General features: G+C 39.7%; 2 protein-coding genes across 2 annotated transcripts; one reads left to right on the plus strand and one right to left on the minus strand.

Annotated features, from left to right (window-relative positions):
* Window positions 1-21,525: 21,525 nt before the first annotated feature.
* On the minus strand, window positions 21,526-43,306 carry LOC137017031 (CD48 antigen-like). Its single transcript, XM_067380925.1, has 7 exons — window positions 43,248-43,306; window positions 42,968-43,166; window positions 42,464-42,775; window positions 40,940-41,233; window positions 40,786-40,873; window positions 21,966-22,030; window positions 21,526-21,608 (listed from the first exon to the last, which is right to left on the minus strand). The coding sequence occupies exons 2-6, from the start codon at window positions 43,002-43,004 to the stop codon at window positions 22,000-22,002; spliced, it is 762 nt and encodes a 253-aa protein (XP_067237026.1). The 5' UTR covers window positions 43,005-43,166; window positions 43,248-43,306; the 3' UTR covers window positions 21,526-21,608; window positions 21,966-21,999.
* Window positions 43,307-43,445: 139 nt separating this feature from the next.
* On the plus strand, window positions 43,446-56,539 carry LOC137008454 (uncharacterized). Its single transcript, XM_067370356.1, has 4 exons — window positions 43,446-43,554; window positions 43,728-44,045; window positions 54,982-55,263; window positions 55,346-56,539. Exons 1-4 carry the CDS (start codon window positions 43,506-43,508, stop codon window positions 55,495-55,497), a joined length of 801 nt encoding a protein of 266 aa, XP_067226457.1. The 5' UTR covers window positions 43,446-43,505; the 3' UTR covers window positions 55,498-56,539.
* Window positions 56,540-72,089: the final 15,550 nt, after the last annotated feature.

Here is a 72,089-nt window from a genome sequence, read left to right on the forward strand (position 1 = left end):
TGTGGATTGTTTTGTTGTAATCTAATCTACCAGCACAGATGGAAAATATGTTCTTGTGAGATCGCATTACAGCGGAGAATTCAAATGTCACAAAAGTGCAGCTCATTCACATCTGCCTGCTCTAACTGCGTTCAAACACGCGAGCTGTAGGCTGTTTCCTTCAGCGCAACAGCACATGTGTGTTGTTTGTATTTTGCTCGCGATGCGGTCAGAACTGGAGTTTGAATACGAACACATGAAAAATGCGACTGTTATGATATAGACGCGGAGCACGCATATGATCGGTTTCATCGTGGAGCTCCGCGATGAGTTTAACAACACTAGCCACGTGACACATAGCTCATACAGAATAAAGTATCCGTGATTAAAGTTTTTATTTCACACATTCTCCTGCACCAAACATTAACCAGCACGGTGTAGTTATGCACACATATTTCATCAAGTCTTCTTCAAATGAATTATATGTGCAAACTGGACACTGATACAGTGGTGTAGCCTATCTGAATACGACGACACGATTATTCTAATAGACAAAAGACTGATTTTGAGACTGCAAATTACTCGTAAACGTAATCAAAGTAGCCCATTATTAGCCCTATTAAACATTCTTTCGCATTTCTCCCTTGTGCTTGGGAGTTTGTTGGTTTGTTGTCATATTCTCCGTGCTCATATATTAATATTCATTATTCTGTATAATGAGCGTGTTCTATGTCTGTGCTTCATTGGTTGTTCTCTCCCCTCTTCCCACCCTCTACACTCCCACTTTTCCAGAGCTTTACCAGGGGTGGAGACAGGGGGTGGCCAGGGGTGGCCTTGGCCTAAGCTTGGCCACCCTGCTCACAACTGCTGTTTCTGTCTACTTTTTGGTGACAAGAATTGCGTTTTATTTACAGGCAGAACCATCTCTTTAAGACCACAAAAAACGGGAGACTTTTCAGTCGCGCACTCCAACTTCGCCTTAGCGCCAGGCACAAGTCAAACATGTGCGGAAATGATACAAGTGCCGAATGAGCTTCAGCAGAACAACAGTGAACGGAGAACATTATATATATAGGCTAAATGTTTCTCAACTTTTCAATCACGCGCAAATATGGCGCACTGTAGGCTGTATCAAAATAAACTATGAGCATGTAATGTCGTAGTTCTGTCATCTATTAAGTCATGAAATAACCAAAAAGGCGATTAAAGCTGCATTAAAACTGTGCATGCATGTGTATAGGCCCATTTATATATGTGTATATATATTTATCTGGACTAAAATATTCTGCTATGTGAGATCACAATAAGGCACAAACTGATATGCATAAATAAATGTGAGAACTGTGCATTTGTACTAGAAGATTCAAATTTTGCGTCAATTTATAAAGTACAAACAAAAGTGTATCACATTTAAATGCATAAAATAATTAATTGTACATTCTGGCATTTATGTGCTGTTGACTTCCACATCAGCAAATGGGAATTCAAAAGAGAACACATTTGTTTTCTTTGCACTTTAATTTAGGTATGATAGAACTGTTGCAATCATTTATTTTGACAAAATAGAAAGTTAAACATTTAGCATTTACTTTTTTGGTTAGTTTTTGAAACAGACAAACTCAGAATTGTTGAAGTTCATTGATTATACATAAAATTCAATGAAAGTTGAATAATCTTTGAACTACAGTATGTTATCTGCATGTCTTTCGCAATATGGTGAAATAAGTCCCTCCTTCTAAATAAGAGCCAATCACTGACTGGTAATGTCTTCACGTCACTTCAGCGGCCGTTAGAATCACCGGTTTCTATAGAAACAGTCAGACGCGCGCCTCCAAAGAGACTCGCATTTAGGTCTGCGCATGCGCATTAGCTTGATCCAGCCTGAAAAATACAGTTTTTTTGTCATGATTGGAACGTTTAGAAACTAAATTTATGAGCCGGTTGTTGTTAGATTTCATTGTTGATTTCAAATATGAAATTTAATCGTAAGGTTGGCGAACAGTTTTGGAGAATTTTATGTTTCCCCATACAAAGAGATTGCATGATGCCCAGGATGCCCGAGAGGCGTTTCAAAGATGGCCGCTGAGTGAAATGACTTGTCTTAAAGGGACTTTGATATAAACTCAACATATCAAGCTAACTGCTAGCCAAGCTAACATTCCGTGGCAGTTAATTCAGTTGAGAACAACATGGGCCTACCTAAAGCAGAGGCATTTTTCAAAAATGAAGAGGAGTTGGAAGTAATATATCCAACAGAAGTTAAATCTGCCAAAGATAAGAAAAAGATGAAAGAAATTATCCTGAGAGAGAACCCAGAGATACTGCTGTCTGACTACACTGGACCAGAAGACAACAGAGTCCGGTGTAACCTGCTCTTCTTCACTGAACACCCATCAGTCTGGCACACCATCCTCTGCTCTGCCATGACATGCAGAAGAAAAGGAGGCATCAGCAAAGGCAGACAACTCACTCTAGAAGGAGAAAATGACACAAAGCTGACTGTGAACCTTTATCATAATGGTACAGTCATGGCCCAGGGACCAGAAACCAGCCTTAATGAATTCCAGAGGAACTTTAAAAACCTTAAACTTGAAGTTCAGAAGATTAAGAAAGATCCTGAAGTAAAGAGAAACACAGAGGATGGACTCTGAAACACAATAGGTACCAACATAAACCCCAGTTCAAGAACTCCTATAACAGACAGACACATCAGCACTCCTGCATCTCCCAAGATAAAGGCCTTGAAAGACAACATCGCTAAGCTGGAGCAGGAATTCTTACTGTTTAAAGAGGAAACTACCAACAACCTCCACCAGCTCCTGAACCTGAACAGCCACCACAGCATTCAACAACTTCAGCAGCTCTGCTCCGCTGTCAGACAACTGGAGGAGGACAATCAAGAGCTGCGCCAGGAGCTGAGGAGGGTGAGAGAGGTACTGGTTATAAGAGAACAACACAGCCACACTCTGGAGAGACTGCTGGAGGAGACCAGGAACCAGCTACACACAAAACACCATCAGCAGTGTATCAGCACACAAACTGAATCATGCAGCCTGTGAGCAATGTACCTGTAGAGCCAGGGGAACAGAAAGAACTGTTGCCAGTGTCACAAGAGCTTGAAGGCTACTACTGAACAATTTCATAGGGGGGGAAACAGTGGCGGTGTGGAAACAGGAGGGTCATAGGAAATGGAGTCTGGGAGACGAGGGAACTGTGACAGCTAGCAACACCCTAGTAATTGAACTGAGTACCTTAGTGACTGCATAGCAACACCTTAGCAACCCCCTGAGTACCTTAGATACCCTAGCAACCACATAGCAACACCCAAGCAAACAACCTGAGTACCCTAGCAACCACATAGCAACACATATTAACAACTACCCTGACTACCTTAGCATCTCCATAACAACACCCTAGCAACCACTCAGAATACCTTAACAATCGCACAGCAACACTTTAGCAACCACTCCAAATATCTCAGCAACTGTAAAGCAACACCCTAGCAACCACCCAGAATAGCCTGGAAACTGCACAGGAACACCCTAGCAACCAATCTGAGTACCTTGGCAACTGCATAGCAAGCAACTACCCAGAATACCCTAGTACCAGCATAGCAACATGCCAGGAATCACCCAGAATACCATAGCTATACACTAGCAATTGCATAGCAACACCAGTGCAACCATCCCGAGTAACCTAGCAACCACATAACAACAGTCTAACATGCTACCAACATGTTAAATCATTCTAACCTGTTAATCATGCTAACGCCATTTTAAATCAAGTTATCAATGTGCTATTCATGTTACCTACATACAGTGTTGGGGAGTAGTTAACTTTACAGTTCATCGAGAAGAGATCGTCTGATGATTATGTAAAGGATAGGAGTGGGTTTCAACTTCACACGAATCAATTAATAAAGGTTACGCTTAATTTATAAACATGATTAAAACGCTTTCTGTGTCGAAGACTTCAAGCACATACAGGTGAATAATAGCCTTTTTAAATTGATTGTCCTGCTTTATTGCAGTCTATATCAAATGTATGCAAACTATTTTATTACAGTGGTGACCCGCCATAGTCTAATCTGTCCCGCCATAGTTTTATAATGAACTTAATTCACTAACGCAGTGTTTTGCATGATTGCATTGGCAAAGCATCCGTCAATTGAACAGAAAACAAAATCTGGATAAAGCTTAGTGCGCTTATCATAAGGCAAAGGTTGATCTAATTAAATATGTCACGCAAGAAGCACATAATTTGCATCTCAAAGCTTTATCACTGCATGTGCTGTGAGTTCAACATGCATTTTTCTGTGTTTCCAATTTAAGTTGCATATAATTTGCTCTTCCATTGGTGCAGGCCTGGTACCAGAATCAAATCACTGAGGGTGCTCCTGAAATTAGGCTGATATAATGTGTAGGCAACGGCTCCACCATAACAAGAATAGCAATGTACAGTGAGACATTTAAGATTTTTTTTTCAGTCATTAATTTTACAAATAATTGGAATATAATTTAAAAAAATGATACAAAAATTCAAATATTTTTCTAGTCTGCATATTGCTTATTATTATTATTATTGCATATTTTTGTCCCATGTTATGGTTATGGTAGCAATTTTGAGCGTGAATCCTGCATTTATATGTAGATATCACTTCTGAAACTGCAGAGTACAATTGGTCGTCTGTCCTCTTATAGCATGAAAAACAAAACTTATATTAAAATTCTGACTGTATTATATATAAAGCATGCAAATATCTTACAGTGTGTCTACACTTTGTTAATGAGAGGCTTCATGAGCATGCAAACTCAGTGCTGAATTAAAAATTTCAAAATTCAAAACTAACTTAAAAATACTAAACTAACTAAACTAACTAAACTAACTAAAACTAACACCCCCGATTTGCCATTGCGTTTCAATATAGCTAGCTCCTTTTTGTTAGTAACTTGTAGTGTAGCTAACTACTTTTTCAGAAAGGTAGCCTGACTGTAGTTTAACTACTTTAAATTATGAGTAGCTTGTAGTTTGTCAAACTACAGTTTTAGAGTAGCTTCCCCAACACTGCCTACATGTTAAATTATGCTAGCAGCTGCTAATCAAGATAGCAATGTGTTAAATTATGCTAGCAACATACTTTTTTTTATTTACAGGGCTATTCACATCCCTGTAAACATGCCCCTGCAGGGCCCATGCTGGCTTTTTGCGGGCCCACATCAAACCTAAACACGCCCAGTGTGGGCTTTCCCAGGCGAGGCCTACAGCTTTGGGCTCACTGCAGCCTCTCTGTGATCAGCCCACACCAGCGAACTGCCCACAGAAAACCAAGATGTCCCAGTGTGAATCAGCCCAATAGGGCCCAGAGCAACTTTAAAAATTACAAAAATAATCTGTAATTAATACAATAACAAACCAGTTAGATGATAAAATAGTCAAATGACTGGCAATAAAGTAAAATCTCCTTATTTACAGTGTCCTCCACAAATATTGGCACCCTTAGTAAATATGAGCAAGGGTGGCTGTAAAAATAAATCTGCATTTTTTTTTATCATTTTGATCTTTTATTTAAAAAATTCAAAAAATTCTTACCTTTCATTTAAGTAAACAATTGAAAGTGGGGGGAAACTCACATTATGAAATAAATGTTTTTCTCTAGTTCACGTTGGCCACAATTATTGGCACCCAATTAGTGCAACGTCCCTTTCCCAAGATAACAGCTCTGAGTCGTCTTCTATAATGCATGATGAGTTTGGAGAACACCTGACAAGAGATCAGAGATCATTCCTTCATGCAGAATCTCTCCAGATCCTTCAGATTCCAGCTCCATGCTGGTGCTTCTTCTCTTCAGTTCACTCCACTCATTTTCTTTAGGGTTCAGGTCAGGGGACTGAGATAGTCATGGCAGAAGCTTCATTTTGTGCTCAGTGACACATTTTTGTGTTGGTTTTAATGTTTGTTTTGGATCATTGTCCTGATGGAAGATCCAACCATGGCCCATTATTGGATTTCTAGCAGAAAAGGTCAGGTTTTGATTTTTTTATCTGTTGATATTTGGTAGAATCCATGATACGATATATCTTAACAAAATGTCCAGGACCTCCAGCAGAAAAATAGATCCACAACATTAAAGATCCAGCAGTATATTTAACCGTGGGCATGGTGTACTTTTTTCTATGTGTGCACCAAATCCATCTGGTGGGTTTGCTGCCAAAAGGCTCTTTTTTTTTAGTTTCATCTGACCATAGAAGCTCACTTTCGATTGTATTACTTTGATGAAAGGTTAGAATTTTGTGATATTTTTTTTAATGAAAGATCAAAAGGATAAACAATGCAGATTTATTTTCAGTTGCCTTTGCTCATATTTACTAAGGGTGCCAATATTTGTGGAGGGCACTGTAAATAAGTTGAAAACACTGTCACATCATCAGCTATGATCATCTGTCTAAATCTTCATCTTCACTTACTACTATCCAGTTTGACTATTTCTTTCATATTAAACTTTTAGATGTTTTATTGAAAATCACTGTTGAAGTCACTGTTATGCAGGTCAGTGTTGACCCTTGACCCTTGGCTCTTGACCCTTGACTTCCTCACTTTAATGATTCTCAGGCTCCTGTAACTGTGTGTTTCTGAAACACTTTTATTTAAACAAAAATTGCAAGAGAAATTCTGGTTAGATGAAGTTGATCACTTTATTGATGATTTAATCATCATGCAGTGTTCAGAATCAAAGAGATTTATATTTTACAGAGTATGATTCAGGGAATGTTTGAGTGGCACATGCCCAGGGCCAGTGCTAAGAGGCCAACGTTTAGCCAATGAGCAAATTCTCAGGGGCCCTGTAACCACCTTCCTAATATTGTGTTGGTCCCCTTATTCTGCCAAAACAGCCCTGACCCGTCGAGGCATGGATTCCTCTAGACCCCTGAAGGTGTGCTGTGGGATCTGCACCAAGATGTTAGCAGCAGATCCTTTAACTTGGGTGGAAGATGGCGCCGCACATGGCTGCCACAGTGCTTAGCTCTCCAGGGTTTGTACTGTTTTTGTTAGATTTTCCTGTTTTTTGTTTTTCAAACATGATCAGTTTTACCAGGGATGAACTGCTGAACATTAGGCAGTACACACCACAAAATCTTTTACCAGAATTCGATTATTCAGACATTTTGTTGAATGTTGTAGTCAGCGGAGCGGCAGCACTGTGTGGAAGCTTCGGGACGCGCAGACGGGGAAAGCACGCCGGCGCCCTCGTGAAGCTCAGACAGCGTGGATTAAGAATTGCCAGATGGATGCTAGGCAGCGGCAATCTCTGCTCTCTGCCCAACAAAACGGATGAACTCCTTCTGCTCTCCCAGACAAATAAGGATTTCTCGAACTCGCTGCTCTGTGCTTCACAGAAACCTGGCTGAACTACGCTATTCTGGACAGCATGTTAAGTCTGCCGGGCTTTCAGCTGTTTAGATCAGATCGCGATGCAGAATCAACGGGGAAATCGCGCGGTGGCGGGACGTGCTTTTACATCAACGAAAGGTGGTGTTCAGATGTAACTGTGTTAAAGAAGATGTGCTGTCCAGATCTTGAAGCACTCTTCATTAACTGCAAACCGTTCTATTTGCCGCGGGAGTTCATTCTGGTGAGCGTCTACATTCCTCCGCAAGCGCACGTGAGCTCGGCTTTACAGTTACTCGTTGATATGATCACAGAGAGCGAGCAACAACACCCGGACTCTGTTCTAATCATTCTCGGGGACTTTAATAAAGCGATTCTCTCACGTGAACTGCCCAAATACAGACAGCATGTTACTTGTCCCACCAGAGACAGTAATACACTGGATCACTGTTACACAGCAATAAGGATGCATATCACTCTGTCCCACGGGCAGCTTTGGGGCTCTCTGATCACTGTTTAGTTCATCTCATACTGACCTACAGGCAGAAACTGAAATCAGCTAAACCTGTAGCAAAGACTGTAAAGAGATGGACCACCGAGACAGAGCGGGCTTTACAAGCCTGTTTCGAATGGACTGATTGGAGTGTTTTTGAAGCTGCTGCCACCGATCTGGACGAGCTCACAGAGACTGTAACTTCATATATCAGTTTCTGTGAGGATTTGTGCATTCCTACAAAGACTCATTTAACTTACAACAACGACAAGCCCTGGTTCACTGCAATACTCAGCCAGCTCCGTCAGGCCAAAGAAGATGCTCACAGAAATGGGGACAGAGTCTTGTACAAACAGGCCAAATACACACTGGAAAAGGAGATTAGAGTGGCAAAGAGGAATTATTCTGATAAGCTTCAGAATCAGTTCTCTTCTAATGACACGGCTTCAGTGTGGAAAGACACTATCACCCTGCTCTGTGGAGAATCAACAAATGGCAGACGATCTGAATGAGTTTTATTGCAGGTTTGAAAAATCACCATTAACACCTCCAAAAACCCCCCTCTCCCCCACTCCTCCACTTCAGTTCAGTGAAGATGACGTGCACCAGGTCTTCAGAAAGAACAAGAGAAGAAAGGCACCAGGCCCAGACAGCGTTTCACCAGCCTGTCTGAAAACCTGCGCTGACCAGCTGGCCTCCATCTTCACACAGATCTTCAACAGATCACTGTAGCTGTGCGAAGTCCCCTCATGCTTCAAACGCTCCACCATCATCTTTGGCTCTAACGTCTGTGGCCATGAAGTCATTTGAAAGACTGGTTCTGGCTTATCTGAAGGACATCACTGGATCCTTACTAGACCCCCTGCAGTTTGCTTACCAAGCAAACAGGTCTGTGGATGATGCAGTCAATATGGGACTGCATTATGTTCTCCAGCATCTGGACAGACCAGGGACTTATGTGAGGATCCTGTTTGTGGACTTCAGCTCTGCTTTTAACACCATCATCCCATCACTCCTCCAGCCCAAACTAACTCAGCTCTCCGTGCCCACCTCTGTCTGTCAGTGGATCACCACCTTCCTGACAGACAGGCAGCAGCTAGTGAGGCTGGGAAAACTCCCCTCCAGCACCCTCACCATCAGCACCGGCGCCCCTCAGGGCTGTGTCCTCTCCCCACTGCTCTTCTCCCTCTACACCAATGACTGCACCTCTAAAGACCCCTCTGTCAAGCTCCTGAAGTTTGCGGATGACACTACACTGATCGGCCTCATCCAGGATGGTGACGAGTCTGCTTACAGACTGGAGGTTGAACAGCTGGCTGTCTGGTGCAGTCTTTACAACCTGGAGCTGAACACACTCTAGACAGTGGAGATGATCGTGGACTTCAGGAGAAACCCCCCCTGCTCTCCCCCCACTCACCATCATGAACAGCACTGTGACTGCAGGGGAGTCATTCAGGTTCCTGGGGACCACCATCTCCCAGGACCTGAAGTGGGACAACCACATTGAGTCCATTGTGAAAAAGGCCCAGCAGACACTGTACTTCCTTCGCCAGCTGAGGAAGTTCAACCTACCACAGGAGCTGCTGAAACAGTTCTACTCTGCCATCATTGAATCCATCCTCTGCACTTCAATTACCGTCTGGTTCAGCTCAGCTACCAAATCTGACCTCAGAAGACTACAGAGGGTAGTCCGGTCTGCTGAGTGAATCATTGGCACAACAATCCCCACTCTCCAAGAACTGTACTTATCCAGAGTGAGAAAAAGGGCAAAGAAGATCACTCTGGACCCCTCACATTCAGCACACTCCCTCCTTGAACTGTTGCCTTCCGGTCGACGCTACAGAGCCCTGAGCACCAGAACGACCAGACACAGGAACAGTTTCTTCCCTCAAGCAATTCATCTCATGAACACTTGACAAACACGGAACACACAACACTATTACACATTATTTACTTAAAACACTTATTTATATTTCAAATTTTACACTTACAAATAATCAGATAGAAAAATATATGCGTAGTAGTATGCGTATTTGGCGTGCTGTCCGAGGAGAGGGCTCCGAGCTCGGTATTTTGGCCCGAACCCAGATTATTCCCCCCATTCTGGTTAGTATTCTGGAAAGTAACCAGTGCAGGTGTGAGTAGAGGGGGTGGTGGAGGGATGCTGTCAAACTGTCGAGGAATATGGGTGAGTCGACCGTGTCTTATTTATGCTTTCACTCGTGCTGATTGGGTAGATATGTTGATTACTGATTGCTGACAGCTGGCCGAGATGACATGATGATTAGTCAGATTATTTGAACGTTGCTCCTCCCGAATTTTGTTAATAAAACATCATTTCACAAGTTCACACTTACAAATAATCAGATAGAAAAATATATGCGTAGTAGTATGCGTATTTGGCGTGCTGTCCGAGGAGAGGGCTCTGAGCTCAGTATTTTGGCCCGAACCCAGATTACTCCCCCAAAAAATTGCAAACCAATGCAGGACAGCAGCCAGAACATTACTGATGACCCCCCAAAATTGCCTTGCTTAGGCTGAATGTGCTGCTAGGAGGGTTAGTCCGACATCACTGCTGCGGCAGTGGAGAAATTGGCCTGAAGAACTGAGCTCCTGCGGGAGCCAAGGCGACATCACTGCTGCGGCAGTGGAGAGAATAGCCAGAAGAACTGAGCTCCTGCGGGAGCCGAGGGAACATCACTGCTGCGGCAGTGGAGGAATTTAGCCAGAACTGAGCTCCTGAGGGAGCCGACATCAGTGCTGCGGCAGTGGAGAAATTGGCCTGAAGAACTGAGCTACTGCGGGAGCCGAGGCGACATCACTGCTGCGGCAGTGGAGAAATTAGCCAGAACTGAGCTCCTGCGGGAGCCGAGGCAACATCACTGCTGCGGCAGTGGAGAGAACAGCCAGAACTGAGCTCCTGTGGGAGCCGAGGTGACATCATTGCTGCAGCAGTGGAGAAATCGGCTTGAAGAACTGAGCTCCTGTGGGAGCCGAGGTGACATCATTGCTGCGGCAGTGGAGAAATCGGTTTGAAGAAATGAGCTCCTGCGGGAGGCGAGGCGACATCACTGCTGCGGCAGAGGAGAGAATAGCCAGAGGAACTGGGCTCCTGCAGGAGCCGAGGCGACATCACTGCTGCGGCTGTGGAGAGAATAGCCAGAGGAATTGAGCTCCTGTGGGAACCGAGGCGACATCACTGCTGCGGCTGTGGAGAGAATAGCCAGAGGAATTGAGCTCCTGTGGGAACCGAGGCACATCACTGCTGCGGCAATGATAGAAATTTTCCGTTGTATTGGAATGATTGTATTAGTTAAGTTGGATATGGCAGCTTGCAGGTATGTGTGAGAGAACAAGCTGGAGCTAAAACTAGCTGATAGGTGTTCGTTGGGCTTTCTTTAATATGGGAGCGATTAGATTGGATGTAGTTCTTGAATGCTTCTGATGACCAGTGACCAAAAGTTTGAATCTGATGCTGGGAGAGGCCTTTTTGGGTGGCTGTAGTTGCTGCTCCTATCCAGAATGGATTATAGGGTTCTAGGGGAGACAGCTTGAAGAATGTAGTTGAGAGAAGTGTCAAGGATAGTTTTAAGTAGGTGGTTTATGGAAATATCAGCTCTGAATAATAAGGTACAGGGGTTGGGTCCACATTCCAGGCAATTCTTGCCAACAGCTTGAATTTCTAAGAGGATCTGATGTTGTTGGCAACAGGGTTTGGTTCCAAGGCTGTAGCATTTGGTGGGATGGGCATCAGTGGTGTAGTAGACAGGGTTAGTTTTGCTTATGGGAAAATGCGAGGAGGAAGAAAGGCCGAGACCAAGGCCGTTAGCGGAGGCAGCCTCACGCTCGGGTCAGCCCCTGGAGCCAGGGGAGGGATGAGGAGGTTAGAAAAGAGGGAAACTGAGAAAGGGAAATTGGGGTGTCCGGGCCTGCACCGTTAGCAGAGGCAGCCTCTTGTTCGGGTTGGCCGCTGGAGCCTGGGAAGGAACAGGGTGGTTAGAAAAAGAGGGAAGCTGGGGAAAATAGGACGTCTAGGCCTGTGGCGATAGCGGAGGCAGCCTCACGCTAAGGTCCGTAGCTGACACTGTAGACCAAAGACAAAAGAGAGGTAGGGTGAGAGATGGTGGCATGAAATGGCTGAGACGGCTGAGCTTGTTCCGCTAGTAGAGGCATCCTCACATTAGGAGGGAAGGCATCACCAAGAGGGGCAGGCATTGTTGGATGGTGTGCGGCGCCGGTGAAAGCCGCAGTGTGTGGCCAAGCGGATGGAGGAGGAAAGTGGGGAATCTGGGGCACGACCCAGGCTTGTTGCTGCTGTGGCCTGACGCTTGTTTCTAGCACATGAATTGAAGATACAAGAGTGAGGACGTAAGATGAAAGACTGGCCTTGTGGAATTACTCGAATCATGAAGTTTAAGTAGCTGAGCGAAGATAGTAATTCCTGTTTAGAACAGTTTGGACTGTTTAGGAAGGTGGAAGCGAACATAAATGTCCTATTGATTCCTTATACCTGGAAATTAACTTTATTCGAGTTAAATCCCAGAAATTCAAAGGACGTGGCTGGACCCATCGTTTATCCGCGGCGATTGGAAACCTGAGCTCAGCGAAAGAGATAGATTATTAAACTTTTTACATATTATTTTCTCAGAAGCAGCCTGAAATCCTTTAAACCTGCATATATTCACCTCTGACACAATGGTTTGATACTGTAAATGACAGTACTGTTTATAGGCAAGGCAAGGCAAGGCAATTTTATTTGTATAGCACATTTCATACACAATGGTAATTCAAAGTGCTTTACATAAAAAGAATGATAAAAATAGAACATAAGGAATAGAAATAACAGTAAAAACAGAGAATTTTGCTATCTGGATGGAAGAGCTAGGAAGTCTCAGGGAGTTTGCTGTTGTTGTTGTTGTTGTCGTCCATCAGAGTTGGATCTAAACGGATCTATTCATCAGAGCAGATCAGAATGAATCTTCCTCATCCAACAGGACTGTCATTACTGTCATTGCTGTTTGATGATCATTCAACATCAAACGAAGCACAGTATGATTTGGATGATCCTTGTTCTTTAACTGTACTGGTTTGAGTCACAAGCGCCTTCATTTAGTGAAGCTCAAAAGAGACTCATTTGTAAAAGACAGAGCTTTGCATAATAAAAATGTGCTTTAAATAATTTATTTAATTGTTTTCAACAATCACTAACATTTAACCATGGACATGCTGCTTGTTTAATATTGTTTATTTATATCTATTATATTTTCCATCCAGACCTGGAAATTACTGAATTCCATACTTTCCAAACTGTAATGTAATACAGCTGATTGAGTGTTTAAACCACAAGCGGCACGTTAATTAGAATGGCAAACTTTACAGAAACAGTTTAAAAAGTGGATTCCCCCGATCAGCATTGATACAGATGTCATAATGTGGAAATTAATTCAGGGACGGAAAACGAGAAGGATTTTAACTGTGCTTTTACGGGGTTGAGCCGATGGGGAGGAAAGTCCGAGCTGGCTGGGATTGAATCTGCGCTGCGGCGTGGCTCTGGCTCTGGCTTGCTGAAGGCCTGCTGCGGCGGCCTGATGCTGGAACAAGGCCTGTTCCTTCGCGGGAAGAGGCGGCATTGCCCGAGACTCGAGCTTGGTGCTCGACTGCCTTGTTGTCCATTTCTTTATGGCAGGAATGATAGAATGGGCAGGACTAGGAAATACACGGAAGGAGATCGCGGATATTTCGACCGCAGTGACGAGAGTTGGCTTCGGCATCCCCCCGAGACGAATCGGCGGCGGTGTAATTGCTCCTAGTAAGGCCAGAGGATTGTGGCAAAGATTCCTAGAGGACGAAAGTCTTCATCGGACACAAAGAGATTCATTTCGGACATGGTGGGAACTTAGAGCGGGTCAGATGCTGTCAAACTGTCGAGGAATATGGGTGAGTCGACCGTGTCTTATTTATGCTTTCACTCGTGCTGATTGGGTAGATATGTTGATTACTGATTGCTGACAGCTGGCCGAGATGACATGATGATTAGTCAGATTATTTGAACGTTGATGAAAAGATAATCAGTGTTATTCACTTCACCTGTCAGTGTCATAATGTTATGCCTGATCGGTGTGTATATATATATATATATATATATATATATATATATATATATATATATATATATATATATATATATATAATTTATTCTGGAGGTTTAAAAATAATTTTCTCGTGCACTGCATTTCTGCTGTGGTTTTCACACTTCATCTCTCTCACACACATTCACATGCAAATACGCAGAAACATCACCTCCTTTTTGACACTTGTGGCTCCTGAAGGCATCAGTGACGTCTGAAACAGAATGTCTGTTAGCAGAAGCGTATTAAACCACAGTGTGTTTAAAGGCTAAAGAGGCTCTACACTTATAGTTCTTCTCTCTCATCTGCTCTCAACTGATCACTTGAACTCATCTCTGGTTGTTTTGCTGTGAGTTGTTGAACGACACACCCAACATCTGTGGTTTGGTTGAGTGTGGTTTGTGTGGACAGATAACCAAACGATCAACTGAATCGGAGTTTAACAGCTGAAAGATGAATGTAGAGACACTTGATCAGGCCAAACATCTGTGGATTCAAGCAACATGTGCGAACAAATGTGCTCAAATATATTCATGATGAGAGATAAAGATCAAACTAAGAGCAGAGAGGAATATAAACTGAAGAAATGACTCAAGTTCACACATTTATTTTTTGCCACCATGTGGTCAGTTTATTTTTCGTCTCATTTCACACTCATCATTTTTTCCACTCCAGTCGTCAGCGTCATCTTCGAACTGTTTAACAGTGTGTTTTCACCCAAAGCTGTGATGAGATGAATGTTTGTCAGCTTTTAAAATATATTTTTAAAGTTTAATTTTGAATTCACTGAATATTTCACCAATTTTCTAATAGTTTTTCTTTTGAATGGTCTGGTAGTTTCTCTGCTATTTATTATATGGATAAAAGTGTCTGCTAAATGATTAAATGTAAGTAAATCCAGAAGCAAAACGAAGTGGTTTAATATGTTAAAAGCAGAGCGTGTTATTGTCAGTGGGATATTGTGTATGGATCTGTTATTCTCAGAGGTTATATCAGTCTTAGTGCTCATGTGAAGCTAAATCAAGACACCTGAAATAGTTTTTAGCTGTGTTTACATGTATTTATTTTTCAACACTAACAGAATAATTGTGTAAAATCAGATAAAAAGGGAGTAGAGCTGCATATGAAAAAAAAACGTGAATGAGGCTGAATAATTTAAAATTAAGGAGGCATGTATAAATGTGGAAAAATATGAAATATAGATATATCTTGCATATAAACTTTTAAGAACTATTAAAAATATCACAGAGAGAGAGAGAGAGAGAACTGTTAGTGATATAACACATTAGTTGTCGCTTCAACGGAAATAAACAAGACTGACAAATCTATTGAAAACATGCTTTGTTCACACCATGTCGTGATTACTGTTATTATGAGATGAGAAAACACATGATTTTATTTGTTCATGTCATCAGATTCAGAATTATGTGCTTCTTTTACAACATTAATAATCACAAAATGAATCTCCAGCTGTCAAGTAGAAGTAGAAGTAGCTCTCAGAAAATTACAAATTATAATTTACTGTAATTACAGTAATTATGATGTGGTGTGAACGCAACAAGCATAAATAAATTAAAACAAAAACACCTTTTGACATGGACTGTAACACCACAGCCATTAACTGACAAAAATCCTTCACAGAAACTTTAAATAAAAATAAAAAACACACAAATAAAAGTACATTTGGAACAGCAGTGTTTTTGTTGTTGTTTTTGTGTTTTGTTTTTTGGCCAAAGTGATTTCATTTATTACTTATTTCTTAAAAACTATAACTTAAAATATTTTTTAAAAATGTTTAATATTACATAATTTGGTCACAATTTAAAAATTAGGAGGAAAAAATAAATAAATAATATATGAGCAATATCACACTCGTAGCCGTGCGATATGGCTGTATATCAGCACGCTGTGATTCGTCCGTAGGCATGAGAGCCGCGTCACAGCACGCAAATTCTCTAGTGCAAATTCTAGTTCAAGTCTTGCACCTAAACGGACAAATTCACACAAAAATTATGTCAACATGCCCATCTTAGCGAGTATCCTAACAAACATAGTAGGTTATGTCTTAAGACAAAAACGAGACAGATGTAAACAGGCGCATATGTATCAGTGTAATGTACTGGATATTTGAAATATGTCTCAAAGGGACAGCAGTCTAATATTCCTGCTTTGTGTGTTTAATGTTAATCAAAAGACAAAAGACGAAGAAATCACTCTTGACTGAACTCTTGTAACTTAATGTTTCACCTTTATTTAATTATTTAAAGAAGTTTATTTTATATTTAATTTTATATTATATTTATTTATACAACAGTTCTGTCTGGTTCTCGAATCTGATTGGCTGATAGCCATGCGATATTTCAGTGATAACAGCACTCCTACTGCCTTATCCATATGGCCTTATCACCATTTGTATCACTCCGCTTGAAGTGACCGTCATGGCGGCCGATCAAATCAACCGTAATTTTTACAAATACTACTTCTTGTACCACGAACTGTAGTTTTAATAGTTTTTTTAGGTGAGAATGTAGTTGTTTAGACCTGAAATATGTGACTCATATTTAATAACAGCGCCTATTTTACAATTTGTTTTGACGTTTTCGGAGATGCGATCTCGAGGGTGTCAGCGGCCGTTCAGTGCTTCTGTAACCGCCGAGAACAGCTTCATTGAAGAATGTAATATTATGGACATTGACTTGATGAATGAATGTAATGCAATATACCAGACACAGGTAATAGCCTACTCTCTCTCTCTCGCGCACTCCCTCTCTTTCTAATACTGTAGAAAATTCAATGTGTTTCAATGAAGCGACTCAACGTTCCTTCGTTACTAGTTCTAAAGTGACATTTTAGAGTTAGCAACGGAGGCTTGGTTCAACTGACAACTTGAGTTTTGAAACGTTCCTTCGTTACTAGTTCTGAAGTGACATTTTAGAATTAGTAACGGAGGCTTGGTTCAACTGTCAAATTGAGATTTGAAATCGTGGCGGAAGGAAGTAGTGCTGCACAAAAGAGGGTTTTAAAGACACTCCGTTGTTGTTCTTATTTATTTACACACTCGTGCCGTCGAACTGTTGTATAAACGCAAAAGTGTTGTGTAGCGCCTTATTGTTCCCCAATGTTTCACTTAATCTTGCAATGAGATAAAGTTGCACTTGCACTTGTTTTTTTGTGCTGCATTTTTTCAGGAGGTCTGAAATCTTTTTTTCAGCTCAAGCATCACTTAATCAACATTATTATATCTTTATATAAGAATGAATTCTCAGTTTTCCTGCTGCTCATTTGACCACTTCTGGAACAGGTGTAATTGTTTATTTCTAAAAACATCTTTGCTAAGATGATTCAGACAAATGCAATTTTATTCATCAATATAGCTGATTTGCACTCATTATTTATTTAATTTATTTATTTTATATATATATATATATATATATATATATATATATATATATATATATATATATATATATATATACACATATATAAATTATGGTATTATGTTTTAGTACTGCTCTCCAGTCAAGGTTGGAAATTTCACGCCAGAAAAATGCTCCTGATTGTTCGTGACGCGAGCAAGAGCATTGCTTTTGTTTAGTTTCTAAATGAATCTGTTTTGAACAAATCAGGCGAGTCACTGACTCACTAAGTGATTCATTTTATTTATTTATTTATTTTTTTTAATTGTAATTGAAGTGCAAATGCATAAATGCTATGTAGCTTCATGCAGCTTCTGCTACTGTACATTGCTGAATTTGTTTACAATGATTCATTTGATTGGTAACAAAACGCCTGTTCTCATTCTCATTAATGAAGTATTCAGAGAAAAAATCTGGTCTTTTTTTATATATTTATGAAAGTTCGGTCCATTTTGTATACTGCATGGTACCGTGATACTTCAGCTGATATAGTATTATCTAATGGTATTAGATAATTTGTTAATAGCAGTTAACACTTAAAACAGTTGCAACTGGTTGGTAAAATGTTTTTTCCATGCATGCTTGAACTGACTATGGTGCATTTACCCTTCTAACCAGTAGACATCACCGGCGTGTGACGTTCCGAGGGAAAATGATTCATTTTCTCAAAGTGATTGGTTCAATTGATTCAAAAAGCTTTGTTTCTCCCATCACTAGGAGGAACCCTCAACACTTATTTTCATCAGTTATCCGAGTCTTAACATCAATTATCTTATACAGATGTCGTGTAATTTATTTGAATCCATTAGTGAGAATGAATGCGTGTATGAATTTGTCTTACCAGTCTGTGCAGCATCTCTTTAACGATAGTGAAGCTGGGATTTAATTTACTTCAAAACAGAAACAAATCGATTAGAAACTGAAAGTTATATAGCGTTATGTGTTATGTTTATTTCAGGTCAGCGCTGACGTTAAGTTCATGTGATCTGACTACACATGATGTCCGAGCTGTTTGTACGTGTGTTTAAGATAATGGGAAGCAGCGCCTTAGATTAGAAACGACAAATCTATGAAAATGGTTCCCAAAATCCCTGTGCTTGCACAACTGATCTCGAGAGTGAGCCAGAATCAGCCAGTCGTCGAGGTAGTTGAGAATACGAACACCTTGAACCCTGAGGAGAGCGAGAGCTCCCTCCGCGACCTTTGTAAAGACGTGGGGAGACAGGGCCAACCCGAACGGGGGAACTTTGTACTGATATGGCTGCCCCTCGAAAGCAAAATGAAGAAATGGTCTGTGTCGAGGAAGAATGGAGACATGAAAGTACGCTTTCTTCAGGTCGATAGCTGAAAACCAATATATAGGACGGATGCATTTGAAAATGCGTTTGGGCGTTAACATCTTGAACGGGAGTCTGTGAAGAGCTCGTTTCAAGGCACGCAAGTCCAGGATCGGTCGTAACCCACCTGTTTTCTTGGGTACAATGAAGTATGGGCTGTAAGACTCTGACTTCATATCGGCTGGAGGGACCGGCTCTATCGTGCCCTTTGCAGGAATCGCATAGGTGAGCCTGGTCATTCGCATGAGCCAACGGGACTGGTTGGGAAGTTGTAACCAAGCTTCCAGAAACCAGGAAGGAACTACAGTCATACCCAATGTGGGGCAGCAAGGTGAAACAGAATGGGAGGCGTAGCGTCCCTTAGCAAAGGTGGAGTGAATACACTCATCTGATTCCAGAGTTTAACAGAGAGGGCATGAGAAAGTAGCGCGTTCTCTGGCCTACTCTGAGAGGAAAATGGAAAAGGAAGAGGGGAATGAGGGCGGCGAGGAGAAATTTCGCTTACTGTCATCCGCAGCCTCTTGGGACCCAGAGGCAGAGGAAACAGCTCTTTTAGTGAATATTTGGTTACCACTGGCCCTGGGGGAAAACAAGAAATTCTCCTCCGGCCCTCCAACGGGGGAAGGAGAGGTCCTGCTACCCTCTCCTGAAGAACTTACAGTCTTTAGACGGGAGCTTGGGATCACAGCGCCAGGTGGAAGAACTCTGGGGACACAGTTTCAATGAAAGTGAATGCTCCACCGGTGGGACCCCTGCATACCCTTTTAGCTGCTCCGCCGTCGAGAGCGGTGAAGGCGGAGGAAGTACTAGAACGGTTTCAGGCAGTCAAAAGGTGCCTTCCATGAACTGGTGACTTCCTAATGCACCTCTGGGAAGAAAGGAACCGGTGAGGGGCGCTGACGATCAGTGCATGCAGCCTCAAGGAACCAATCATCCAGCCTCGAGCACTTGGGGCAGGGTGGAGGATTGCACTCAAGCTTGATGCTCTGAGCTGCCTGGGAAAGCATGGCAGTCAGCTAGGGATCAGACTCAGAAGCTCCACCAGCTGCTGTGTTTGTGAGGGGGGTGTGACCCTCAGATCACCCTGGCCACCAGCCAAAGTAGTCCTCTCATGAGAAGAGGAACTAGTTTGGGGTGTGGCAGAGGGGACTCTGATACTGTTTCAAGTAGTCGAGTCTCAATCTCAACATCGCAATGGTAATGTTCCTACATTGAGAACACGAACCATTCATAAATGCCGCCTTAGCATGCTGAGAGGTCAAACACTTGAGGCAGCAATTATGGCCATCATGAGGCACCATATAGCGACTGCACCCAGAAACACACATCTTTAAAAAGACACAAAAACAACCCAAAGGTTTTTTTTAGAGATGAGAAATGCTCTTTCTGTGGCGCTGAAGTGCTCAGGGGAAACGCCAAGCCAAACAGGAAGCAGGAAGGGAGACGATCTGCTGAAATACACCGTAACACCAAAACCAACTGAAGATGCGTTGAAAACACTCAAAAGTGGTTGGGCTCTCGGGGCGAGACCCCATTTCATCAGTCTCTGACGTAACGTTGAACGTGTCCGACTGAAAGGGAACCAGAGATTCAAGTTCTATTAAGTAAGTTAGAGATTAAGTTTTATTTTATAGTGATTGAAGAGTGGCAAGTAGGCCTAACGTAGAATAATGGGGAAAAGGGTAGATTTATTTACCGCTTATAATTAATGAAGTAAATCAAAAGATAAAATGTATAGGCAAATCAAGGAAAAAAGAGGTTATTTATAATTTAATAATGTTAGGTCATTCAAATTTAAATTGCACACTTAAAATTACAGAGAAACATCCAGACGGGTTATGTGAACAATGTCATGTTGAAGAAACAATACCTCATGTGATTCTTGAATGTATTTAAGTATGAACAAGAAAGAAACAATATGATAGAAGAAAATAAAGAAAAAGTACAAGTTATACTGCTGGCTGGCAACTACTTAAAAAAAAAAATGCTGGTGGGGAAAGGTTCAGGTAGTTAAAGGTATATTTCATGTGTAAAATGTAATACTTAAATATTATATATTAATTATATAACATATTAAATAAACATGGAAAGTCTAGAGAAAAATATAATGTAAAATTAATTAATTAAAAAAATAAAAATAAAACATTATTAAACATTAAATTAACAGGATAAAAATGTAAGAAAACAATTGAATGTTAAAATTAATTAGATATAAATAAATATATGGTGGTGTAAATTAAATAAATAAATTGTATTAAAGTAAATAAATAAAAGGTTATTAAATGTTAAATTAGGAAATGATTAAAATGTAAGAATGCAGAGGAAAACTGTAAAATAATTAAAACAACAAATAAGAATAAAATCTAGAGAAAACTGTAAAAAATAAGGCAATAAATTACATAAAATTATTACAAAAAATTATTAGTTATTAGTCATTTATATTAATCATTAATGTAATAAACATTTATTTTAAATAAATACATAATACATTTATCAATATTATTATAATGAGTAGAAAATAATATAACTTCAGATATACAGATATTTTAAGATTTATAATATTACATATTTCTGTTTATTATATGGTGTTACGTGTCTAATTGTCACTGAGTGTTTACTTATATTGTGTAACATTGTGTGGAGCAAAAGTTGTGTGTGAAGTGCTCTCTCTCTTTCTCTTTCTCTCTCGCTCTCCCCCTGTTGCTCCGTGCTAATTGTTGTGAACACAGGTGCAGCGGTTTATGTGGGTGGAGCCGGGAATCGTTCAGTGGATAAAAGCTTGGAGGGACTGCTCGATGAGTTGCTTCCTTGCTGTTGTTGTACCAGCCAAGTGTGCGTGACGCTGCTGGATTAGCCTTTAAATAAAATCCTGGTGTGGAGTACAAGTTGTTAGCGGTATAGGCTGGTAAATGTTTAATTGCCCTTTTCCATGCAGACCATTTGCTTTTTAAATTTTAGGATGTTAGTCATTATTTCCTCATATTTCAGGATCCACTTCTAAAAGTGTGGAAAGCCTGATTTAGAGGATTCACTGCTGTATTTTAAAGTTGTGTGTCAGCGAACTAATGTTTGTGTGTCTCTAAATGAAGGTCTACAGTGTAAATCCACAAACACATCTACTGTTTTTATAAATATGTTGTCCCGCTGTGTGTGTAAATCATTAAACACACACACACACACTAAAATCAGACTGAAACAACACAGAGACTGAAATCAAAGATCTTACCGATTTATTTTTGTTTCTTTTGTAAAATGTTGGATCAGCGTAAGTGATCTCTTCTGCTTGAATCTCTGTTTCAACAATAATGACAGAAACAAACACTCAGTGAAATGATGTTTAAGAATTATATATGAAGAGTTTGGTTCCAAAATGCTATAACTCCATTTTGATTAATTTGAGTAAAAAGGCGTTTTCTTTACCAAGAAAGTGGCAAGATGAAAACCGCTATATTCTGTTTCAAACTTTCACATAGCATCTTTTGGTTATAAACATTAAAAATTCAAATCTACATTATGTTTTTAAAAGGTTTATTATGAAAACTGATTATTTTTTCCCCAAATTCAATAAATCCATGACACGTTTTTTTTTTTTTTTTTTTTTAAATGCAATTAATCCATCAATATAAAAGTTTTTTTTTTTTTTCAAATTGAAAATACTCAACAGAGTAAGTTGATTCACATATATGACAGCCTCTGAACTTTGCCAATACTAATCTTACAGGCATTTGACTAATGCCGCGTTCCAGGCAGCCCGTAACCCGTGTTTTTCCAACCTTCTACCCGTGAAAGTGCACTGGAACTGCAGTCAAAGCCGTGACTTCCCACGCATGAACTCGTACTAGATCGATGTACTCCCAGTTACGGGCTCTGACGTCACATAGCCCGCGAAACAACAATGGCAGCCCCTACGGATGCGGTGTTTATGCATAAATGCTAGCCTGGATGCCAGCCGAACTTAGCCCCGCCCACAACATTTTGAGGTCGGGGAGTTCGGTCTGGACTCGATCCGTAGAGGAGTAATTATGCCCGAACAGAAACTGTTCGGACCAATCACACTGTCAGGGCGATGATTGACAGATTATCACCAGAAACGTAATCAGCCACGTCATCAAAGAGCGCTTGGGGAGTTTGATTGACAAGCGATCTAACCAATCAGAACGCCGCATCCGCCATTTTGTACAACAAAGCAGTCAGGAGTTAGAAGATTAACCTCGGTGGAGTTAAACTTGAAAAATTGTGCATATTGACATCTTTCCGCGTTTGAAACAACATTCATTCTCATGTTCATTCATGTTTATTTGATGCTATAAATGGACTAGTAGGAAGAGATGATCGGTTCACGAGCCTCTTGAGCTGAAGCGCTACAGCAATCTGTCACGATCATGGTCACAACCCATTAAAGAGCCACAAAACGGTTTTTATTGTTTGAATTTTTTAATAACTACACAGTTTGAAAGCTGGGACTTTGTTTAATATCATAAGTAACCTGCTCTGTCTCGTCTGTCGATGTGTTGTCAGTTTCTTCTTTACTCCGCGATGTATTTTCCACTCTGTGTGGCATGACAGCGCCACGGCTTGTCGGACAAAGCAACAGTAACTAAGGGGGGCGAGTCTTTGTGAAAGGTCAATTAGTTTACAACAATGATGGCTGTTGAAGAACTGAGAAGTGTAGATTCCGCCATCGCGTCCGTTATAGAAGATATCGACAGCGCATTAATTTTAACAGAGGAACAGAGGACCGCGATCAAGGCATTTGTCGATGGGAAAGATGTCTTTGCCGTCCTTCCTACGGGATTTGGCAAAAGTTTGATTTATCAGCTGGCCCCGATGGTCGCTAAGAAGAGTTCTGTTGACAACTATGCGTCGCTCAACATACATCACTTACTCTGTAGCTCTGATTGGTTGTAGGTCTATCCAATTGAGGTCTTTCCTGGATCGGTTGAAATACGCCCCCATAATCAAAGCCCAATGGAGCAGTATCAGACTCATATTCGAACTAGAATTGAGTATGACCACGTCAGGCTACATAAATGCGGTAATAACGTAAAATAAAAGGTATAACAGCTTCTCTTGCCTTATGCGCCGTTTTCCTCAAAAATAAGCAAGGAGTAAGCACCTTTGGCGATAGAATAATTAATGAGCATAAGACCCGTACGGTCTGCCATGTTGGTTTGTTTACACTTTTACGCAGTTTGGCGTGACTTTCCTGGAACGCTACAAAGTCGTGAGTTGTGATTTGAAATCGTGACTTATGGGCTCAAAAACCTGCCTGGAACGCAGCATAAAAATACATTAAGTCGTCGCACCCAATATGAATTCAATGGATCATTGTACAAAATTCCCTATTCTGTCACTAGAGGGCAGCACAATACTGTTCATTTTACTGTAGGCATTCCTTTATCACGCATGCGCGAGTTATACTTGTTCAGACAGCAGCGTGCAGTAGCCGAGTTACACGGAGTTTCCTGGCTTCATTTATTTCTTAAAAATCTGCTTTTCTTTGAGTGGTATTGCTGTGCGTTGATAACTCCGTAAGTAGCAACATTTATTATTATTGTAGATATGTTTCAGAGTGTTTTATAGCATAATAGAGTTAATTTTACCTCACGCCTGTTTCACACATAATCCGTCTGCAGTGCGTATGCGTTGCGTATTTTTTTACGCACCCATGTTAACGGATTAGAGCAGGGGTTCTTAACCTTTTTGATGTCGGGGCCCAAATTTTACAGTACAAAGTGGCCCAGGGCCCAATCAAATATTAGCACTGTATTGGTTTATTGATCTCACCCTTGATTTGATTTGTATTCAATAACTAAATGAAATCCACTTGCAGTTTAACAGTTTATTATCCATGTGTATGTAAACCTGCACATATAACAAGATGCCAAACACACAACAATTCATGGAACAAATCAATCTGCATCAAGAACAAATGTAAAGGCTCAAGTCAGGCATATTAACACAAAAATCAGTTAGATTTGACAAATTTTACTTACAAAAATAGAAAATGTATATAAATAAAAATAAATAAAATAAAAACAATAAAATGTGTTGCTAAAGTAAACAAATTCAAAATAATATTTTTCAAATTAAATAAAGTTGTAAATGAAAATTGAAATAAAGTGCAAATGAAAAAATATAGCTTTATAATCTGCAAAATAATTTGATAATTGTTTCAGCAGTCTACATTTTTGCATGGCAGAACCTGAAGTTGCTCTTCATATCTGTTATAAATGAACAATAACAGTCACAACAGTCCAATTTGAACAAGCTACAACTCCCTATTTATGTTCCCCTCTTAATGAGACACTTGGGCCTGCTTCACAGACATTATCAGATCCAGCCTGGGTGGAATGGGGGAAAGGCTCACTCTCAGAGTAGCCTCCAGTGTTGCTTTGAGTCTGTTTCGGGCCTTGGTCTTAGTTGTGGCCACAATGGAGAATCCTGATTCACACAGGTATGTAGTTGTGAATGCGAGGAGTAGTTTCACAGCCCTCAGTGCTAGACATGGGTACTCTTTTGAGACAGCAATCCAGAAGGAGCCCAGATCCAGTTTGCCCCACTGCAACTTTAAAGTACTGTCATTGGCTACTTCCAGAAGCTGGGATTCCAGATGTGAGGGCAAAGCAACATCATTTTTAGTGGGATCCACAGAAAATGGGTCCGCAATCCACGTGTGTCCCTCTCTGGGATCCTCAGGAAAGTAGTCATCAAATTTCACTGCCAGTTGTGAGAGGTGCTGTGAGACTAAGTCACTAATCTTCACCTGGGGGGAGTTTTCCATAATGTCAGACAAAAGGGGAAACATGTCCATCCTTTTTTCCTGAGCCCTCTTAATCCACAAAGCAAGTTTCCTTTTAAAAGCTTGAACTTTATCTGCAACAACAAATATGTTGCTATTTCTCCCTTGAAGTGAGATATTCAGCTGGTTCAGCAGTGAAAAAATGTCACAGAGGTAGGCAAGTTTAGCTGTGAACTGTGCATTGGCGTAATAATGTGCAAAAGGAGAATTTCTCTCAGTGAGAAAAGATAGGACCTCATTCCTCAGTTCAAACAAACGCTTGAGGACCAGTCCTCTTGAGAGCCATCTCACCTCACTGTGATAGAGCAGCTGGACATGATCTGCTTCCAAGCCTTCACAAAGTTTGGCAAAACATCTGGAGTTCACAGCATTATTTTTAATGAAGTTTATGGTTTTCACACTTACATCCATCACCTCATGTAACTCTGGTGACATTTTTTTTGCCGCAAGGCTTTCACGGTGAAGAAAACAGTGGGTCCATTTAGCTTCTGGGGCACGATCAAGTATCTGCCTGACGACACCGTGATGCCTGCCTGTCATTGACGCTGCACCTTCGCTGCACACCCCAACACAGTTCTGCCAGTCTAGGCCGTTCTCTTTGAAGTAGTTATCCATGCAGCGGAAACATTCCTGAGCCGTAGTCCGTGTCGGTAGCTCTCCACAAAACAGTATGTCTTCGTGCAAACTACTGTCCCAGCGATAGTGAACAAAAACCAGTAGCAGTGCATCATTTGTAACGTCGGTAGACTCGTCTAGTTGTAAAGAGAAAAATGGGCTGCTTTTTATTCTTTCTAGCAACTGATGCTGTATGTCTGTGGCCATGTCCGCGATACGGTGACTAACAGTGTCGTTTGAGAGTGGGATGGTTAGCAGCTTTTTTGCAGCAGCCTCTCCGATCATCTCACGGCACATATCTACAGCGGCAGGTAAAACCAACTCCTCCGCTATCGTGAATGCTTTTTTAGTCTGCGCCACTCGTCTGGCTACGAGGTAGCTGGCTTTCAAAGCGCATTTAGAATTTCCAGTCAGTGCCCCAACAGACCTTTTCTGCATCTGAAGCCCATTTTCTTTTCTCTTGAAAAATTCCACCGACTTTCCCACAAGCGATGGATGTTTGGTTTCTAGATGCCGCTTTAGTTTTGAAGGCTTCAGTGCTTCGTTGGACAGCATTAGCCCACACTCCACACACTGGGCTCTCGGCTCTGCCTCGTCACCTCCATTCACAAATCCATACTTAATGAAGTCAGGATTGTATTTGCGGCAAAATCTTGACTTTTGGGGCGGGTTGGCGCAACTTTTGTCTCCACTTTTCCGCTTTAAAAATTTCTCCATAACTTTTACTACAAGCTACGGTTGATTGAGTGTCTTCTGCTTATTAGCGCTTGTTTAACAACTAACTGAGGCATTACTGCCACTAGTGGTGGGATGGGGTATTGTAACTGTCTCATGGATAACAGTGGTCACTCTGGTGTCTTCAATTGATAATTTGTTTGGTCCCGCGGCCCTCACGGCCCACAGGTGAAAAACGTAAAGTTTTTTGTGGCCCTCCACGTGGCGCTCGCGGCCCAAGTGTGGGCCGCGGCCCTATGGTTAAGAATAGGTGGATTAGAGCGTTCACACTGCACGCGGTTGCGGTCCGTCATTGCGTTCCAGGAGCGGTGCGTCTGCAGCAGTGCAGCGATCGTTTACGTACCGAGTCTATTTTTGCCGTGCTGCAAGTGCAGATTGTGTGTGGGCAGAATGAACATGGAATTGTAAAAAAAAAAAAAAGAAAAGAAAAGAAAAGAAAGAAGAAATTATGCACATTTAAACTACTTTGTACATTTAGTACATTACATAAAGATTTTTTTTAATGATTTAACACCATGCCAGCAACAAGCTATATTCATGCCAAAAGGAAACATTTCAATTTCACAGTTCAGTTGTATCATTTCAAAACAATTATTTTATTTAAAAAAAAATGAACAGTGTTTACTTGCATAATGCGATCAGATATGTTTTTCCCCATCGTTGGAGGTTAACTCGCATCCCAGCAGGCATTGACGTGACAGGCGGACCTAAACCAACCTATTCAAAAACAAGGTGACATGGACGACACTCGTCTCGTTGAGGTGGAAAAACATAAAATTCTGTATGACCCGCAGAATGTATTGTACAAAGATTTGAATGCGAAGGAAAAGGCATGGGAAGCAGTTTCGTCAGCTGTTGGTGTGTCGACAGTACGTTTTCAAATCTTTGTGTCATGTTTACGTGTACTAAACTACTCCAGCAACTGTCAATATATAAGCGTAATGAATATAACATTACGCACTGCAAACGTGTGCAGTGTGAAAGCACAATGGCCGCTTCCTGCTTCAGCAACACATACGCACTGCAGACGTCAGAAGCATTAATGCGTCAATATACGCGCAATGGCTGCAATACTCACATATTCGACGAATCATCTGGTTATTTGTTATTTAAGATGTTTATTTCTGTGTGAAAGGGAGTTGCTTGTTATGTATGTGTTGATGATGAGAATATTTATCCAATGATTGCTGCGTATAGCACTCATGTATTACAATAAGCTCTGGTTTACTGTTACATTATATAATTTTAATTTATCAGTGTATAGTTACACAGTTCTAATCTCTGTATTTTCTATCATGTATATTTATCATCCTCTTTTTTTTGTTTTCTCACAGAAACCACATTGATGTGCATATCCACACAATAAATATTAGATCAACCACATTCACTCTGGAGTAGCTGCAGTTCTTTCTGACCGAAGAATTAGGCCAGTGGTGTCCCAACCATATAACTGTACACAGAATATCTCACAAGTTGATCCTTCGAGCTGGAGCGGGACATCAGATGCTCTATGGCTACATTACTACGAGGAAGAACAAGTGCCAGATCCTTGTCCAAGTCGTACCCGGCGGGTACCCACCTACATGGATGATTATGTTCTTGATTATCCACCTCCACGGCATGATCATCCTTCACCAGCAGATGTCAGTCAAGGAATATCTCTTGCAAGCCAGGATCCTTATAGGAACTATATTACTCCTGCTCACAGGGACAGAAATTAAAAAAAAAATGCAAAGCTGCATCACTTCCCAGGTTTAAAAAAAGTAAATTTCAATAACGTACTTAAAGTGCGCTATTTTCGTGCACTAATTTTGTACTTAATATACTAAAAATTCTTTTTTAGTACTTCTTAAGATAATCTTAAAGGGGTGGTTCAATGTGATTTCAATTTTTTAACTTTAGTTAGTGTGTAATGTTGCTGCTTGAGTATTATATATATTTATAGTACTATAAGTGGTAGCTAAATACATTTTGTAAATACAGAGATAGTATATTAAAAGCACATTTAAGTTAATATTTCATGGTGTCTCAAAATAGCACAGTTGAGTACACTTAGATGTTCTTAAGATTATCTTAAGAAGTACTAAAGAAGAATTTTTAGTATATTAAGTACAAAATTAGTGCACTAAATAGAGCACTTTAAGTACATTATAGAAATGTGCTTTTTTTCATCTGGGTTGGAGGCCCGGTGGAAAGAGTTAAGCAGTGAGATGAGAGAACTTCAAATCAGAATGGACAGTGCTAGACAGGCATCCTTTCCATCTAGATCTCCTGTTTATGGACAATATCGGAGTCTTTCTCGCCTTGAACTGAGTAACACTGCATTAGTGCCACCTGTGACTGTAACCTCTTCCCCACAATATGAGGAATCGTTCTATCACAAGCCCCCTCTGCAGCAGCGGTCACAACCAAGCATGCAGCCACCCAATATAGCTCGTATATCTTCTCTGCCAGCGCCACAGCCGCAGAGACATTTTGCTGAACTGCAACGGTCAGATTCATGGCCCCCCACAGCTGCTCAGCCTGTTCAGCCTGCCTATCCTCAGGTACAGCCACAGCATCAGCCATCTCCAATGCAGTCTGCACCAACCCGCATGCAGCCACTGCATCAATCAGCTGCTGTACCACCTGCGCCAGCCTCACTGCAGCCACAATACCCACAGATAGTGCCAGCTCCAGTTCAGCCTGTGCCAGCGCAACCAGTGATGCATCCCCAATGCCCTTATCTACCACTATCTCTGCCTCCACCTCCTTGGCCTGGACCACAACCACAGACTTATTATCCTGTCAACTCTGTGATGCCCGGACTGATATAAATGGCCATTGCTTCATGATGGTATACCCAAACCAAAGCTGGCAGTCTTCTCTTAAGGGAAAGAGAGTGATTTCCTTATGCTCAAGAAAGGACTGGACAGCATCCTTGGCCCACACAGACATTTAACTGAGGACTATAAATATCAGGTGCTCTTGGACAATTTACATCTTCCTGCTGCTTACCAGGTTGCTAAGAGGTATGTCAACAGCCTGTTTCCTTACTCCAGTGCTATGCAGGCTCTTGAACAGAGATACGGTCAACTCAGACATCAATCCTCAATGCACCAGCCATTCGTCCAGGTAATGCACAAGGATTTGAGGACTTTGATAGTCTCAGGCCATTTAGATATCTCGATTTGTAACAGGTCCAGTGCATACAGAACCCTTTCGTCGAGAGCAGAAACCTGTTTCTCATCCCAAAACCAAGGCTGCCACAATTCTCACAGGCAGTGAACAACCTAAAGGCATCAATTTGCCCTCCAGCTCCCCCACAGTCGCTAAAATGGCAGCTACAGCTAAAAAGCTAGATCGCTTTAAGCCCTTTTGTGCTTACTGCAACAACCATGAACACTACCTCAATGCATGTGCAGGTTTTTGCAAGTTGAACCACACTCAAAGAGGAAGCTGGATAAAGGAGCACAATAAATGCTGGAGGTGTGGATGAGGTAAAAAAAAAAGACAGCTAAATGCTCAAGAAAACTTGCTCTACTTGTGGAGAACACCTGTTCTACATGAAGTTGTGACTGCGGAAAACCAAAGCATACTCACATTGAGCACAACCACTTCTCAGGTTTACATAGATCAGGCCAGTCATTCAGGCAGAGTGATGCTGAAAGTTGTCCCAGTAAGACTTTGCAGTGGTAAAAGGTTCCTGGACACCTGTGCAGCGTTGGACAATGGGTCTGAAAGAACGTCATCTTGCCAGCAGCAGTTAAACATCTGGGCTTGAAAGGATCTGAAGAAACTTTGACTCTTCGAACAATAAGACACAAACTTGTTCAGCTAAGAGGAACCACAGTCTCCTTTGAGGTATCTGCTCTGTCACACCTAAATGTTAAACACCAGATTCAGAACGCATTCATAGCCGCAGATGTCAATCTTGCTGAGCAGTCTTGTCCTGCAGACGCACTGAAGAGGAGATATGGACACCTCAGGGCAATTCCATTGCCAGTATTCAATAAAGTGCAGCCTTTGCTACTCAAAGGATCAAATTATCCACAGCTGATCACACCAAACTGCCCAATCCATATAGGTCCGCTCGGTAGCCCTATAGCGGTACACACGCTTCTTGGCTGGACAGTTCAAGGGCCAACAAACTTTCTCCACCAACCCTCAAATGTAAGCTTGTGCCTCCACACAGCATTCCTTTCTCCTACACAGCTACGTCAACATGTTGAACGGTTGTGGCAGCTTGACATACTGCCACCACGAAATGAGAAAGAAATAGTCTGCTCCGGACAAGATAAAGCTGCACTTGCCATGTTGGAGAAGAAAACGGTACATGTTACAGTTGATGGTACAACCCACTATGCTACCCCACTACTTCATAAGCGAGACATGGCTAAACTCCAGGCACCACCCACTGCTGTCATGGCTCTTTTAAGAGATACAGAATGTCACCTCACTAATAATCCTGACCTGGCAAATGTGTATAACAAAAAGAAACACAGACTTGAGGAGGCTGGTTACGCAGTACAAATAACTAACCCAGAAGCAGCCCATTCCAGTGACTCATGGTATGTTCCTTACCGCATTGTACTTCACAATGACAAAGCCTGGGTGGTCTTTAATTGCTCTCACCTATAAGCAAATTAACCTAAATGATAATCTACTGTCTGGTCCCACTCTCTGTCCACCGTTGTTGGGAGTCTTACTCAGGTTCAGAGAGCATGTTGTTGCCGTAAGTGGAGACATACGAGCCATGTTTCACCAGATCAGACTGCTACCTGAAGACCAGCCACTGCTCCGCTTTCTCTAAAGAGACATGGAAAGAGATTGAACCCCAGACATCTATGAATGGCAAGTGTTACCATTTGGGACAACTTGTAGTCCATGCTGCACTACATATGCCCTCCAGAGACATGTCAGAGATAACAGCGTGGGCAATGAAGATGTAGTTGAGTCTGTCCAGCAGTCTTTCTATGTGGACAATTGCTTAGAGTCTCTTCAATCTCAGCATCATGCTAAGCAACTTATCAACAAAATGAGATCATTATTAGCGGCTGGTGGCTTCGACATAAAGCAGTGGGCTAGTAATGTTCTTGATGTGATTGCGCATCTACCCACTGAAGCCAAATCAGTGGGCTGTTAGCGGTGGCATTCTGCAAACAAAACTGACCCGCAAGAGTCAACCCTCGGCCTAGTAGTGTTGCACGATATACCGGTACTAGAAAGGTATTGCGATACCCTGCTTTTAAAAACTGTCCGGTTCTTCATTTTATTAGTACCGGTACTTTGAGTGTACCAGCTGTATTTCCTAATGTTCAACAGCCGGGGGCAGTGTGCGTGCAGCGCGCTGCTTCTGAGGCACATTGAGTGCGTGTTTATTCCTCTCAACTGCGCAATGGCTTTTATGGTGACGAAACGAGAAGTATGGCTGCAAATACAGGTGCTCTTGCAGACCGTCCAAAAATTGTTGAGAAAGCAGATGCACAAAACAAAATATGGCATTATTTTGCTTACATTGCCGACAGTCAGGGCAAGCCCACGGACACCACAAAGCCCGTCTGCAAAAGATGTTACAAAATAACGTAAGCGAAGGGAGCATCCAACTTGGCAAAGCATCTTGCAAACAAACATCCCGATTTGTACAAAGAATTTAAAGAGCGACAGGTTAGTGAATGTGATACCAGCGTTACGTTTATGCTCTCAAAAATTAAATGATTGTTATTTATATTACTCGTGCAAGCAGACATCCGCAAAGAGGTGTATTATTGTGTCTAATAAGTGATATCTGGTTGCAAAAATAAAATTAATTTAAAAATACATAAAATATGTGAAGAGAATATACAGTTATCTTAAACCAATTTATGCTTTAATAACATTGCTCTAATTATCTTACTGTCAAAACACTTACATGTATAAAAAAAAAAACAGGAAAAAAGCATAACAGCAAATAATTTTAAAAAAATTTTTAGCGTGAAAATAATAAACATTAAAAATTATATTAAATCTAGCTCTGTAACTTCATGGCAATGAAGCTCAAAGCCAGAATTATCAGCCTGCACACTGGTGAAGAAAGAAATTCTGTCATATGTTATATATTTACTTTTCCTACTGTTTTAGGTTTTTGCCATAGTATCGTTTAAGTATCGATATCGTGATATTTAAGTTGGGTATCGTATCGAAGTCAAAATTTTGGTATCGTGACAACACTATGGCCTAGTGTGGCACTGTTCCCAGGACACTTTAGGCTATAAGCACAGGCCTGTGTCAACAATTGGGGAAAGCTCAATGAGAAATGTCTATCGCATCCTGGCAAGCCAGTATGACCCACTCGAATACATCATCCCTTTTACCACAAGCGCCAAAATTATGGTACAAACACTATGGAAGGGGGGTGGAGGTTGGGATGAACCACTACCAGCTGACCTCTTCTCAGAATGGCATACTTGGGAAGAAGAGCTTCCTAATTTACAGGAAATAATACTGTCTAGGTGTTACACACCAGCATGCAACAACACCTTCTCCATTATTGATATGCATGTCTTCTTTGATGCCTCGGAGAAGGCATATGGCTCTGTAGCTTATTTAAGGGTGGAAACAGGTGATGATATCCAGGTTGCATTCATCATGGCAAGGTCAAAGGTGGCACCCAAAAAGCAACTCTCCATGCCATGCCTTTAACTCTATGCAGCTTTATCTGGAGCTCAGCTTGCCAAAACACTTAAATCTGAACTTACACTTAACATCAGACAGACATCATGTGGTCAGACTCAACAACCGTATTACATTGGATACCGTCTGCAATTATAAAGTGTCGCAGAGATCCAAGACCTTGTGGGGGATGACAATTGGAAATACACAGACTCTGATAACAATCCCGCTGATGATATCACCTGTGTTAAGACCCTCATAGATATGTCCCAGCCTTGCAGATGTAATCAAGGTCCAGCATTTCTGTGCCAATCTCCAGACCACTGGCCAATCCACCCTTCAATGCCAATTGAAGATTCAGAAGAACTCTGTAAATCATTGTTTTGTGGTAACATCTCAGTCCCACTTCTTTACCTAATGTAGATGATTGCAAATCTTGGGACGACCTCATCATGACCATATACCAGGCTATTCATGGGGCAGCAGCCCCCCCTTTGTCTGCCACAGAATGCATAGAGACTGAAACTGCAACTTACGCAAAGCTGCACTCTTGCTAAAGGATGCGCTTCACCCTATTGTACTGGCACCAGAACACCCCATAACAAAGCTGTTAATTCAAAACTTTGATAACCACCTAATGCATGCCGGTCCTGAAAGAGTATTTGCAGAGTTAAGACAAACTTATTGGGTTCTCAGAGGCCATCACGCTATTAAAAAGCACCAGAGACAGTGCAGAATGTAGGAAATGGCGTGGCAAGCCTGTTGTACCAAAAATGGCAGACCTGCCAACTTCCGTCCGAGGATTAACCAGCCTCCATTCTGGTCGACGGGTGGACTGTTTTGGCCCCTACATGGTTAAAATTGGCAGACGGCAGGAAAAGAGATGGGGCATAATGTTTAAATGTCTCACTACAAGATGCATACATCTCGACTTATGTAGCATGGATGCAGATTCCTTTTTATTAGCCCTTAGACGCTTCATAGCAAGGAGAGGAAAGCCCTTTGAGCTCATCTGCGATCGAGGCACCAACTTCAGGGGGGGAGAGCATGAGCTTTCTGAAGCCTTTGCCGAATGGAACCATCCCTTCAAGAGCAACTAGCAAAACAAAAGATTGCCTTTCAATTGAATCCACCTCATGCACCACATTTTGGTGGAGCATGGGAGAGGGAAATTAAATCTGTTAAGTCTTCACCCCAAGTTGTTCTAAAGGATCACATTGTCACAGAGGAGGTCCTTATCACAGTGTTGACTGAAGTGGAAGGCATCCTAAATTCAAAATCACTGGGGTATGTGTCCTCTGATATAGCGGATCCAGACCCTATTACCCCAAATTTGTTGCTTATGGGGCAGCAGGATGCTTCCCTACCTCAGGCTGTGTATGGGCCCAGTAATCTACTTGGACGGCATCGCTACAGACACCATCAGGTGATTGCTGATCACTTCTGGACTCAGTTCCTCAGAAACAACCGACCCACTCTTCAGCTCAGACAGAAGTGGCAGGACATCACATCAAACCCAGCAGCTGATCAGGTTGTATTGATTGCAGACTCTCAACTTCCCAGAGCCCAGTGGCCAGTCGATAAGGTAACCAGAAGAGCCATAAGAGCTGCAGAAGTGGACATCAAGGGCAATACATATGTTCGCCCTGTTGCTAAACTTATTGTGTTACCCAAAATGCCTGAAGATTAGCTTGTCGCAACAGTAGTAGAGTTGGGACATTTTATTAAAATTTCCTATGTAAATTTGTGGTGCGGCTGTACAAAATTCCCTATTCTGTCACTAGAGGGCAGCACAATACTGTTCATTTTACTGTAGGAACAGTAGCCAAGTTATACAAAGTTTCTTGGCTTCACTTATTCCTTAAAAATCTGCTATTCCTTGTGTGGTATTGCTGTGCGTTGATAACTCCGTAAGTAGCAACATTTATTATTATTGTAGATATGTTTCAGAGTGTTTTATAGCATAATAGAGTTAATTTTACCCCAGAAGCATTAATGCGTCAATATACGCGCAATGGCTGCAATACTCACATATTCGACAAATCTGTTATTTGTTATTTAAGATGTTTATTCGTGTGTGAAAGGGAGTTGCTTGTTATGTATGTTGATGATGAGAATATTTATCCAATGTTTGATCGGCATTTTAGTAATATTATAAAGAGTGCATGGAAGTGCTAGAGCAGTGCACACACTTTGTAATCTGCAGTAGCGTGTTTACCCACCACGCAAAGCACGCAATTGCGTGGGGCCCCCCACGATTTCTCCCGAGGGGTACCCCACGGTGGTGTAGTCTACGTCAGTGGTTCTCAACTCCAGTCCTCGGGACCCACTGCTCTGCACATTTTGTATGTCTCTCTTATCTGACACACTTAGTTCAGTTCATGAAGTCTCTCCTAACGAGCTGATGATCTAAATCAGGTGTGTTAAATAAGGGATACATACAAAATGTGCAGAGCAGTGGGTGAGGACTGGAGTTGAGAAACACTGACATGATATGCAGGTATATGCCGTATACCCATTAAAGGTGCCCTAGAACCCCTTTTCAAAAGATGTAATATAAGTCTAAGGTGTCCCCTGAACGTGTCTGAAGTTTCAGCTCAAAATACCCCATAGATTTTTTAAATTAATTTTTTTAACTGCCTATTTTGACCATTAGTACATATGCAGCGATTAAGCGTGCGGCCCCTTTAAATCTCCCAATCCCCCGCCCCCGCGAGCTCTCGACTGCCTTAAACAGCAAACACAAAGTTCACACAGCTAATATAACCCTCAAAATGGATCTTTACAAAGTGTTCATCATGCATACATCGATTCCTGTGAGTATAGTATTTATTTGGATGTTTGCATTTGATTCTGAATCAGATTAAGGCTATGCTCCGTGGCTAATGGCTAATGCTACACTGTTGGAGAGATTTATAAAGAATGAAGTTGTGTTTATGAATTATACAGACTGCAAGTGTTTAAAAATTAAAATAGCGACGGCTCTTGTCTCCGTGAATACAGTAATAAACGATAGTAACTTTAACCACATTTAACAGTACATTAGCAACATGCTAACGAAACATTTAGAAAGACAATTTACAAATATCACTAAAATATCATGATATCATGGATCATTATTGCTCCATTTTTCACTATTGTCCTTGCTTGCTTACCTAGTCTGATGATTCAGCTGTGCACATCCAGACGTTCTGCCCTTGTGTAATGCCTTGAACATGGGCTGGCATATGCAAATATTGGGGGCGTACATATTAATGATCCTGACTGTTACGTAACAGTCAGTGTTATGTTGAGATTCGCCTGTTCTTCGGAGGTCTTTTAAACAAATGAGATTTATATAAGAAGGAGGAAACAATGGAGTTTGAGACTCACTGTATGTCATTTCCATGTTCTGAACTCTTGTTATTTAACTATGCCAAGATAAATTCAATTTTTAATTCTAGGGCACCTTTAAGAAAGGGGGGAGGAGGGAGGGTCTAGCTAGCCTCTGTTTTGTTTGACATCACGTCGAATGTCAACAGAAAGTTACTCCACCCAGGATCACTTAGAGCACCTTTAAGTGTAATTTAAGTTTGTATTCAAATTTACAAAGTTAATTTTAACCTACAATATGAATGTAGTACCAACTGATTCCCATGTATATTTTACAGCATTAGTTGTGTACTGTACTGATGTTAAAATGTACTGTAATTGATATTAATACAGTATATCCAAAATAACTGATAATTAATCAAATTGCAAGCTTGTGAATCAAAATGCATAACTGATGACAAACCAGCAGGCAATTATGCAAAACAGAAAACAAAGTGATACAGGGTGATATTTTGACATACTGATAAGCCTAATCTTTCCATTATTGTTAATAATAGTTGTAACCTGCACTCTTAAATGTGCATTGAAAATTCCCAGCTGATAAACCCCCGTGAACGCGATCACGGGGCCCACTCCTGGATATTTGCTTAGCGCCCCCAATAACCTAAACACGCCACTGGTAATCTGATGTTGTGTTCACACCGAAAGTGTCTGGGGTGTCTGATTTACATGTTAAGTCAATGTAAACGCGCGTCTAGACGTCCTGCGGCGTGGCGCGAATTGAGCGTTCACGCGCCTGACGCATCTGACACGCAAATTGAGCGTCTGACGCCCGAGTTGAAAAATCTGAACTTTGGCGAAAATTCACAGCGCGTTAACCAATCAGGGACTCTGCTTTGGTAGTAACGTGTTTATGACGTGATCAGCGGTGGAGACCAGAACAAAGATAATAGTCGCTGTGTTTGGCCACCCTGAGCTCTATGATGTGTCATCATATTTTTAAAGAGACTAAAAAAAATAAATAAATAAAAAGGACCTTGCCTGGAAGAAGATAGGCGAAGAAATCAGACAATCTGGTTAGTTGTAAAATGCTTTGCATGATTTTAGCCGTTGATACTAGCCCGCCTGCTAGCTGGCAAAAGCCGGCCGGCATAACCGAGTTAAATTGATGCTACTGGTTTCCAACTGACGAGATGATGTTTATTCAGAGCATCTGTGCATAAAGAGATGTAAGCCCCTCCCATGACGCGAATTCGCGTCTGAACACACTTTGTTTAGACGCGCGAATAGAGCGAATTTGATGCACGTCTGAAGCGTCTGATTTAAAAATGTTCAAGCGTCCAACTAGACGCGTCTGACGCAAATTTGACGCCCCAGACGCATTCGGTGTGAACGCAGCATGACACCGCTTGTTAGCAGCGGCAGCTCGGTCTGTTTAATATTGCTGCGTATAGCACTCATATATTACAATAAGCTCTGGTTTACTGTTACATTATATAATTTTAATTTATCAGTGTATAGTTACACAGTTCTAATCTCTGTATTTTCTATCATGTATATTTATCATCCTCTTTTTTGTTTTCTCACAGAAACCACATTGATGTGCATATCCACACAATAAATATTAGATCAACCACATTCACTCTGGAGTAGCTGCAGTTCTTTCTGACCGAAGAATTAGGCCAGTGGTGTCCCAACCATATAACTGCACACAGAATATCTCAGTCATCTTGTTAATGTTATAAATGAATTATGTCTCTGTTCGTCATTACCGATTAAACAGTATCTGGCGCCACCACACGGTTAAAATAAACATTTACAAAATGCATTGGCATTAAAACTGCTTTTAAAAACTGTCCATGATTCAGTTTTGTGGACCGTGACAGAAGTTTGATGCTGTCGTGGAATAAGCAACAGGTGCCTCATCTTCTTAATCTCCTCAAATAATTGATTACATTTCGATGACTTGCGTTTCTTCCCCACCACAGAAACCACCACAGGTTCATCAATGCCGTCAAAATTATTCATTTTTCTGGTTTTGTTGATCACAAAGTACAAAGGAAGCCGGCTGTATTCAGAGCACCGCCATTACTGTTTACAGTGTGTGGTTGAGCGGATATATCACGTTCTGCAGAGAAAGGAGAGTGGCGTTTGTCGCGTTTTGGAAAGAAAGGAAGGAAACATGACAGAATAACACGACAAATATCGGATACAATACTGCCGTCCAAAGGCAAAGCGCAGTAACTACACATTTGATCAAAAATGAGTTATGGCTTGAAATGGGCTTTGTAACATCTGTTCTGTATTGTGACAAAGTATCCCGGTTCAAAATTGTCCCGATTCTGAGAAACGAGGGTGTCAAAATTGCAGTAACTACAAAATTGAAGCTAATACCAAGGCAAACCGCAGTAAGTGATGTTACTGCGTTCTAGCTTTGTTTTCCCGGCTTTGACACCCTGCGGCATGATGGTTAAACTATCCAAAGATATCCAAAGACGATAAAAGGAAGATAGCAAAATATTAACTCCTAGCCAAGCAAACGACAGCTTTATAATCAATTAACATTAACTTGCTATCTGCTAGCAAATTAGACCGATATTTTAGCCTACCTGCGCTGCTCCATTGATGGATATACTCAACATAATCAGGGGTGGACTGGCCATCGGGAGTACTGAGTGTTTTCTCGGTTGGCCGCTGGACAATGTGGGACGGCCTGTTGCGATGTAAATATATGTGAAGAATGAATTAAAGTAAATTTACGTAGTCTGTATCCTCCGTCAACCCAGATGAATTGTTCGCGCGGGCGCGGCCGACCCACTTCAGCCAAAAAAAACTTAGTGTGCTCAGTCTCTCTAGCGCTGTCTGTCTGTCTGTCTACTGTCCACAGAAACAGAGCAGCGTGGCACTTTTACTGTTTGATAAAAAAATAAATAAATAAATAAATGACGGACGTTCATTTACTTCTGACTTTCTCAGATTTTTCATATTTTAATGACATTATTCGTCACACAATGGACACAGAAACATTAATGTTGTTTCAGCATGCCAGATAAGAGTGAATGTTTGTGTATCTGTTATTAGGATTTCTTCAGTAATTTCACAATCATTTGAAAATTATTCATAAAACTCGAAATATCACTTGCAAACTTATACTAAACATGGCCTAACTAAACATATTTAAGTAGCCTATGTCCCGTGTTAGGAAAGTGTCTAAAATATATCATTTTCTAATTAGTTCACATGCATTATTTTACACACTGGTGATCAAGTTTGAAATAATACTTCTTTAATGTCTTTGAAAGAGGAAGTCGGAATTTATTTGATCGAAAATACAGTCAAATAGCTGTTTTCTATGTGGATTTATTGTAAAATGTAATTTATTCCTCTGATTAAAGCTGAATTTTCAGCATCATTACTCCAGTTCTCAGAGCAATTTTAACATTCACAACATGCAAACATAAAAAAAATATATATATTAAAGTTATTAAAAACAATCAACGTGTAGTAAGAAACACAACAATAAAGTAGGACGAACACATTTACTTTGTAGATACTGCACTTTGCTTTTGCAATGGTGTTTTAGTTGTTTAAGGTCATCCAAAGGCAGAGTGCAGTATCTACATTTTGGAGGTCAAAGGTCACATCAATGGTCATGGTTTTTATCTATAAAAAATGTCTTCCTAAGAAGGCAATACATGAATGCATTACCACTAATCTACCTGCAACGTGTCTGACTGGCTGGTGTAAAAACTTTAAAGGCGTTTTTCTCAGTTTCAGTGTTTGCGTAGTTACTGCACTTTGCCTTTGTAGGGCAGAATATACAGATACAATACTGATTTAGGCGGAAACTCAATTTTTTTTTTTTTTTTTATTGCATTTTGAAACCAAACTCTTCATATACACATATACATACAGGTAACACTTGCCTTCTCTGTTTGTGTTTGTGTGTTACCTGCAGATCCAGAAGATCCCGACAGCAGCAACAATCAACAGAGATCCAGCAGCAGCAGCAGCAGCAGAGATCAGCACTGTCCGAGAGACTGAAAGAGACGCTCATTAGTCCAGAACAATGTGTGCAGAAACACCAGATATCATCAGTGAAGTACCTGCAGCACATGTGTGACAGAGCTGAGTGTTGTAGAGGTGTTGAGTCTGGTTTCTGATGGGATTGTTCAGCACACAGCTGTAGGAATCATCCACACACTCCAGATGGAGAAGAAGATCAGACCGGCTGCTGAGATCAGACACTCTGATGCTGGACAATACACTGTTTCCTTTGAACCAGGAGAGAGTCACATGACTCACATTCACAGCTGAACACACCAATGAACATGATGATGATGATGATGATGAAGAGTTTAGTGAAGAGTTACTGCTGATGACAGGAACAGGCAGACGAGCTGAAAACATGACAGAATGAATCAGATTCAGTAGAAATCACTGTGATCCTTTCCAGTTTATTGATATTAAAAAACTGAATTAAAGGTGCAGTATGTAATAAGTCTGTCTGCTAGAGGTCGATAGAGGCCTATTCAAAACAAAGGCGTAGCTTGATTACAAACCGGTGGAAAATAATAGGGATAGGACTCTGGAAGAAATCATGTTCATGGATGAGATTATTAACGTTACTGTAGTATGAAGCAGAGCAGGAGCGAGTGTTGCGGGAGCTGAACGAGGAGCTGGAGCGATTGATCAACACACGCCTCACGAGCAGCGGGACTTTTATTACGACAAAGTCACCGCCGCTTTTCAGGTCATGAATATGAAGTAACACAGCTCTGTTTATCATATTAGATACATTTGAGTGTGTTGAAAATTATGTTATAACGTTACTCTGTGTGTTCGCTCGGAGGCTGCTGTGAGACACTGTTACACGCTGCAGTAAGATAGATTGATTTTAGAATATCATATTAAATGCTGGATGGCTTGTGTTGATAAATGACATGCAATTCATTTTAAAACGTATTGTAGCCTACGATGGAGAAAATGCTCTTACTAAAAATAAAGCTGCATCTGATTTTGCTATGTTAGCTACTTCACAAAATAGTGTTTTTCTCTGAGGCATGGTAAAACATGGTACTCGCAAAACATCAAGAAAATTTGAGATTTAAGATTTAAACAATAAGGCTAAACGTGTTGAGCTATATAACAATGATTAGTTTTCTGTCTATAAATATATCTAAACAGTTGTTCCCTTGTCTATTAAAACGTAAATATTAAAGTGTCTTTGGTGTTTCCATGGTTTCTACAAAATATAACTGGAAATTGAGGGTAACGCGGGTATGACGCCATTGACAGGTGACTCCTCACAAGTCCCGGAGCCTTGGTTAAAACTGCAATTTTCTCACGATTTACAAATAGTTGGAAACATTTGGGATATTGTAAGTATACTCAAGTGAACAAAATATATAACACTGGCCTAGTGGTTTTTGGATATTTTACTGCTAAAATATTACATATTGCACCATTAAACAAGCAGATAAATGTTATACAATTAAATTATTAGACTGGATAAAATACACAAATGATCAGCATCATCACAGAATTCTCCATCATTTTATCATATTCTCAGTAACATTATCTGGTGAATTTAGTCCACAGATGTAACAGGATAGTAATTCTCTCCTCACCATAGACAGTGAGATTGATGGTGTTGATCGTTGTGTCTCTGGAGACTGTATAAAGTCCAGAGTCTGTGGTTCTGCTGTTGATGATGGTCAGAGATCCAGTCTGATCATCTAGTTTCAGTCTATCTCTGAATCTCCCTTCAGCACTTTCACTATAAAACACACTCTCTTTGTTATTTACTCTAGCTATGAGAATGTCTCCAAACTTCCAATCGATGTCTTCATCTCTGTGTATTTGAGTGAAACTAGAGTTCAGAGAGACTGATTCTCCCTCAGTCACTGACTCTGACTTCACTGCATCAGCAACAAACACACCTGAACACAAACACACATAATCACTCAAATTAATTCTTCACTCATTTCAATATACAGTCAATGAAAGGAGCAGCAGCATCAACAACAATATCTGATTATATTAATCTTATACAACTGGAAAATATTAATGAATGATGGAATAATGTGTTTAAATGATCAAATAAACTGAAGTGAGACTATAAAAATACTCACCAGCCTGACACAAGCACAAACAGATGAAAACAATCATTTTCTGAAATAGTTTGAAGCAGATCTGTGATAATAGTCGTATCCTGACACTCGTGAAAACGTTGAATGTTTCTTAAAGCGAATGAATCTGCGGGTCTGTTGTAAAGTGGTTCAGTGAAACTAAACTCCTCCTTCAGATACTGCCATGCCTTCTCAAAATGAGCTACAGAAAGGAGAGAATGGAAACTATTTCTAATAATATGACTGAAATATTATAAAAATTAGAGACATTTCTGTCCCAAACCTCTGTTTATTTCAGATGCTGGGATGTGTCCGTCAAGATCCAAAAGAAATGAAATGAAAGACTAATTTTGTTTTGAGAAAGAAAAAGATGTGAAACTTAAAAGAATTACTGAAAAGGTCAGTCTGTGTGGGAGGAGCTACTGGACGAGTTTAACTGCTGGATTTCTCTGAAAATCTTCATTTCTCACTGACAGAACAATCGACATACGCAAGAGTGCAGGACTTGATTATTATAACATTTCTGAAACTGTTAAAAAAGATGTTTGATACGTTTATTTTCTTCTGGTTGTTCTCCTGGAGTCTGACTGGTGAGTATTTTTATGGCTACAGTTCTCTTTATATTATCATTTCTCCACATACAAGCCATTCTGATTTTTTTCATTTTTCCTCTAATATTGTCAAGTTTTATCAGACTAAACCTTCAGAAATACTTCTATGGAAAATGAAAAACTGCAAATGTGGGGTGTGTGTTTGTGTTCAGGTGTGTTTGTTGCTGATGCAGTGAAGTCAGAGTCAGTGACTGAGGGAGAATCAGTCTCTCTGAACTCTAGTTTCACTCAAATACACAGAGATGAAGAGATCGAGTGGAAGTTTGGGGACATTCTCATAGCTAGAGTAAATAACAAAGAGAGTGTGTTTTATAATGAAAGTGCTGATGGGAGATTCAGAGACAGACTGAAACTGGATCATCAGACTGGATCTCTGACCATCATCAACAGCAGAACCACAGACTCTGGACTTTATACAGTCTTCAGCAGTAGAAGAGACACGATCAACACGATCAGTCTCACTGTCTATGGTGAGGAGAGAATTACTATCCTGTTTTATATACAGTCTTGGATAAGTTTACACCTTGCAGAAACAAAATGCATGTTATTTTTGTTATTTATGTATACTAAAACAACAAAAACAACAACAAAAAACACCCCGTGGATCATCCACTGGAAAAATTGTTGGCTCAACATCCATTAATAAAAAAGATAAACATATAAAGGAACTTGGTGGTGGGAAAAAAATTGCGATGGGAGGAAATTTGATTTTCCAATTTTCTTGCATTCCCTCGCAAAAGCTTTGCGTTCGGACAGACACTTCCTCTAATGTTCCGCTGGCTGGCAGTAGTGTTTCAGTTAGTAACAATAATGCACACAAATAATGCGCGGCTTGTAGAGATTTAACTTGTTGGACTCAAATATAAAGAAATGCAGTCAGTGCTTAAGTCAAGGAGTTCAGTAATGTTGGCAATATATTCACAGATTCAGACTTCCAGGATCAATAACGTGAGCTAAACTTTGTTAAAACACAAATGCAACTTCTTCCAATCATAGTAACCTAGACAACAAGCTACAACAACCCAATTTTCCTCAAATGTGCTTTATAATATATAAATTAGTCTCTATGAGCAGAGATACAAGGGACCGTCTAAAAAGTGCAAAACCCTTTTGCTAATTTTAGCAAAAGGGTTTTGCACTTTTGCTAATTTAATTTGCAATTTTTAACTTTACTGTAACACACTGTACTGTCGCCAAATTCAGTTCATACATCACTGCTCTCCTGCTGGTTATACTGTAAAAAAAAAAAAAAATATTAAATTGTAATGCCATGCAAAAGCTGTTGTAAGTATGTAAGCTGTGTACCTACATGATTTTTGTAAAAAAAAAAAAAAAAAAAAAAAAGACCTTTATGTGCTACTTGCCAAACTAAGTGTTGTAGTACCTAACCAGCAGGAGAGCAGTGATGTATGAACTGATTTAGTGACAGTAGAGTGTGTTAACTTGAAGTTATTGAATATTTTTCATAATATAAAATGAGCAAAAGGGTTTTGCACTTTTCAGATGGTCCCTTCAGGCGTGTATCTCCGCCGCCTGCTCATAGAGACTAATTTATTATAAAGAATAGTTGAGGAAAATTGGGTTGTTGTAGCTCGTTGTCAAGGTTACTATGATTGGAAGTAGCTGCATTTGTGTTTTAACAACGTTTAGCTCACGAGTTATTAATCCGGGAAGCTCGAATCTGTGAATATATTGCCAACTTTACTGAACTCCTTGACATAAGCACTAACTGCATTTCTTTATATTTGAGTTCAGACTCTATGAGCCGCGCATTATTTGTGTGCATTGTGTTACTAACTGAAACACTACTGCCAGCCAGCGGGACATTAGTGTTTGTCCGAGCTCACAGCAAGGGAACGGCAATATCTTTGCGTGGGAACGCAAAAGATTTGGAAAAAATGTTTTCCTCCAATCCCAATTTTTTTCCACCACCACGTCCTTTAGGGGCTCCGTAAACAAGGTTTGGGAAGGTTACTTTAAAAATGTATTTCACTACAGATCACAAAATGCATGCTTTAAAAAGTGATTTGTTACGTATTTGGTTATATTACCCAAATTTTTATACTTTGGAATACTAAGTATGTTAGTAATTGCAAGTTTTTGTCTCACAATTCTGACTTTTTATTTAAGGTTGAAATTGCGGGTTGTTAAATCAGAAATGTGATATAAACTCGCAATATTGAGAAAATAAGAATTCTAAGGATAAAAACTTATTGAGGAAAAAAGGCAGAATCGTGAGATATAAACTCGCAATAAAAGAAGTCAAGTGCAAAAAAAAAGTCATAATTGCAAGAAAAAATGTCAGAATTGTGATTAAAAACTTGTAGGCTAAATTTTCTTGGAAAAAGGTCAGAATTGCGAGAAAATTCGTGAGATTGTGAGATATAAACTCATAATTTTCCAGAAAAAATAGTCAGAAATGTGAGAAAATTAGTTAGAATTGTGAGAAATAAACTCGCGATTTTGAGAAAAAATGTCAGAATTTCTTAAAATCTGAGCTTTTATCATGCAATTCTGACTTTATAACTTGTAATTGTGAGATTAAATCTTCTAACTCTGAATTTATAAAATACAATTGTGAGTTTATAAATTATTAAAATGCATTCTGCAGGGGTATGAAACTTATAAGGTCGTGTTTTAATTGCCGTCCGAATCAACATCTCTGAGTTTACAAGAAGAAGAAGTAATTCTTAGCTCTAGCAGCAGCTGAATAAAGTAAAAGATTATACACTAACAAGAAGCGACGTTCAGTATAACGTTTCATTGCAACACGGGCGCCCAGCAGCGGCCCTGCGTTTCCGCCATTTTGTGGCGAAAGCGAGTCCACTAGTTTCTATGGCAATATCAGCTGTTAAAAAAAAAAAAAGTACATTAAAGCTGAAATCCAACCTGAATGATGACAACACAGAACAAAATACTATCACTAGTGATCATCAAATCCTTTTTACAGTTTATTTTACACACTTTGTGTCTTCCACTTTGCTCTCTAGAAACCCAGTCAGTTTGGGTTAAAATTCTTTAAAAGGCTGATGAACACTCAATTATTACCAACATATGCAATTAAATTAAGGACATCATGCATCAGAAACATTGGGAATGTTGGACAATAAATATATGAATATAACAGCTTGATTTTGCAGTGTTGTCTAATGTCTGTTAAAGCAAAAGTGTCCAAAAGTGCATATGCGATAACAGACACAGCAATGCATCATGTATTATAAGATCATTACGTACAATATATAGTATATTCAGACCTAGTGATATTATTATTATTATTACTCCACTAGGTCTGAAATATATTGTTTGCTGCAAACATGATGATCTTATATTAATTATTAATTTACTCGTAATAAATGTGTAAAGTTATAAAATGGAAATACTCAATAAAGTAGGCTAACTGGGCCATTCTACAGAAACGTCCACTTTTGTGGATGTCTTAAATTGTATTTCTTTTTCTAACATTTAAACCTAGACCACATTATTATATTACACTTTGACTTTATGAATACACATAAATGACAGCTTAATGATTTTTTTTGTGTGCATTTATTTAAAGACGCATGTACCCATTTTTTGTCACTGGTGTTACCTTACTTCTCTGGCAATTTTAAATGTTTTTATGAAATATTATTTCTCAATTTGTTTTTCAGAACATGCAGCCAGAGTTACAGAAATATAATGATAATGCAAAAAATAAGGATATTATGTGTTTTTTATTTTTTATTTTAATCAGGTTAGATAAAAGTGTGATTGAATGATGTTAGTTCATTTGCACAACCATGTATTTGCTATAACAATGAAAATATTTGAAAAACAGTTATAAACAAGTAATGATGCAATTCTTTACATCTTAATTCTTGAGTGTAGCAGAATTCAATGGATGTAAAATTATTATCATGTCACATATGACATATTTTATTTAATGTGACAGACAAAAAAACAGTGACATTTTTCATGAAAAATGTATTTTACAAAATGGCTGCTGCAAGGTGTCAATCCACATGTTGTCAATCATGATATATTCACTAAATCAAGTAATTTAATCCATTTGTATTCTAGTTTTTTTTTAATTCCCTAACAATGAAGTAGGTCACACCAGTGACTTCAACTAAAAGCTTCATATGAAATTATGATTTTCATATTAAAATGTCTGATAACTGAAAAGAGATAGCAGACTATCCATTGGCCTTTCTTCATTGATCTTCAGGAAATAGGAAGAAGGAAGTCAAGTGATGTCATCAGTGTGATTATTATTTCAAAATAAGAGATTTTTGTTAAAGGTAACACCAGTGACACAACTCCAGGGGACCACTATATTCATTATATATTTTATAATATTTATTCAGCATTTGTTTTTTTTATGTCATTTACATCATATATTTGATAGTTATGCATACATTATTGTAATTAAAATGGTAGAAAAACCTGTTTGTGAGCTCAAAATAAAGCCCTTCCCCTCTGTAAATGATTGTGGGGAGGAGCACTTCTTTGCTGTTTGGAATTTTTATAATTAATTAAAAAACAAATATTTCCATATTGATGGCTCAAGAAGGTTTAATTGTTCAAATATCGTTTCATATATATATATATATATATATATATATATATATATATATATATATATATATATATGTAATCCTAAAGTGTTTTTCAAGTGTAATATTTCTTTAAATTCTATGGACAGAAAAGTGGACGTTTCTTTAGAACAGTGTTTCTCAACTTCAGTCCTCGGGACCCACTGCTCTGGGTAGCGTTTCCCAAAAGCATCGTAAGCCTAAGTGGATCGTAAAAACGATCGTACGAGTGATCTTAATATTAAGGTCTGTTTCCCAAAAGCATCACTATATACCCTTTATATAGGCTTTATATAGGGCTACCACCCATGGCCTAAAGCTCTATGAAATACTATAGGAGTTCTTCCAAGTGTTTCTGAAGTGACTGACTTTTTTCAACTATAAAATAAATTTTAAAACATAAACAAGTTTAGATATTAACTTCAAAAACACTTAATCACAGTTTGATTGATTTCACACACAAACACACACACACACACACACACACACACACATATATATATATATATATATATATATATATATATATATATATATATATATATATATAAACTATAATTAATTTAAGTTAAATATAGACACTATAGTTAATTTATGTAAGTTAGAATGACAGAATAAAGTAAACTGTGACATATTATGCCCAATTATTCTTCATACAGTGGACTACCAGTAAAATTGATACAAATTTGGAACCAAAAATTCTTCCGACACTTTGACCTGACCATGTTTTGCTAAAGTGTTATTTGAGATCTTGTCATATTTTACTACCATTAAAAAAAAAAAAAAACTAGAGTGAATAGTCTGTAATAATGAATGAAATGTTCAAGGTGTCTGAATAAATTGTGGTTTGACTGTGTGTGTGTATATATATATATATATGAAGACTTCAGATGCAAAAGCCTCTACGTGCCATCTGAAATTTTCTTATAAAATGAACAGTTTTATCAAGCTTGTAGGCCTATGTTTATGTTCAGTTATTTCACATTAATGGAAAAGAAAATTACCTATTAATTGCCATTAAAGTGAAATTACTGAACCTAAACATACAAGCTTGATAAAAATGCTAATTTTAGAAGAACATTTCGGACGGCACTTATAGGCTTTTGCATCTGAAGTCTTCATATATTATATATATATATATATATATATATATATATATATATATATATATATATATATATATATATATATATATATATATATATGAAGACTTTCGCTCTACCTCCTCCAGAAGAACATTAATTTAATCTTTTTGAAAGGTATCTTTATTTATTTATTTATTCTAAACCACATCAGGTGACGATTATTAGGTTAAACGTTAAATTATACGATTCTATAAGGTAATATTCAGCACTTGAGAAAGGGACAGCGACTTTTAAGTAGCACGTAGAGCGCGTTCTCGCGCGTTCATGTTAAGGGCATTTTTGGGAAACGCACGTGGAATTGCAGCGAGCGTTCGTAACCCCGCACGTAGAAAGCGCTCTTAAGAGCTAAGATACATCGTTATTGGGAAACCCAGCCCTGCACATTTTGTATGTATCCCTTATTTAACACACCTGATTTAGATCATCAGCTCATTAGGAGAGTCTGCATGAACTGAATTGAGTGTGTCAGATAAGAGAGACATACAAAATGTGCAGAGCAGTGGGTCCCGAGGACTGGAGTTGAGAACCCCTGCTGTAGAATGACCCAATCATGTTACCTCAGATGGTTGAATGGTTGGATTCCACAACTGGTAATAAAACATTTATAGGTCAATGCAACATTTACTGTAGCAGCCATAAAATTTACTGGTGACTTAATTCAAAAAACAGTTTTTTTGCGCTTCTGATTTGCCAGTGAATTTCGCCTATTTTGGGTGTGTAAGATGTGAAGGATTCTATGGGCCAGTTAATATTTTCACCCCACAATGGCGGCCGCGCTACCGGAGCGCCATCTAGTGGCTGTTACCCAAAAAATATCAGAGTGTCGCCTCTTGCGTTCTAAGCTCTTTTGTAAAATGGAGAAACGTATTAACTGATGAAACTTGAACACAAACATACGATTGCGACAAGATATGGTTTATGTGTGTTTTTCAAGCCATCTCAAGGTAATTATTGACTAAGTATATGAAATGCAGTGCTAATTGACAACCTTTTTAATGTTTTTGAAAGAAGTCTCTTCTGCTCACCAAGGCTGCAATTAGCTACTTAATCAAAAGATACAGTAAATACAGCAATATTGCGAAATATTATTACAAATTAAAATAGCTGTTTTCTATGTGAATATACTTTAAAATGTAATTTATTTCTTTGATCAAAGCTGAATTTTCAGCATCATTACTCCAGTCTTCAGTGTCACATGATCCTGATATGATGATTTGCTTGTGGAATACATTTATTTTTTTTCTGGATTCTTTGATGAATAGAAAGTTCAATGAACAACATTTATTTGCATTTATTGTCACTGTCACTTTGATAAGTTGAATGCATCCTTAATGAATAAAAGTATTAATATCTCTCCTTTTTTATATGTTTGAATTGTATCATGGTTTCCACAAAAATGTGAAGCAGCACAACTGTTTTCCACATTTATAATAATCATAAATGCTTCTTGAGCAGCAAATCATCATATCAGAATGATTTCTGAAGGATCTTGTGACACTGAAGACTGGAGTAATGATGCTGAAAATTCAGCTTTGATCATTGGATATAAATTCTAGTTTACAGTTCACATAGACCACAGCTATTTTAAATTGTAATAATATTTCGCAATAGTACTGTTTTTACTGCATTTTTGATTAAATAAATCCAGCCTTGGTGAGCAGAAGCATATTTCAATTGCTCGATTACAATTGTAATGTTTCCAAACTTTTGATAGGTGCTGTATTTTCTGCCTTATTCTGTTCTTTTCTTTTCTTTCTTTTTTGTTTGTTTGTTTGTTTTTTGTTTTGTTTTGTTTTTTACATTGTATAAAATCCAAGAGGACTTAATACACAAGTGTTTGTAGTAATTAAATCATAAAATTGTCATAAAACTTTAAGGGAAAATATTAGATATTGGTTATTGTTCAGCAGTGCATTTGGTTTCTTAAAAGCAAATTGATTTCAAATTAAAAGCAAGAGATGAGATAAAAAAAATAAATAAATTATATTTTTTTTAATAAATAAAAATATATCATCAATTAGACAAAATGGTCAGATAAAGACTGGTATTACACCCAACATTTCTTTCCTTCTCATTTCTGAAATGATGGCTACGACCCTGCGGGAAGATGTTAAGAACAAAAGGAGAAATTAAGCAAATAACATTTAAAATGGGCCGTTATTCTGGCAACAGGTGTGCGATACCATTTTAAAATATGTAATGAGTAAAATTGTGTGCAATAAAATATAAACCAAGCAGCTTTATGCTTATGTAAATAAAATAAAACTTGCCAGTGATTGATTAAGCAAGGTCATTATTAGGATGAGTGTAGACGTAAGGAATAATGAAGCAAGCATGCCATAGTTTGGGATAATTTTACTTCAAATGAAGATAAATGAGGCTGTAGTGCATGCGGCCCGTCACAAATGTAAGTGCGGCCCGGCCGCCTGCGAGATGCCGACAATTTAAAAAATAAATTATAACTTTACAATTTATTTTTGTTTTTAAATTTAAATTAAAGTGAATTAAACAAATATAAATGAGCTATAATGCTTTATTTGTCATATAAAATTATTTTGGTGAGCATTTATTATTTTCAGACATCAGACATAGGCATGTGGCCTACTGACGTGATCACTAGTTAACGAAACGAACTTACAAGCGGGCGCTTTGGCAGAATTCCAACAGAAATGTAGGGATCAAAACGGTTAAATTTGTTATTAGAAGAGAAAAACGAAATGAGGAACATACAATGAAGGAACACATGTAAACATGAAGAGTCGTAGCATCAGCAAAAAGGTAAGAAGAATGGAAGAATCAGTTTGCTGTTAATGAGCGAGATGGGCAGCCTTTCTGTTTGCTCTGTAGTAAAGTAGCCTACTAACTTGACATATACAAAACCTACAATTTCTGAAGACTAAACTGTGAATTCGATGTATTTGTTTGATGTACTTGTATTTTAAATTAATAAAAATAACCGCATCAACTGCGCAAGGGATTGCGACATGACAGAATGCTTGATATCGTGTGAGATTGTAATTACAAACTAATGTAAGTAAATACACATTTGCTATCTTTTGCATAGTCATCATGGTGACTTTGAGGAACTGGAACAGCACACACACTGATCACGAAGGTGGATTCATGGATGATGGAAACTTTCTTTTTGTCAAATTGTCACTTTTTTTCATAAGTACTACAATCATGATTTTTGTTTTCAGATTATATAAGTTGTTGTTGTTTCCAGAGTAGCATTGTAATCTGTCAAAAAACCTAAAATGTTTTACTTTTGTACTAATTGTGTGAAAACCCCTTTGTTGAAATGCTGTCCAAAAATTAAGTATAAAATGTTATATATAATGTTATAAACACACATATACATATATAAGTGTTATGATATAGACATGGAGGCAGAGATAAAAGCAATCCAGGGGAGTTTTATTGAACAATGCGTTGAACACAGAGTGAAAATGGTTGTAATCAGGTTCTTGAGAGATGAATAGAAAGTGATACTGTCCTTGTATGATTTGTAGATCCGGGAGCAGAGATGAGATGAAGGGAGACGTTGGAGACACTCACACACACAGGGAGGTAAGCACACAAAGGGACCAGGAGACGAAGGAGATCGCTGGAGCAGGTAAGTATGTCGATGGGGAGTCCTTAAGGTAAGCATACACGTGTTGTAGTGCAAACGAGACCGGACAGTGAGTGTGTGTGAGTGTGGTGGCTTTGTAGTGCTGGTGATTGCAGAGTGAATGAGATGCAGGTGGCAGTGATTAGTAAGCTGGTGATTGGGTGCGTGGGTACTGTGGTGAGGTGGAGCCTGGCGTGTCTGTGACAGTACCCCCCCTCCCACGGCCCGCTCCTGAGGGCCGCGGACCCCGACGTCGTGGTGGTCTTCCCCTGGGTCGCGGGGCAGGTCTGTCTGGATGGTTGGTATGGAAGTTCTGTAACAGGAGAGGATCAAGGATATCATTCCTGGGAACCCATGAGCGTTCTTCGGGACCATAGTCCTCCCAGTCCACGAGGTACTCGAGTTTACCACCACGGCGCCGGGAATCCAGGATCTCGTGGACCACGTAGGCTGTGCCATCCTCTAGGAGAAGTGGAAGGGGGGGCTTGCTCGTTCCATCCGCTGGTGGCGGCTAGCGTTCGGAACTGCAAGGCATATTCGTTAACAGAGAGATTTCTTTGCCTTAGATTATAAAGTTTCTCACCAGTCGAGGAATCCGTCAGAGGTTTCCCAAATACTTCCCGGAAGTGGGAGACGAACGCCGAATAGGATTGGACGACTGGGCCTTTTTGGGTCCATAGCGAATCTGCCCATTGCAGAGCTTTTCCTTGCAGTTGTGAAATAATGAACACTATTTTAGCCGTGTCAGTGGTGTAGAGGTGCGGCTGCATCTCCAGGACCAGTTCACATTGGAGAAGGAATCCGCTGCATTCCTCCGCCGATCCAGAGTAGGGCGCCGGTTTGGCCATGGGACTGGCAGTGAATGCAGGTGAAGGAGCGATGCTGGTGGGTGTGGAGACAGCCGTGTTGAGGGGTGACGATGTAGAGGGCTGTGGTGTGAGTGCTCGACGCAGCACGTCCACGAGCTCCTGGAATGGATCGTTGGTGCTCATGCCGTAAAGTTGTTGTGGTCCGGTCTTCTGTTATGATATAGACACGGAGGCAGAGATAAAAGCAATCCAGGGGAGTTTTATTGAACAATGCGTTGAACACAGAGTGAAAATGGTTGTAATCAGGTTCTTGAGAGATGAATAGAAAGTGATTCTGTCCTTGTATGATTTGTAGATCCGGGAGCAGAGATGAGATGAAGGGAGACGTTGGAGACACTCACACACACAGGGAGGTAAGCACACAAAGGGACCAGGAGACGAAGGAGATCGCTGGAGCAGGTAAGTATGTCGATGGGGAGTCCTTAAGGTAAGCATACACGTGTTGTAGTGCAAACGAGACCGGACAGTGAGTGTGTGTGAGTGTGGTGGCTTTGTAGTGCTGGTGATTGCAGAGTGAATGAGATGCAGGTGGCAGTGATTAGTAAGCTGGTGATTGGGTGCGTGGGTACTGCAGTGAGGTGGAGCCTGGCGTGTCTGTGACAATAAGTACCTATAACAGGTTTTCTTGTTAGTTTTACACAAAATTGCTTCAAGTTGGATTTACTCAAAAGGTGTGATGCAAAAATGGTGCATATATTTTACGTAAATCCAACACATTTTTTTGCAGTAATGACAGTATTAATAACCACTTATATGTACATTTTTGAACAGTGTCATTTTTTTATTTAGCAATTATTATTTTCTCTTACAGATTATGTCTACGTAAACATTTATGTAAACTATCTTATTCAAGACAGTACTAAATAAAAATAGCATGGGATTTCTATGTTCCCTTTCTAATTTTTTTTTTTATTTTGAGTATGATAATAAACAACATTTGACGACTTAAGATTCAAAAGCCTCTACGTGCCATCTGAAATTTTGTCATAAAATTATCATTTTTATCAGGCTCCTGTGTTTAGGTTCAGGTATTTCACTTTAAAAGCAATTGAAAGGATGGCAATTAGAGGCTTTTTCATCTGAAGTCTTCATTTTATAAATATGTTTTTTGTTTTTTTGTTTTTAAATCAAGAAATATCAATGCCCTGTCAAATATCACAGCTATTTTATATACTGAATTAAATTTATTCTCCAATATTTTTCAGCTTGTCTGCCTGTTCCTGTCATCAGCAGAGACTCTTCACAATGTTCATCATCATCATGTTCAGTGGTGTGTTCAGCAGTGAATGTGAGTCATGTGACTCTCTCCTGGTTCAAAGGAAACAGTTCATTCTCCAGCATCAGTGTGTCTGATCTCAGCATCAGTCTCTCTCTTCCTCTGGAGGTGGAATATCAGGATAAAAACACCTACAGCTGTGTGCTGAACAATACCATCAGAAACCAAACCAGACATCTCAACATCACTCAACTCTGTCAGCCATGTGCAGGTATGACAGCATCAGTATATATATTTGTTCACAAACTAAACAATATTTCTATTTTAACATTGCTTATTTCTTGTCTCACAAGTCCACTGTTGTGGCTTTACTGAAGCTGTGATCCGATTGTCTCTCTCTGCTCTGGTGGGCGTGGCTACTGTGGCTGTTCTGGTTTATGACATCAGATCCAGAAGTCTTCAACAGAAGAAGAGCGTCCAGAAATATCCATCAAACTCTGATTAATCTGATACTCAGGAATGACTGGAGATAGATAGATAGACAGACAGACAGATTGATACCACACCTGATTCAGCTCATCAGCTCATTAGTAGAAACAGCAAGACCTGAAGTGTCAAATAAGGGAGACATACAAAATGTTAAGGGCTGGTGCTAGCTACTCCAGGACAACCAATGATTTAAGTCATATGTTAATTCATTTTATCAAATCTTAACGGAGGATGTCTTGTGTTTCCAGATCTGTAGTTACAACAATAGGATCTACTGAAAATACATATTGGCCTACTGTGAAAATTCTCAAAATTTTAAAAAGTTCAGTCAGTAGTAGGCGCTACAGCAGGGTCTGTAGGAGAGACTCGCTGTCTGAGAGAGTCATTGTTTCATCAGAATTCAATAATCTCAGTCTTTTCTAATTTTTCTCAAAACAACACAGCACAGATGATGGTTTAGATCCTGTAGCACTCAATATATGTCATAGTTCTATAGTCTTCAAAAATGTTTAAAAGAAGCAAATTTAAATGTAATTGTTCAGTATTAAAGGGTTAGTTCGTCCAAAAATGAAAATTCTGTCATTAATTACCCTCATGCTGTTCCACACCCGCAAGACCTTCATTCATCTGCAGAACACAAATTAAGATATATTTGTTGAAATCCGTGGTGGTTCAATATTAATATTATAAAGCGACTTATATAGTCATGGCCGATTTCAAAACACTGCTTCAGGAACCTTCAGAGCATTATGAATCAGTGTATCGAATCATGATTCGGATTGTGTGCCAAACTGCTGAAATCACGTGACTTTGGCGCTCCAAACAGCAGATTCGACACACTGATTAATTTATGATCCGATGCTTCCTGAAGCAGTGTTTTGAAATCAACCATCACTAAATAAGTCTTTTTTTTTTTTAATATTCTCGTCACTTTATAATATTAATATTGAACCACTGTACTCACATGAACTGATTTAAATATGTTTTTAGTACCTTTATGGATCTTGAGAGAGGAAATGTCATTGCTAGCTATGAAGGCCTCACTGAGCCATCGGATTTCAACTAAAATATCTTAATTTGTGTTCTGAAGATTAACGAAGGTCTTACAGGTGTGAAACAGCATGACGGTGAGTAATAAATGACAGAATTTTCATTTTTGGGTAAACTAACCCTTTAAAAACTAAATTTCCCATGCACTGGTCAGTTTCTGCTCTAGTTTTCACACTTCGTCTCTCTCACACACATTCACATGCAAGCAGAAGTAACTGCAGCTTTTGACACTTTCAGCTCCTGAGAGTTTCGGTCTCATGAAAGAATACTTATCAATGTTTATTTTATCAGAAGAGCATTAAACCATAGCATGTAAATCATTAAAGTGTCTCTAAACAAGGGGTGTCCAAAGTTGTTGCTCAAATCCAGCTGGTCCAAACTGGTACCAGCTAAACGAGTATTTCAGGCACACTGGAAACTTCTAGGCAAGTGTTTGAGTAGAACTAAACTGCAGTTTTATTGTTTGAGGGATTCAGAGAAACACTGACTGAACTAAACAATGATCAGCTGAAGGACATCGAGTGGAAAATAAGCTGAAGAACAGAGTCGACAGACTAATGTTTACTTAAGTTATCTTTGCAACTTTGAGAGTGACTGTGGTCAGTTAATTTTTTAAAGTTAATTTTTTAGAACATTAGCACATTAACAGAACATTTGTCTGTTCTATTGTAATCGTTAAAATTTCAGTGGATCAGCATTCCTTAAACAGTTAAAATTTCAGTGGATCAGCATTCCTTAAACATCCCTTAAAAGTGATCAGGCAGTGATCAAAATTGCTCATAACTCCTAAAGTTGCAGGCTCAAGTATTGTATGTCGTTGAAATCCTTGGCTCAAGACAGATTCATACTTGATCATCCTGGTTAAATTTCATGCTTCACACCTTCTTCATGTTTTTCAGGTGCTTAAGGGATTGTTTATCATACAATTTCACACAACATTCATACCACATGGTAGAAATCATTCTGAGCATATTTGCTTCTGCTGCCGCTGTCAATAAAATTATTTGTTAAAGGGGTAGTTCCCCAAAAAAATGAAAATTCTGTCATTTATTACTCACCCTCATGTCATTCCTCACCCGTAAGACCTTCATTAATCTTCAGAACACAAATTAAGATATTTTAGTTGAAATCCGATGGCTCAGTGAGGGCTTCATAGGGAGCAATGACATTTCCTCTATCAAGATCCATAAAGGTACTAAAAACACATTTAAATCAGTTCATGTGAGTACAGTGGTTCAATATTAATATTATAAAGTGATGAGAATATTTTTGATGCTCCAAAAAACCCCCCAAAATAACGACTTATTTAGTGATAGCTGATTTCAAAACACTGCTTCAGGAAGCCCCAGAACACAATGAATCAGCGTGCTGAATCATAATTCGGATCGTGTCAAACTGCCAAACTGCTGAAATCACGTGAAAAAAAAAAAAAAAAAACTTCATAATGCTCTGATGTTTCATGAAGCAGTGTTTTGAAATCGGCCATCACTATATAAGTCGTTATTTTGTTATTTTATTTCTCAACCTCTATAAATAAAAAGCCTATATATTTCCTAGTAAATTGCTTTTGTTGGCTCTAAATGGTCTTTTCCTTTTAAGATATAAGTGGTTACATGCTTGTTTAAGAAAACATTTATTTGATCCCCAGTAACTGCTGTTTGCAGTTCTTCTTAGTTTTTAATTTTACATTTTTTTCCCCCCTCTTCAGTCGTCAGTGTCTTCCTAGAACTGTTTAACAGTGTTTTCAACAGACATGATAAGATTAATGCTTATCACCTTTAAAAATACTTTCTTCAGATGTTCATTGAATAAAGTCAGTCTTTAAAGACTTAACTTTAGTTGTTATCTTACGGTGACCGGGAGGGGACGTGTTCGGTTCACTTAAGGATGGTTCACACTGTGCAATTTTGGCCACGATTTGGTCGTCTGAGACAAATTTCGCAAATCCTAAAAGATTCCTATAATCTTAGCCTAAAATATGTAGTCTTTGATTGCTAGTTTGACATGTTCACAGACAGCCGATTAATGACCATAGCGATCAAATTTTACCTCCGATTAAATTCTGGCAGTGTAAGAAAGTTTGGCGCACAATTCTTCAGTATGATTTCTCCTACGACTAACGTCATTGTCTTTGGTTTTTCAAGACAAGCCATTATCAAAATTAACGATAGAGATGTCTTTGTTAGCCACCATTTCAGTCCCGCGTGTAATGCAGCTCACCGTCACCGAATGTGTGTGGGTTGATGATGTAAAACTCTGGACAAGTTTTCATGCATGCGTCTGTTTTTAACGCATCTTGACCGTTGTACAGTCTGACATAAATGACAGCTGAAATCCCACAGTGTGACATGAGGATCATGTTTGTAACTATTTAACTCAAAGGGGAAATATTAATAATTATTCATAATTCATTATGATTATTAATTATGATTAATTATATGTGAGTCATATGTTACAATCAATTAACCTGTTCATCCAGTGAACACTCAGTGTTGATTGTTTATTAATTCTAAGAAATGTTCATTTCCAGGTTATGGAAAAACAACGTTCTTATTGTATCGTACTACTCAGAGCATGTAGTCAGGATCTAAATCACTTAAGAGGCAACTTATTAGCAGATGGAGTCAGAACCAAACATGTATTGTGCACAATCTCTATTAACTAACTAACTCACAAACAAACACATAACATACACGCAGGTCACACACATACGTAGGTAAGAATGAGCAATGATAGGGTTGAACCGGAAGTGGAACTGTTGAAAGAGCTATAGAAAAAAGTCAAAGACAATCTGGAAAAGAATCATCAGTTACTTCAGTAATAAAAACAAGTTTTACAAATCAATACTAAATTGCTGTTTAGTGCTCAGATGTATGATACTTGCAAGATGCCTTTAGGCCGAGGAGCATCAGATCTGCAGGCTGAGGAGAAATCTTGGTGATTCGGTCTGAAGTTGTTGCCATCTTCTGCGTTAGATGAAGTACTAGGAAACAACTTGTAGATGAACACATGGCTGGGTTGTAGGTCTTGACCTGAAGAGGCCTGCAGCAACAAGGGGGTCTCTTCAGTTGTCCAAGAAGCAAGAAAAGAGAGAGAGGGGGGGCTTTGTGCTCTAGCTTTTAACCTCTGGTCAAAGTCCCACCTCTTAGGGTTGATGTGGCCAATGAAGATGTTGTATTTCTGGGTGACAACACGCCTTCTGTCAGGGCTTTTATGACTGAACAAGATTAACTGGCTGAGTTTTTGAAGAAGAACTATTAAAGATTCTTGTAATACTGATGTGTTGCATGGGTATAGACATACCGCATACACAAGCATTTAAATCTTCTCGATACAAACTCATAGACACTAAACATGGCATAATTGAAGTTACCTTAAATGTATCATAAAACATGTGAATACAACGACAGTAATAATGGATACCATTTCCTGGGGGTGTGCATGTTCATTAATAGAACAGTCTGTCTATAAATGAATGCAGGAACATCTGTGTTTCTGTGGGGATAATGCAGGAAAGATGCAGGTTTTCTGTGTCTCTTCTCTGCAGTCAGTGTGGCAACCACATTCTTTAGCGCAATAAAACTTGTAACTGAGAACTTCTCAGGATGGAAGACAGGCCCCAGAGTGCTTTAAACAATTATTGGTTAACTATAACAAATAATTGTGTCTGATTTGTCTCAGTCGTTACAGTCTGACAAGCAACAATCGTAAAGGACTATTATAAATCGCACAGTGTGCACCCGGCTTTAGTTTTGTTGTGGCCATGACATATAAACTCGTGGGAACGTGATAATAAGTCGTAGCCACGAGATCATTAGGCTTGTTTGAGATGAGCAAATTCTGCACAGAACTGATCATCGGTGATCACCGCAAGATGCATGCCGGTTAGAAATGTGTCCGAGGGTGGGCCGCCTTGCTTTGATGTCATGCTGATGAGTGTCAAAAACCTCTCGCAAGGGTGAGGCGGCCTCATCGGATTCTGCAGTCGAGCGCAGTTGCTCTCTATCGACTGCGCTGACCAAAAGCACGATGGGAAATGACTTGATGACAACACAGCTTAAAGCTTATTGGTTTAAACAACCATGATGTATTGATCGGGCGTCGAAAGGTAAAACAGAAAAGCAAATGGAGATAATTAGCGTAGCTGCTGTTCATATTATTAAGCAAAGATAGTCTTGTGCAATTGATCTGATATGAGATGCATTATGTGAATTCTTAGCTAAAGAAATGCGTCTTTAATCTAGATTTAAACTGGGTGAGCGAGTCTGAGCCCCGAACATTATCAGGAAGGCTATTCCAGAGTTTAGGAGCCAAATGTGAAAACGATCTCCCTCCTTTAGTGGACTTAGATATCCTAGGTACAACCAGAAGTCCAGAGTTTTGTGATCTTAAGGAGCGTGAAGGATTTTAGGGCGATTGAAGATTGGTTAAGTACACAGGAGCTAAACCATTTAGAGCCTTATAGGTCATTAGCAATACTTTATAATCGATATGGAACTTAATGGGTAACCAGTGTAGAGATGATAAAATTGGTGTTATATGATCATATTTTCTTGACCTGGTAAGAACTCTAGCAGCTGCATTTTGGACTAACTGTAGCTTGTTTATTGAGGAAGCAGGACAACCAGCTAATAATGCATTACAGTAATCTAGTCGAAACATCATGAAAGCATGAACTAACTTTTCTGCATCAGAAACAGATAACATATTCCGTATCTTAGCAATGTTTCTGAGGTGGAAGAAGGCTGTTTTTGTAACATATGAAATATGATTTTCAAAGGATAAGTTGCTGTCTAATATAACACCCACGTCTTTAACTGTCGAGGATGGAGTAACAGTACATCCTTCTAAATGCAGATTGTCATCTGAGAGATTCTGTGTACAAGTTTTTGGCCCAATAAGTAATACTTCAGTCTTATCTGAATTTAACAGAAGAAAATTACTAGTCATCCAATGTTTTACTTCTTTAACACACTCTGTCAGTTTGGATAATTTAGAGATTTCATCTGGTTGTGTTGAAATATATAACTGAGTATCATCGGCATAGCAGTGGAAACTAATTCCATGTTTTCTTATAATATTGCAGAGTGGCAGCATGTATATTGAAAATAGCAGAGGGCCTAACACTGATCCTTGTGACACTCCATGTTTACTATTGTTATCTTAGACTCTTTCCCTGTTTAAATAGACAAAATTGCGATGGTCTGATAGGTATGACCTAAACTACCGCAATGCCTGTCCCTGAATACCAGTGTAATTTTGTAGTCGATCTAGGAGTATTTTATGATCTATAGTGTCGAACGCAGCACTGAGATCAAGTAAAACTAGTATTGAGATACAGCCTTGGTCAGAAGCTAGAAGTAAGTTGTTTGTAATTCAATTCAATTAAATTCAAAAGCTTTATTGTCTAGCCCCACAGGGGTAGAAAATTGTCTTCAGACAAGGCTCAACAACAAAAAACATTAACACAACAACAGGACAAACAATAATTTAAAAACTTCACAACAACAACAACAACAACATCTTACAATCCTATTTAAAATATCAATGGCTGTCGGTACAAAGGTCTTCTTATACTTAGCCTTTTTAATCAGGGGTACTTTGTACCGTCTACCTGATGGAAGTACTGGAAATGAACTATTAAGTGGATGAGCTGTATCTGCCAAAATGACAGAAGTCTTTCTTTTTACTGCAACAGTATAAAGATCAGACAAAGATACTTGCTTTGCTCCAATAGTTTTACCAGCCATATTTATAATCCTTAAAAGTTTGTTCTTACATTTAACAGAGAGAGAATTAAACCAGGACACCATGTTAAAAGTGAGCACAGACTCAATAAGAGATTTATACACAACTATCTACCAGACAGGGTAACACTTTATAATAAGTCATTTATGAATTATTAGTTAATGATTAACAAACCATTTACAAAACATGAACAAACATTTATAAATGATTGATAAGTGATATACTAATATTTTACGAATGTTTTATAAATTCAGTTATAAGTCATTTATAAATTATTTGTTAATTATGAACAAATCATTTACAAAACATGGCTATACGTTCATAAATGATTAATAAATGATATGTTAACATTTTATGAATGTTTTATTAGTTCAGTTATGAGACACTTATAAGTTACTAGTTAATGATGAACAAATCATTTACAAAACATGGCTATACGTTCATAAATGATTAATAAATGATATGTTAACATTTTATGAATGGTTTATTAGTTCAGTTATGAGACACTTATAAGTTACTAGTTAATGATGAACGAATCATTTACAAAACATTACAATATACATTCATAATGATTAACAAGTGTTATGCTAACAATTTACAAATGTGTTGTAAGTTATCTTAATTAAATAAATCAAACAGATCATTAGTAGATGGTCTATAAGTAATTAGTCAAAACATTATTTATCACTTATAATAACTGAAGTATTTAAGACAAAATTGTTTTAGTATCATTATCTCAATAAACAATTGTTAATCATGAACAAATGAAGAACAAACCATTAGTAAATGCTCAGTATATGATTTATTGATGAAGTTGTAAGCTGGTCTGTGTTCAAAAGTACAAACATGCAGGTATGCTAAAGCACTATTTTTAAGAAGAGTAATTTATTTGTTTTAAAGTGGATAAACATTTATAAATGCCTTACAGTCAGGAGATTCCAGTGGATTATATTAAATCCTTTCAGATGTAACCCCTTTGAATTGTACATTCATATTTTCTTTATTTTATTTGTTTTTGTTCTACAGTAAATCTATTTTTAAAGGGATAGTTCACCCAAAAATGAAAATTTGATGTTTATCTGCTTACCCCCAGTTTCCCTCACAAACCGATCATTTCGTGTCTTAGGACATTAATGTGTCGTCACGAGCCGCAGGGTTTCATTTGGATTTGTCTAAGCAACGTTTATTCACTCTTATAGATGAAGTTCCCATCTACTGCAATTATTTGAATGACAGAGGGCAGCGGTTGCAGTTAAAAATCATCATTTGTGATCGACTGAAGAAAAAATGTCATCTACATCTTGGATGCACTGGGGGTAAGCTGATAAACATCAAATTTTCATTTTTGGGTGAACTATCCCTTTAACTACTTTTGATTTGTATACTACAAAAAGAAACCGGTATCTTTGGTGCAGTACTGTGATTAACCACTAGAGCGCGGTTAACTCCGCAGCATGTTGAGAGTCGATTTATATTAAATTCAGACGAAGAAGCCAGCTGAACATGCACGCACGAGGTTAGCATGAGATTGCACAAATGATTCAATTTTGATATTTTTCTTCGTTTTTATGTGTATATTCTTTTATAAAGAATGTTATTAATCATTTAGGTTACTAATTCATCCTGTTACTGAGGAAAAAAAAACGGTCAATGCTTTTGATTACTGGTTTTTCTTTTACGAGAACTCTGGTGAGTTTTGCTTGTTTATGCATTACTTTGACATTCAAATTGACATTTATCTTTCTCTTTATATGTCCTAAAAAAACCAATCAGAGTTATATATGATGTTTTAGAAAGTATTTTTGTATGTTAAAAGGCCAAATTGGCATAGAGTTAATTAATTCGTGTACAATGTTAGTTTAACTGTTTTGGTTAAATGATTGCATCATCCATGAGTATGTAACTGCAACAAATGGAAAAAAAGTTGTTGTACAACAAGATATTTTGTATATTTAAGCACTTTTATGTGTTTAAGCGTGCTTATGTGCACTTGTTAGATTAACATTTGTACTCACAGATATTTTGTGCAGTTGACAGTAAATGTCGGTGTAGAAATTGTTGACATTTAGAAATGTTTAATGTGACTGCATTGTTTTGTGCAGATTGTTTTTTTTTTTGCATGCTGATTCTGATTGAGTGATTTACCTTTGAACGGCAAGCCAGACCCTGATCTACGATTCAAAAGAATCATTGTGATTCAACACGGATCCGAACTGAGAGCTAAGCACATACACACTACCCTGGTAGAAAACACAAAAAGGCCTTTATACACAATGGACATTTGAGTATTTTACACACACACATACATACAAGGAATCCAGAAGGACTATTGAGACTTTGTTGTGTTTTATTTTATTTTTTCCTTGACTTCACATTCTTGTTGAGTGGAAACTGGACAATTGTGATTTCATGTACATTGTGAAGAATTTAAATTTGGCCCAAACTTCTCATTTAAATCCTCCCAGAGCCGAACCTAGGCCTTATTTAACCTCTGTTGGGTAAAATACACTAACCTCTTATTCTGTCGTCCCTGTTACACACTCATCAGCACAGACTTGTGTTCTGTGTGGAGTGTGTGGGGTCTAGTGATGAAGTCATCCTCTGATCCGGATTTACCTTCCACTGAAGCTCACATCAGATGCAGAGAGTTAAACACTCCATGTGTGTCAGAGAAGACAGCTGTCTATACCCTCACCAGTCAGCACTAATACTGCACTACACACTACAAAGTGTTCAACACCTGTTATAGATGATGTGTAAACGCATGAATAAATAATTTACAAAACTTTCTGCATACCCTATTCTAAAGTGTAAACTATTCTTCACTTGTAAATGTGTTACATATCATTTGTAGACCTTTGTTTCCTGTTACAAATTATTTGTATATGTATACAAGTCATTTATAACACTTTCTGCATACCCTATTCTAAAGTGTAAACTATTCATCACTTATAAATGTGTTACATATCATTTGTAGACCTTTCTTACCTGTTACAAATTATTTGTGTATGTATACAAGTCATTTATAACACTTTCTGCATACCCTATTCTAAAGTGTAAACTATTCATCACTTATAAATGTGTTACATATCATTTGCAGATCTTCTTTATAAATTATGTACAAACTGCAATTTGTAAATTTACCATTTATTTGCCATATGCAAAGTATATATTTCAGTTACAGGATATAAAAATCTATACGAATCCCGTTATTTAAACTATATATTTTCATATAAAAAATTATAATATTTTTATGCAAATATATTTTACTATTATATAGATATCTTTGAGCCCCTAACTCACCCTTTATACCTAAACATGACCACTTTTTAGCCACTTCACAAAAATAAAAACGCAATATAGTTATATTAACAGTGACTGTTATCTTAGTTGATATACTGTTGTATGAAAAGAATAATTTTAAGCTCCCTACTCCACCCTATAACCTTAAGCATAACCATTTTGACAATATACGTAGTGGCAGATAAATGCATAGACATGTTTATTATAATGTCTATGGATAAATGTACATTAGTCACAATAATTTATTTAAAACATTACAAAAAGCAGTATACAGAACAGACAAAACGACGCGTGTGCTACATTACCAGCAAAATGACAGCAAATCATAATTTTGTGTGAGTAAAAGAATGAAATTAAAGTGTTTCATCGCTGCAAACATTCCTCCGATCTGTATTCCCATCCTTTTAAGCGTTGCACTGAATCTAACACAGCAACTTAAATTCGGCATGTCGCAAACACTCTGTGGTAGTCGCAAATCATATGTGACAACCAATAAGGAGCGAGGTTTGACGTCATTGCCGCAAACCTGTGTCGTATTATTAGACGTGCCAATTTTAATTTGAAAGTTATGAAATGGCGGATTGATACGATTATTAATGTATAATGGTTATATTACGTTATAAGAATCTTTTCCTCACACGATGGCATCGTACGACTTCTGAAGACTTGAAAATAATGCACGAAATAATGGACTACGTTTATTATCAGTTTAAGGTGCGTTTTCATGTTATGGTGAGGAGCTGTCCCATGAAAAACAAGATAAAAATGAAATGATTAAGTGCTGGTTAAACAGCGGCAGAGTGTTGATTTATTTTATTTATTTATTTTTTTAAATAATGTAAATTTTAGGCTTTGGTAAAGTGATGGAGTGAGATGGCTCATGTAACAGGAACATCTGCAAATGATATGTAACACATTTATAAGTGATGAGTAGTTTACACTTTAGGGGATGCGGAAAGTGTTATAAATGACTTGTATACATATACAAATAATTTGTAACAGGGAAGAAAGGTCTATAAATGATATGTAACACATTTATAAGTGATGAACAGTTTACACTTTAGAATAGGGGATGCAGAAAGTGTTATAAATGACTTGTATAAATATACAAATAATTTGTAACAGGTAAGAAAGGTCTACAAATGATATGTAACACATTTATAAGTGATGAATAGTTTACACTTTAGAATAGGGTATGCAGAAAGTGTTATAAATGACTTGTATACATATACAAATAATTTGTAACAGGTAAGAAAGGTCTACAAATGATGTGTAACACATTTACAAGTGATGAATAGTTTACACTTTAGAATAGGGTATGCAGAATGTAGTATAAATGACTTGTATACATATACAAATAATTTGTAATGAAAGAAAGGTCTATAAATGATATGTAACACATTTACAAATGATGAATAGTTTACACTTTAGAATAGGGTATGCAGAAAGCTTTGTAAATGATTGATTCATGCGTTTACACATCATCTATAACAGGTGTTGAACACTTTGTAGTGTGTAGTGCAGTGTAAGTGCTGACTGGTGAGGGTATAGACAGCTGTCTTCTCTGACACACATGGAGTGTTTAACTCTCTGCATCTGATGTGAGCTTCAGTGGAAGGTAAATCCGGATCAGAGGATGACTTCATCACTAGACCCCACACACTCCACACAGAACACAAGTCTGTGCTGATGAGTGAAAGGATTTAATATAATCCACTGGAATCACCTGACTGTAAGGCATTTATAAATGTTTATCCACTTCAAAACAAATAAATTACTCTTCTTAAAAATAGTGCTTTAGCATACCTGCATGTTTGTGCTTTTGAACACAGACCAGCTTGCAACTTCATCAATAAATCATATACTGATCATTTACTAGTGATAATTTACTAATACTCATTAACTAATCACTGACCATTAATCAATAAATTATAAATTACTTATAGCTAAATTAATAAAACATTTTTAAAATGTTAGTATATCATTAATTAATTATATATGAATGTATATTCATGTTTTGTAAATGATTTGTTGAACATTATCTAATAATTTATAAATGACCTATAACTGAATTAATAAAACATTCATAAAATGTTAACATATCACTTATCAATCATTTATGAACATATAATCATGTTTTGTAAATGATTATGTTACAACAGAGACACGGAGACTGAAGTAGAAGTAATACAGTCAAGTATTTATTCACATGTAGTAGAGCACAGAGTGATAACAAGCAGATGAAGCGTGATGAGGGAAGAATGGAGAATATTACTGTCCTTTTAAACTTGCAGATGCTGGATGAGAGATGCAATGGAGGGAGACGGTGGAGACACTCACACACACAGGTAGGTATACACACAGGGAGACCAGGAGACGAAGGAGATGAAGGAGATCGCTGGAGCAGGTAAGTAAGTCGTTTGGGAGTCCTTAAGGTAAGCATACGGATGTCGTAGTGCGAACGAGACCGGACAGTGAGTGTGTGTGAGTGTGGTGACTTTATAGTGCTGGTGATGATTAATGATGTTAATGATGTGCAGGTGGCGGTGATTAGAAGGCTGGTGATTGAGTGCGTGGGTACTGCAGTGAGGTGGAACCTGACGTGTCTGTTACAGTACCCCCCCTCCCACGGCCCGCTCCTGAGGGCCGCGGACCTCGACGCCGTGGTGGTCGGCCTCTAGGTCGTGGGGCAGGTCTGTCCGGGTGATTGGCGTGGAAGTTCTGTAATAGAATAGGATCAAGGATATCATTCTTTGGCACCCATGAGCGTTCCTCGGGGCCATAACCTTCCCAGTCAACGAGGTATTCGAGCTGCCCACCACGGCGCCGGGAATCCAGGATCTCATGAACCACGTAAGCTGTGCCGTCCTCCAGGATGAGTGGAAGGGGGGGCTCGGCGGCTGCCACGTCAGGTTCTGTGGAGGGAACAACAGAAGGGTGGTGAGGTTTTAGCAGGGAAACGTGGAAAGTAGGATGAATTCTACTATACTGTGCAGGGAGTTGGAGACGGTAAGTGACGGGGTTGATCTGCCGAAGGATGGTGAACGGGCCAATGAAGCGGGGACTCAGCTTCTTGCAGGGCAGACGCATCCTGATGTCCCTGGTGGACAGCCAGACCTTCTGTCCCGGTTGATAGACTGGAGCGTCGGAGCGCCGAAGGCCGGCTGTCCTCTTGCGTCTGCGCAGGGCTCTCTGCAGTTGGTGGTGAGCTGAGTCCCATACCCTCTCGCTCTCCCGGAACCAGTAGTCGACTGCAGGGACGTTGGAGGGTTCCCCATCCCAGGGGAACAGCGGGGGTTGGTAGCCGAGTACGCACTGGAAGGGTGTTAGTCCAGTTGTGGCTTGTCGGAGGGAGTTCTGTGCGTACTCGGCCCAACCCAGGTACTGGTTCCAGGAGTTCTGGTGGCCGTGACAGAAGGTACGCAGGAAGCGGCCAATCTCCTGGATCTTCCTTTCCGTCTGCCCGTTCGACTGAGGATGGTATCCAGATGACAGGCTGACGGTCACACCCAGGAGGGAGAAGAAGGCCTTCCAGACGTGGGAAATGAATTGGGGTCCTCTGTCGGAGACTATATGTTCAGGTATTCCATAATAGCGAAAAACATGGTTGAATAGCATCTCTGCCGTGGCCATAGCGGTAGGTAGACCCTCCAGGGGTATCAAACGGCAGGACTTAGAGAAGCGGTCTACCACCACCAGGATGCACATGTGACCGTCAGACTCAGGGAGATCGGTGACGAAGTCCACTCCCAGGTGTGACCAGGGTCGCTCAGGAACGGGCAGAGGAAGTAGCTTGCCGGTGGGAAGATGGCGTGGACTTTTGGAGATGGCGCACTCCCTGCAGCCCTGCACGTACCTTCTGACGTCGTTGGCCATGTTGGGCCACCAGAAGCGTTGTTTGAGCAACGAGAGGGTCTCATTGACCCCTGGGTGACCAGTGCCAAGTGATGAGTGGGTATTGTGCAGGAGTGGAGTGCGACGTGCCCGAGTGACGTATTGCAAGCCTTGGGGGCAACCCGGCGGAGTGCGTGTGGAGGCATTGGAGGAGGGAATGGTTTCTTCAGACCACTGGATAGGGTTCACGAAGATAGACTCCGGCAGGATCTTTTCAGGCTCTTCGGGCTTTTCCTCAGGGGAATGGATACGAGACAGAGCGTCAGCTTTAGTGTTCTTAGAACCAGGGCGGTAAGAGATGGAGAAATTGAATCTCGAGAAAACATGGCCCAGCGAGCTTGGCGAGGGTTGAGTCTTTTTGCAGCCTTCAGATATTCGAGGTTTTTATGGTCAGTGAGAACTTGAAACGGATGAGTAGCCCCCTCCAACCAATGCCTCCACTGCTCGAGGGCAAGCTTGACGGCCAGGAGTTCGCGGTCACCGATGTCATAATTGACCTCCGCCGGGTTGAGCTTGCGGGAGAAGGCGGCGCATGGATGGAGTCTACTTGGCATCCCCTGCTGCTGTGAAAGGACCGCTCCCACTCCGGTGGTGGAGGCGTCCACTTCCACGATGAATGGTAAATCCGGGTTAGGGTGGACGAGGAGGGGAGCGGTGGTGAAGGCTCTTTTCAGGGTCTCGAAGGCGTTGGTGGCAAGTTGGGACCAGGACAGAGACTTGGGCTGGTTTCGGAGTAGGTTGGTGAGTGGACTGACGATAGTACTGTAATTCTTGATAAATCTGCGGTAGAAATTGGAGAAACCTAGGAATCGTTGGAGCTCTTTGATAGTTGATGGAGTGGGCCAGGACTGGATAGCGGTGACCTTCCCCTCGTCCATCCGGATGCCACTGTGGTCAATGACGTATCCCAGAAACTGGACAGAGGTTTGGTGAAAGGAGCACTTTTCAGCTTTTAGGAAGAGGTGAAACTGCCGTAGGCGTTGAAGGACCTCCGCAACGTGGTGGCGATGTTCGGCCAAGCTCCGGGAGTAGATGAGGATGTCATCAATATATACCAGAACGAACTTGTGGAGAAACTCCCGGAGCACCTCGTGAATGAAATCCTGGAATACGGAGGGGGCGTTGACCAGGCCATACGGCATGACGAGATATTCGTAGTGTGCGGTGGGCGTGACAAAGGCGGTCTTCCACTCGTCCCCCTCACGTATCCGGATGAGGTTGTACGCGCTGAGGAGGTCCAACTTTGTGAACACAGCGGCACCGCGGAGATGTTCCTGTGTTCCATGTTGCTGTGAAGTTGTTGTGGTCCGGTCTTCTGTTACAACAGAGACACGGAGACTGAAGTGGGTAGCGGAATTTGACGGTGATCTTGTTGAGGGCACGGTAGTCGATGCAGGGCCTCAAGCCTCCATCCTTCTTTGCCACGAAAAAGAAGCTTGAAGCAGCAGGGGAAGTAGACGGGCGGATGTATCCTTGTTCGAGTGCCTCTTTGATGTATTCCTCCATGGCCTTCTCCTCCGGTAGTGATAGGGGGTAGATGCGTCCCCTAGGCACTGGTTCACCCGGTAGCAGATCGATGGCACAGTCCCATGGCCGATGTGGAGGAAGTTTGGAGGCGCGCTGCGGGCAGAAAACGTCACTGAAGGGGGCGTAGTCCGGGGGAACATCCACGGAGCGTTTCTCGACAGGGCTTTCGATAGAGGTGGCGTTCATGGAGAGAGACTTGGAGAGTGGAGACTTTGGAACAGGAAGCGCTGGGAAACAGTCGGGAAAGCAGTGATCGCCCCACTTCAGGACTTCGCCCGTGCGCCAAGAGATGGTGGGATTGTGTTGTTCTAGCCACGGGCGCCCTAGAACCACGTCAGCGGTGGATTCCTCCAGAACCAGCAGATGTACCTTCTCGGAGTGCAGGATGCCGACACAGAGTTGAAGAGGTCCCACATAATGACGGATGTTCTTACGGCTCAGGGGTTTGCCCGTGATGGAGTGGATTTGATAGCAAGTCGGAGACGGGGAGACCTTGAGGTTGAGTTGTCGGCAGAGGGCACCAGAGATGAAATTTCCTGCTGACCCTGAGTCGAGGAGCGCCACCACTGGAACAGAGGTGTTTGCACCAGTAAGGATTACAACAGTAGTGAGTGGTTTCATTTTTTGGATAGAGGGAAAAATTGCACTCACCACGGGCCGAGGAGGACGGGTTGGGCATGTGGAGATGACATGCCCCGGTAATCCACAATATAAGCATAAGTTCATGGTCAGCCTTCTTTGTCTTTCATTTGTGGTGAGACGAGAATGATCAATCTGCATGGGTTCGGTGGCTGGTTCTGGAGGGCTGACGGGTTCGGACCGACGGAGGTTGGTGATGGTTGACTGGCCCTGGTGCTCTAGGAGACACGACTGCATACGGGAGCCCACGCGGATGGCGAGTTGGATAAAGCGTTCAAGTCCAATGGAGTCCTCGTATGCAGCGAGATGCAGCTGCATATTGGGTTCCAACCCCTGACGGAATGATGTGATGAGAGCTTGTTCATTCCATCCGCTGGTAGCGGCTAGCGTTCGGAACTGCAAGGCATATTCGTTAACAGAGAGATTACGTTGTTTTAAATTATAGAG

Source organism: Chanodichthys erythropterus, chromosome 3, assembly GCF_024489055.1.
Source record: "Chanodichthys erythropterus isolate Z2021 chromosome 3, ASM2448905v1, whole genome shotgun sequence".
In the NCBI taxonomy this organism is placed as follows: Eukaryota; Metazoa; Chordata; class Actinopteri; order Cypriniformes; family Xenocyprididae; genus Chanodichthys; species Chanodichthys erythropterus.

Excerpts from the sequence above, each read along its gene's own strand:
- LOC137017031 (XM_067380925.1), bottom strand. The coding sequence starts at position 43,004 with ATGATTGTTTTCATCTGTTTGTGCTTGTGTCAGGCTG. Across the intron at positions 40,874-40,939 it reads CTGTCACACATGTGCTGCAG|TCTCTCGGACAGTGCTGATC; the intron begins GTACTTCACTGA and ends CGTCTCTTTCAG. Across the intron at positions 22,031-40,785 it reads GGGATCTTCTGGATCTGCAG|AGATTCAAGCAGAAGAGATC; the intron begins GTAACACACAAA and ends TTGTTGAAACAG.
- LOC137008454 (XM_067370356.1), top strand. The coding sequence starts at position 43,506 with ATGTTTGATACGTTTATTTTCTTCTGGTTGTTCTCCTGGAGTCTGACT. Across the intron at positions 44,046-54,981 it reads GATCAGTCTCACTGTCTATG|CTTGTCTGCCTGTTCCTGTC; the intron begins GTGAGGAGAGAA and ends AATATTTTTCAG. Across the intron at positions 55,264-55,345 it reads ACTCTGTCAGCCATGTGCAG|TCCACTGTTGTGGCTTTACT; the intron begins GTATGACAGCAT and ends TTGTCTCACAAG.